Source organism: Parasteatoda tepidariorum, chromosome 11 (assembly GCF_982258835.1).
Source record: "Parasteatoda tepidariorum strain Cologne lab strain chromosome 11, Ptep-v5.0, whole genome shotgun sequence".
In the NCBI taxonomy this organism is placed as follows: Eukaryota; Metazoa; Arthropoda; class Arachnida; order Araneae; family Theridiidae; genus Parasteatoda; species Parasteatoda tepidariorum.
The window spans coordinates 87989506-88061594 of NC_141765.1; the positions used below are offsets into that span (position 1 = coordinate 87989506).

General features: G+C 29.2%; 2 protein-coding genes across 4 annotated transcripts; both read right to left on the reverse strand.

The window, feature by feature from the left end:
* Positions 1–10007: 10007 nt before the first annotated feature.
* Positions 10008–27499, reverse strand: LOC147801872 (uncharacterized). 3 transcript variants are annotated; one of them, XM_087155344.1, is made up of 6 exons: positions 27116–27469; positions 15225–15433; positions 14227–14511; positions 13830–14032; positions 12319–12481; positions 10008–10206 (listed from the first exon to the last, which is right to left on the reverse strand). In XM_087155344.1, the coding sequence occupies exons 1-6, from the start codon at positions 27130–27132 to the stop codon at positions 10067–10069; spliced, it is 1017 nt and encodes a 338-aa protein (XP_087011470.1). In that variant the 5' UTR covers positions 27133–27469; the 3' UTR covers positions 10008–10066. The 3 variants fall into 3 exon arrangements, with proteins under 3 accessions (XP_087011470.1, XP_087011471.1, XP_087011469.1); XM_087155345.1 differs by lacking the exon at positions 27116–27469 and adding an exon at positions 15749–23453; XM_087155343.1 differs by lacking the exons at positions 10008–10206; positions 12319–12481; positions 13830–14032; positions 14227–14511; positions 15225–15433 and adding an exon at positions 15764–25531 and having other exon boundaries at positions 27116–27499.
* Positions 27500–49929: 22430 nt separating this feature from the next.
* LOC147801873 (uncharacterized) lies at positions 49930–50469 on the reverse strand. The gene has a single exon (XM_087154520.1). The coding sequence runs from the start codon at positions 50467–50469 to the stop codon at positions 49930–49932; it is 540 nt and encodes a 179-aa protein (XP_087010646.1).
* Between the last annotated feature and the right edge of the window lie 21620 nt (positions 50470–72089).

Genomic DNA, 72089 nt, shown 5'->3' on the forward strand with positions numbered 1-72089 from the left:
GCTCTCTTCATCTGTGCTTAAGCATACAAAAGGCTATTCATCCATACGAATAAGATCAGAGAACACAAAATAACGACATCGATAAACTGAAAAATATCTAAAATATTCATTAGTTTCACCTGAAAAAAATATTAGATTAAAATCTGAAATGAAATACATAATTAAAAAGTAAACATTGTACAACAGTTTTTAAAGAGTAAAAAGTAGACAGATGACAATCGACCTCGGAAATTTAAAAATGAACATCAATTTTTCTCGATTGAAATTGGTGATTAAGAAATTATTCAACTGAATTTCTTCCACTAAGTTTACCGTTAGCGGTTGACAACACTGCGCGTTAATATCATTAATTTGCAAAATAAAATTCAAATTTGAAGACAAATCGCGATTCGTTCTTTCTAGACGTTAGTTCTATTTTTTTTTTTTTTTTTTTTTTTTTTTTTTTTTTTTTTTTTGAACTCCGAACTCAGAAGGCATTAAAACATTCCATTATCCATATTTACTTAAAATATTACCTTCTGTTTTATGCATGGCACAAAACAGAATAAATGAAGTTAGCTACACATTCAGAAGAGAGGTTTTTCATAGAATAATAATATAGGTAGACTCCTCATCTATGATTGCCAATTGGCAACTAGGAAAACTCTTATGACCAAGGTTTCGGCAGGGCTAGGCATAGCATTTGGTGAACCTAGGCAACCACATGGGATTGCCAAATAAAAATGGCCTAAAATTCATCTTTGATTTCTTTAAAAAGATTTTTACAAATTTTTTTAACCCTCTACACGTGATTTTTCTTTTCTTTCCCTTTAATTTGTACTATATTCTGATAATTTCCTTTTAAAAATTCATAGGTGATTAAGATTTTTTTTAATGTGATAAAATAATATTTTCTTTATTGAGATAAAATTTGAGCTATATTCTTTATTTGAATTCTTTATATATAGTGTGATATAGTCATTATATCATATATTTTGTATACTGTTAATTGTACTCAACGCGACAGTAAAATAAAAAAATCAATATTTTCTTACTAGTTGCAACTTTCTGAATTAAATTACGAGTTAAATCAAAATGAAATTCTATAATATTTCACAAACTAATTTAAGATTGAAGAATGTAACGGGTGTTTCATAATACGTTTATAAAAGAAAATATTAGTGCTTTAAAGTTATTTTTAATGTATTTTTAATAATTACTTCATTGAAATTGAACATAAAATAATTAATATTTTCTTACAAAACGAGGTAAAGAGTTCAAAGTTCAATATAAGCTGGATTTTTAACAATAACGCTATGGAATAAGTTAAAATTTTTTTTACAAAACTAATCTGTAAACTTATAATTTTTGGTTCAATATTTTGCTTTAATTTATATTTAAATTTAAGACATAACCTAAGTTATCCGAATTCATGTTATAATAAATTTAATTTGCGAATGCATGAAAATTAATGTTTGCTTTGTTTGATTTAGTTTAGGGTTTTTCAAATTAAAATCTTAATGATAGGTGACATAGCTTCAAATTGATCAAGCATTCAATAGTCTCGTAGCATCAAATTTTGTTTCTTATTCAATTTTTAAAAACGCAACCATAACAAAAAACAGCGATTTCATAACGAAAATATTTGCTTATTAAATTTAAAATTCGATTGAAAATAATCAGAGTAACATTAAAATTTATGAATTATTTTTTAGAAAATATTACATTTAGCACAAACTCTTTGAAGTTGGATTTTTTCAATTGTTTTAAATTTTTTCAATTACTTCGTAAAATAAAATTTGCAATTAGTTCGTCTGTTTTTTCCACATGTACATTATATTTTGTCCTACGTAAATTAATTTTACTTTTCCTTAATCACAACTACTCGTCATTTTTCTAAAAACAAAATAACTTAACAATTTAAAATAAACGAAACTTACCTGTTAAACTTAACATATTGGGGGGGGGGGGGGGTAACAAGTTTACTTAACTCTCATAACTCAGTTTAGAACTATATAAGTTGACTAGTTTCTCAGAAAGTTCATCTAACTCTTTCATAACTCAATTTAGAACTATAAGTTGATTAATTGTGCAGAAAAAATAGAAAATTTAATGAAATTTTTTAAATATGAGAAACAGCTGGCAATATTCCCCCTTTTTTGTGATTTATTTTTCCATTTTTTTCCTAATTTTTTTAACCTACATAAACTATGTTTAAAAAAAAAATCTTTTTTGAAAAAACCAACTAAAAATCAATAAATCTTACTTGTAACTAATTACTAAAGGAGTCTGTTTTGATTAATTTAATTTGATCAGAGAAAGTTAGTTTTAAGAGGAGGAGTGGGTCTTATGATTCGGGTAGCAGTCTGATCCGATATTATTAGTCTATCGATAATTTTGAACTCCTGATTTGAATGTTAAGCCAACAATCACGTTTTCTAGAAGCTTTCTATTTAGGAAAACAGAGAATATTATAAAACATACTTGAGAAGACTAATATAAATCATTTATATTAGTCTTCTAATTCTTCAAATTATACACTTCTCTGCTTTTTTTACATTGGAACAAAAATCTAAGTAATACAAAAAAATCAAAAAATTTAAAGTTTTTAAAATCAAGGAATGAAAACTTAAGATCAATAAATTATACAGAAGTGCCAACTTTCCAAGATATCACTAATATACAATAAACTATACAATATACAATATAGGCAATAATATACATAATTTTAACATACACAGCAGGTAGCATATATAATATAAATAACCTAAATATATATATATATATATATATATATAACATATAATGTATGCAATAATGTATATAACCGAAAGGAATCAAATCAAATTTTAAATACTTAATTCTATATATATATCTAATAATATACGTCAGTTTCGAATTAAATGAAAAAATACTCAAGTGATACTTTTTTTTTCAAACATAAGCTGCAAACGTTATATAATTTCATAACTCTTGGTAGTCAAGGAAAAAAAAATACTTTTAACAGATTTTAAAAATTCTCAAAAATTAAAATTTTTATTACTCAACCGTACTCCTTATAACGTACCTAAATAATTACGGATAAATCGTAATAGTTGGCACCTCTTTAAATAGAAGAATAAATAGAAAGTTTCAAAATATAAAGCTAGTTCGCTTCATGTAACAAATAATTATTTAACATTCTAAAAACAAAAATGTCGATTTTTTAATTCAAAGGAAATTTTCAGAATGTTTTATTTAAGTCAAATTAAAATGAAAATAAAGTTTGAAAACAATAATTTGTTTGTGTTGAAACTTGTGAATCTTTTCAATCTTTCGTGCATTAATAATTTAGTTGTTACTCGCAAGAACGGAAAATGTTGAAAGTAGTAGCATTGCATTTCTTTAAGCTCTAAAATATGTACCATAAATTGATATCTTAAAAATCTATGCTTAGAACTGAAAAATATCACCATTTTTTTAATTTAAATAATTACCAACAAAAAAGCTATCATTTATATAATTAAACCATTGCCTTGAACAAACTTTGGCTAAATACAAACAACCACTTATTTTTCTCCTTTCGAAATCTTGTGTATGTGTGAGCAATGTGTGGTTAATTATGAAACTTTCTATTTAAAAATAACATTTTAAAACATTTTTAGCAAAATCTTGTCATCAAAAAAAAACAAAAAAAAAACATACTGCATGTAAGCATGCGCAAACATTTATGTATTTGCATTATACAATATTGTAAAAACACGAATTTCAGATTTACAAAAAGTATTCAAGATTTAAGTCACCACAGTTTGGCTTATTCAAATCCAGGAAGGAAAAAGAACTAACATTCAATTGAATCAATTACTAAAATTTTCCTATTGAAATGTCTTAAATTGTTGCATTGCGTTCAATGTAGGAGATAAAATAGATCTGTTTTTCTCTCAATCATTCACAGTAACAATGCAAATACAAAATGTAACAATAAAAATGCAAAAACCTTATAATATAAATATTTAAAAAAATTATAATTGCTTTTTAATTTTTTTAATTCAAAAAATTTGATATCGTGCTAAATGTGGTTAAAACATTAAATAAAATAAAGTAAATTTAATTACAGTATACTCTCGATATCTTGAACTTTTATATCTCGAAAACCTTGCAAAGTCTTAAAAATATCCCCCCCCCCTGGCTGTACGCATTCAAATAATGTTAATTTGAATACCTATGTGGCAGAGTTTCTTCTCAAAACCTTGTTATGTCGAATATTTTTCGTAATAGAAAATTAACTTTTTCAGAAAAATCACAATGTAAGTTTATTGTAAACCAATTTTCCATTTAATGCAAAATTATTTTTGTCTTACTTTTAAAAATAGTAGTTATTCTTATGCTTCATGACTATACCTTTTAGAGTACTATACTTAGAATATATTTTTCTACTTTTTAGAACATATTTAGTTCTGAACTTGTTACGTCTAGAACTCGCTATCTCGAAATTTTTTTTGCGTCCCTTCAATTTTGAGATATTGAGAGTATACTGTGTTTTTCTATTTCAAAGATACATTTTAGATACCGAAATATGAGTATGTTTAAATATGAATTTTGAAAATAACAAATAAGAAATGTCAACTTCTTTAAGACATTTTAGCTTTCTTCTTAAGATGTAAAACTTTAAGATATTTCTTCTTAAGACAATTCAAAGGTGAAAGAGTCATTTTTATAAACGAAAAACTCAGCCATTTAGAATAACAGTGAGTTCACTGCAAACACGCGCATTCTTTTTTTAAATATAACTTATATTTTTTATATTGTAATGTAAAATAACATTTCTTGAACAAATCAATATTTCTAAAATGTATTTCGAAATAATTATCCTAGCAATAGTCAAGCAATTCCAAAACAATTAAGCTAAGTATCAAGTGCGATAATTGAGTATAAATTCAACTATCACACTTGATACTTCAATATGATTTGTGCTTAATATTAGCAAAATGCTTTCTGTACTGATTTTAGCGAAGCCCGTGTATTAAAAAAACAGATGACGAAAATTATTTTTTACCTAGATAGGAAAATGAATATTGTAAATGAGGAGTATTTTAATACAAAGATTATTCAAAATGAATAATCTTTTTTTATTCATGAAAAGAATTTTGTATTTAAAATTTTTAATAAAATGTATTCTATTTATTGTTATATTTTTAAAAAAAAATTTTCCTGCAAAATTACAACAGTACAGAAAAGATTTGTTGAAAACTATTTAATAAACTACTTATATTAGATATAGCATTTTTTAAAGCATAGAACTATATTAAAAGTATGCACTCAAAAATGATAAAGAAGTTTCTGCACTTAAAGAAGCAATTTTTATTGCAACTGTTTCCAACCTGTGTTCCTTACCTTTCTTACATTTTTTTTAAATACGTTGATTATACTGCTTGATGTTTACAGATAATTTTCAAAATAAATATGACTTTCATAGTTTTTTTTAACCACACACGTTTCATGCTCGGTTTTAAATGAAAATACAATTTTTGAGCAAAAACGTTTATTATTATTTAAAATAGATACAACCACTTCTTTAAATTCAGAACAGAAACTTTTCAATTTCGAAAAACAAATGCATCATAATTTAAATTTGGTAAAAATTCAACAATTTGGTTTCAGTCTTGAATCAAAAGACTACGACCATAGAAAGAAATTAATAGTGATGCAATTTTTTGGATGAAATAATTCTAGGTGGGCTAATTTTGCTAAATCAATTACCAAAAAAACCCAAAAAAATAAACACTTAAAGTATTAATAATGAAACTTTATAAAAAATATTTTCTTCTGAATGCATTTGTTTCTCCATACATTAAAAAATATCACGATTCAAAGATTTTAAGAAAAATTGAAAGCTCTAGATCTTCAAGTCTATGAAAGTATTACAAAATTTCTCTCTTTTAAAGCACATGAGCCTTTCTAAGAAGTATCTTAGATAATACTGATCGAATATTTTTTTTTATAAGTAAAACTGGATAATGAAACAATTCTCCTAATTTCGATTATTTTCCAGCTATCTAAAATGATTATTATTTCACACAAAAAAATCAGATGTTTAAATTTTTTGAGCAAGTCGGGTGAACCATTTATTTAACGGATTGATAATTAATTTTTTTGGAGGCTATTTTTAAAATTAAATAAAATCTTAAATACTTAAAAAGGCGCCGAGATCAGAGTTGAAAAATTACCTAAAACCGAAAATACTGTCACTGATAAGGAACCGTCCATCTTCATTTTCGTGGGGAAGAGACGATATAATGTAGAGATATCAGACTTTAGGGAATTTATTTGATAAAGAATTTCAAATTACTTAAAAAGAATAATTTTAGCTAACAAGCGATAACATTTTACTCGATAACATTAACTAACATTAACTCGGTAACTTATTTTTTATAACCGTTGTTGAACAGCCGACCCAATTTTTGGATTTACGACTACTAATGTTCAACTCCGTAGCCTAGTCATCATCAAGCATGACTTGCTCCAAAAATTACATATATAAACGAAGATGGACGTCACTGGGGCACCCGGGTACGTGAGGCCCGTATTTGCTTAACACTACAATTTTAGCTGATGCAATTACAATTGAAGATCAAGAGGAGAGAAAAGTTTGTCCATGATATCTGATTCTGAGAAAAATAAATTTGAAAGCAAGCTAATTTTCAAAGGAAGCATATGATGGAAATCGAAAGAAATAAAAATATACAAGAATATTACAAGCATTGATCAACGTCCACTGAAAATTTCAAATTAAAGTTAACAACTTTTGATATTTCGAAAAATAAATTTTAAATCGGTTTGGACACGAATTGTTTTTTCCTCAGAATCCATTCCCACTAATTATTCCCCTTCCGCATTGGTCTTCCCTATACTTTTCTTAGTTCTTGTCTATATAGGAACCGGCTTTTTTATGCACGGTCCATCTTCACAGCGTAATAACTCCCGTGAAGATTTTCCACGTTTAATTATTTGTCAAAACTTAATAACCCTCAAAATGCTCAAGATGACGAACCAATCGTCATTTTAGCAAAAAAATGCACAGAAAAATTTATTAACAGATTTTTGCAAATTAAAGTTAAAATTTCATAAAATTTAGAAATTAATAAGTTTTTGGAAATAAAATTTTTTAAAAAGGATTTTTTTAAATTTTTTTAATTAAAAACATTTTTTAAACGCATTGTAGGGTTAAGCAAACCCCCTGGGGAAAATGTTGAATTCAGTTAAAGAGACAAAAACAAATTAGCCAAGTCAACCACAACTTTTCGTAAAAAAAAATTAAAAAAAACTGTAGAACACAATTTGTAGTTTTAAGATTTGAATTTTGGCCTTGGGAGTTACGTTTGCATTATGTTTAATTGTCTCACGTATATTTTGAAAAATATTCTTTACAAACAAATGGATCATACATTATACTGTCTCATCGGGATTATACAAAACCGGAAATTTTTTTGTATTGCCTCGTTTTTTTTTTTGTTATTAGGTTCTTTGCTTCTGAGTTCAGTTCAAAATTACGAGAATTTATAGATAATACATTAAAATCTGTATAAATCGCTATGTGATAGTCCATGTCAATTCTGCATGTCGTTAAAAATATAGTGAGCACAATTTGTCGCATGTTGACTTTTTCACAAGCTCACATTGTCAGTTACGCAAAGCTCAAATTTGAACTTTGGCACTATTTTGCGAGAAGCAAGCTATAAACTAGAAAAAATTAAATATACATTGAAATAAGTTAAAAGACAGTTTTCAATCAGGTTTTAACATATGTACAACAAATTTATTTTTTATATCAAATTTTAACAATGATAAATTGATTATGCATTTTCAAAATAATTTCAAAGCACTGCATCGACAACTCAGAAATAATAAACTCTAAAACGGTAAATATAAAATAAGAATAAAAAGTTGGGTGGGTAAATAAAGCGCACGTCGAATCTAGTTATTAGAAATAAGCAAAATCTATGGAGGGAAGGTAAAAAGGCAATTATGGGTTAAAAGTACGAAGGAAAGGAAATGGTTATTTAAAAAAAATTTTAAATTTATAATAAAAATATATTCAATAAAATAATTTGAAAAAGCAAGACAAAAAATAAGCAAGAAAAATAATTCGAGAGATTTAAGGAAAAGTAAAAAGCAAAGGGAGGAAAACATACAAAACATGCAAAAGGAAGTATATATGCAGGAAAATTGTAAAATATATATTTAAAATTTAATCCACCCCTTAAATTTTGATATTTTGCATTAATTTAAAAATAACTCAAGAAGTTAAATTTCGTATTTTCGCAAGTGTTGATTGCGACCTGATTTTCTCACGTATATACCCTGAGTATGGTTGATGCATCGATCACAGCCCCTCATCAATGGAATGCCACAGATCATACATATGAAAGCACTTCTTTATGAAATCACCATTGAGGAAACTGTGGTAGAGTGTTACACCCCATAAATCGCAGGATTCCCTTAATGATGCTCTCATAGGGTAGTGGGTACATATATTTTTTTCCCCGACGACACTTCATTGAATGAGGCAATGATGAATACTCCCATTTCCAAGTTACTCGAAGCATATACGTGGTCACATCAGGCTACAAATACAAAAAATACAAAAGTACAAAAATTAATTTCTTCAAAAATACAAAATTTTTAATTTTTGATTTATTTTTGTTTACTTCCTTTTGCAGATAGTATATAGACATGAATTTTAAAATCAACCCAGCAAAAACAAATCAGCAGGCAAAGCACTGGAAAAGTTCCTGTAGCCAGCAGCTAAATTGCTGGGCAGGTACATGGATGCAGTCACTTCTAACTGTACTAAAGTGAATGGCTGGCCTTCTGTCGACACAGCAGTACAGGCCAGTAGACGGCCAGCTTTATAGTAGCCAGCAACTGTAATAAAGCCATCACAGGCACAGCACTTACCCACCACTTTTTGACGGTAACCAGCATCTATTCAATGCTTAAACTATGGTTGACGGCCAGAAATCTGATTAAACCCAGCAGCATACCAGCATTTTGTAATCTGGACAGAGGTCATTGACCAGTTCATAATTAGATGGCATAGCTGCCAACCCTTCTGCATTTTTACTTATTTTAGCTATTTTTTCCTCTTTTATGCGCAGAAGAGAAGATCTTCTGCATTTTACCCATCCGTCTGATAGCTAGTATTTTCTTTAAGTCAGACGTCGCTGTTCCTCTTGTAACAGCCTTTGGAAGGCCGTAACTACATTTTTAATCAAGAATTAATAAATGAATATTGTACCATCAAGTAGCTGATCAAAAGTTTTTTTAAAAGATATTTCCTTTTTTGTTTTAAAAAAAGATGAGTATTGCTTTTTTATGCTCATATTAAGTGGATTTATAAATAAGTAATTAATTAAAATAATTAACTAAAATCCGCTTCTTTTATAAATTTATTGGTAATTAGTATGCGCTTGCGAATCTTCTGCATTTTTAGGCATTTCTTCTGCATTTTTTTTGTCTATCTTCTGCATTTTTATAACTAGAGGTTGGCAGCTATGGATAAGGGTGGGGGGTGAGAAATTCTTTTTATATTAGATTTTTATCTTGGAACCTTAGTAAAAAAAAATCTGAACTGAATTTAGAGTTAGGAGTACTTGTTTTTACAATATATCTAAGCTCAGTCATTTAATTAAGATAGAAATCGTAAGAAATGCTTAATTGAAGCAGTCTTACCTAATGAACCTTTGTTCAATACTATTACTTTGTTACCTTAGAATTAATATATTCCTCAATAAAAATGTTATCCTAAGATTATTTTAATATACATGAAAAAAGTTTATCAAATGCAAATATAAAATTGATAACCTATAAATAAGCCATAAAGTAACTGACACACAGAACAAATCTAAACTCTGCAAATTGTTCTCAGCGTACATGTGTACAAAACTGAAATTTAATCTATGCAACTATTTGATCTAATTTTACAACATATACAAAATACGATATATTCGGCTGATATGTAAATTTCCATTTGAAAAAAGTAGTCAAAATACTTGTTAAACATAATTTTATTCATCAACACAACTACTATAAAAATAACTACACAAAATTACTGTAACTGATCTACAACATTTTTTCGTTTATTCCTTCCTCCATTTCTATCAGCAGCAGTCCTCAGCCACCTTTTCACAATAAGTTCAACATCAGCTTGTTTTGCAACTTTCGTTGCTGGGTTCTGCCGGACTGCCACTAAAATAAACATTTGATTAATTAATTATGAGCAAAATCATAACCCTATTTTTAACAAAACAATGATAAGAAAAGTTTATGCTGAAAGAAAAAAGAATTACTTGAAAATAATACTCTAAATAAATGAGTTCTTTAATTATGAGATATTTAAATATACTAATAGAAATTTACTAACAAAATTCTTGAAGGGAATTTAAATTTTTAAAAACTAATAGCAGGTAATATGCTTTCATAGTCCTTGAAACAATCATTGTGAATAATCAGGGTGGTCACTCAAATCAGGTTTCAGATTTTTCCAGGTAAAAATCTTAAAATTTTCAGATAAGAATGGTTTTTTCTCATGAAGTGTATGATGGGTACAAGAAAAGTGCCAATATTATGAAATATTTTATTTAAAATGTTATTTTAACATTTTGCCAATGTTTTTTAAACGTTTTAGTACAACATTATTTTTAGAAAATAATATGCTTGTAGAATTTGCTTTTATAGCATATAATTTTTTTTAAATGTCTCACTTAAAGTAGTTTTTTCTCAAAGTGTACTCAATGGCAAATACAGAATGAGCACAAAAACCTTGTTCAAGTATCAAGTAATACATTTTCATTAATCAAAATAAAACCATTCAAGGCAATTTTATATCAATAACTTTTTATATTTACGGTGGCTCCCAAAAGCGTTCATAAACTTATGACTTTTATTGAAATATTTCAAAATGAGTATTAAAAAATATGATGTACAAAATCTATTTTAAGTAAAATTGCATGGAATATTTTAAAAACAAAGTAAAAGTTTATTTTTAAGAAATCAATAATAAAAAAGTAACAAAAATTTTACCTGACACATTCAAATGTTTTTGGATTTTAGAATTAAAATTGTCTAATGCTTTTAATTTTTTTATTAGTTATTTTTCATTTAATTATTTATTCACAATTTCATATGAAACTTATGATAGCAAAATTATATTTTAATAATTACTTGCCAACTCTGTAATATTTTCTTGTCATTTGAAAACGGCTCATAGTCTTAATAAAACAATAAATGTTTAAAGTTGATTATTTCATCATAAGACTTAAATCATTAATGAATATAGCTAAATTAAATGTCTACAAAATAATATAATATAATAATTATTTTATCAATGAAAATTACTAACTTGAGAACAATAAAATTGAATCTCTCTTTAATCTATCTTTTAGGCCAAGTTTTCCTAAGCAATTAAAAATAAAATTGTGTCCTGCTTCTATCAGGTAGCGAGCTGATTTTATTACATTCATGAACTTTGTTTCTTGTATTAGATACTGTTTTATCAATTATTGCAAAGGGGGAAGTTTTTTCCAGGTATTTCATTGTATTTTCATATCTCTATTTGCATCCTTATAAAATGTAATCATTTCATGAATGATGAAATTTTAATTTTTTCTTGAGAGTAAAATAATTCTTATACCTTTTATGTTGCTTATGCTGATTGTTTTAGTAACAGAGAACTATTTTCAACTGATGCGTGAAAAAATGTACAGGAATCAGTTAGTTGTAAAATCTGTATCGTTTTCATAATTACATCATTGTGTAGGAAAAAACAGAATTTATACGCCGAATCCGGTAATATAAGATAATATATGGATATTTGTTTCAATATGTTAACCCCATAACTTCTGCACTCCAGTTAATTACAGCGTGCTTAACAAGATAAACTGTGCCCACTAGATAATTCGAGTGGCCCTGTATCATAAGCTTATTGATATTTATCATTTACACAGGATTGTAAGCTTTAAAATTATTCAAGAATAAAATATAGCCTTTTTCCATGGAACAAAAGTGCAGTATATAAAAATTGTCCACCAAAAGAAAAGTTGAACCGGCAATGGCAACAAATGGAAAAATGGTCCTTAAGTGTATTTTACGTTTAAAAATTTTTTTTTTGGGGGGGCGTTTCTCTTTCTCCCAAAAAACCTGTTCGTTAAGGGGTTAAAGTAAACAATGAAGATAAAAAATTTATATTGACTGAACCTAGAAGTTTTATTTCTGATACACATCTTCAACATATAAGATTGTTACATTAAATAGAAAAGAATGAATAGACTGAATGTACACTTCAAGGAATACATATGTTACCTGATATCATTTGGAGGACCCTTGGAAAAGTCTTCATTCCTAATTTGCCATAGCCACCAATCCAGTTGAAGCCACAGGCAGCCTCATGGGATAGTAGGGCAGCAAGAATCCTCCTTGTCACCTCATTGCAGTCCCTGCCCCCGAAATGTCCCAAATTTTTAACCTAAAAATAACAATGAAACTCAAAACTATGAAATTCAAAAGCACATAAATTACATGAGCACATTATACTGCCTACAAAGTTAAAGAAAGGAAAATAAAATACGGTATACTGTGTATATCTCAAATTGGAAGGAATCCTAAAAAAATCTAGTTTTTGAGACAATAAGTTGAACTAAACCTAAACAAAGGGAAAATATATTGTAAAATATCGCTCTTAAAAGTAGTCATGAAACATAAGAATAACTAGTAATAAATATCCTAGGTCAACAAAGTCAAAACACAATAATTATAATTTTACCTTTTAAAGTAAGACAATAACTACGCATTAAACAGAAAATAATTGATTTACAATAAATTTAGATTGGGACTTGTCTGAAAAAATTCACTTTCCAATTCGAAAAAAATACAGAACATGGTTTTGAATTCCTATGAAGAAATTTTTCAACATAGAAAATTAAATTAACATCAGGTGAATGCCAAGGGGGTAAAATATTTTTTGCATAACAAGGTTTTTGAGACAGTATACTCAAGTGTCTATACAGACATTTTATTAAAGGTCTTGTTTTTGTAAAATTGTGAAACACTACTCGTTAATAGTTAAGTCACATTCTTTCAGCCAGGGTCCTGCTTTAGTGAATTTGTGCAAATAGTGTCCTGTTATTGCAAAAAACCTTTTCAAGAAGTTAAACACATGTAAATCATCTCACATCTAAAAAATGAACTAAATTTTGATGGAAGTTATGTACCTATTTTTTACTACAATGATGCAACAAATTTAAGTTTCACAATTCCTAAAACATATCAAAGATATTACATATAATCCAAGATATTATATACATGATTTTGAATTATTTATAAAAATAAAGGGTTTTTAGTTTAATATGACTAGAATTTCTAACTTCTTTATGCCTTGACAAACAATTCACAAGTTTTTTTATCCACATTATTTCAGCATAAAAGAGAACAACCTGCAACGAATGGCATCTGTCTTTATTTTAATACCTTACAAAGATAATTCACAAAAAGCAAAGACAAATTTAGTTTAATTTATTACTATTGATAATTATATTTAGTTCATATATTTTTGGGCAAACAATAGGATTTAGAAAAGCTTTAAAAAATTATTTGGCACACATGTTTGCAGTACACAAGTTGTTGATACCCCAAGGATCAAACATAACGTTTCAAATAAAACTAGCACTTTATTACTCAGCTTTTAATTAATCCTCATTTATGCAGAAAAAATTTACTCTTATTCAATTTTAAAAATTAGAAGAGCTGAATCACCTGAACTCTAAACAAAGAATATTAATACAAAACACAATTCTTTGAGAAAACAGAAATCTCACCATTTTGGAGAATTTTTCACTAGATTCCAGCTCAACCTCCAGCAATTGCATTTCTCCAGCCTCCATGAGCTGGAAGTCCTCTGACTTCTCAGTGTCGGGACGTTGGACATGCAGAGTTTGGGAGACACAGTTGACATCTTGGCGCAACAGAGCTATCTCCTCTAAAACCTTACGCATGTCCGAGGCCATTGAGCTATAAAAACCTGATAAAATAAAATTTTAAATAAAAATTCTACTGAACATTATCAGCTACTCATTTACCTGCTTTAGAGTTTTCAGATTATACAAAGACTTGAAAGTATAAATGATTTAGGACATTTATTTGTAAACAATAAATCATTAAACCGAAATATTATTTTTCGGTGGATGGTGTTCTATAAAAAAAAAACTAAAATACCTTCATTTTTGGCACAACTTGTGCACTGAGCACTTGTTGCTAGCAAACCAGCCCTCGCCTCTTTCATTGTGAGAGGACTTTCAATAGCACTCTCAGCAAATAAAGATTGCGTAGCCAGCCTGACGTTAGCTCTCTTAGGAGCTGGTGGAGTAGAGGAGAGGATGTATGAGACTTGAGGACTGGAGGTAGGTATGATTGCATGACGCGGCTCCTCTTCCGAAAACATTTCAACATCGCTTCTTACTAGATATTCTTTCAGTACGGCATCAGCAGCCTTATAGGTTTCTAAAAAATTATGATTTTTCTTTTAAACTTTCATAGCATTGATAAAATGTATAAGTTTGCTATTGAATTAGAATAAATTCCCAATAAAAATCAGTCAAATTTTAATATAATTAATTTAAAAATGAAAAGCATTTATTATTAATTTTCATACTCTTACAATTTATTGAAAATGTACTGCTTCAAATACCAAAACTTATATTCATATCAGACTTTCTAAAATGAAATGAATTTAAAGCGGAAATTTGAAAAAGATTTTTCTCAGTTATAAATATCGAACACAGATTTGTCTAAAAAAAGAAAAAAAAATTGTGTTAATTAATATTACTCGTGAACAATTTTAAAACACCATACAATAAAAATGAAATACAATATTTTAAGGACACTAAGTATCTTACTATGGCACAAAGACAAAAGCTGTTTGAAAGTATTTAAACAGCCTTCTCTTACGGTTTAATTTCTTAATAATAAATAGGTATGTAAAGTTGTTCGATACAAAAATATTTGTTAATCTGAGGTCAAAGTGTCTGCCAAAATATTACGATATGATTTTTACAAAAGAAAAGAAAAACATGAAGAAAAAAATTTTTTTTGATTCAAAACAATCTTTCTATTATGTACATTTTATAAAAGGATATGAAATCCCAAAACTTGATTAACACTTTTGAATGGAAAAAACAAAAAATCAAGACAGAGTGGAATAAAGATATGCTTACTTGAATAATGGATTACTTTTGCCGGCCATAGATCCCACCCATCTGAGGGAGAAACTTTTTGGAGCACATTTCTTTTTAAATTTTGCGGCGGAAACCAGCAGAGGTATCCGCCATCGGTCTCATCGTCTTCGATTAGCCATTCAAAAGGCACGACTGCCACTTTTCCATTTTCTTGAACGAAATCTACTACACAGTATTCTAAGCTTGATCTAAGAGAAAAGATTAAATGAGTTAAAAAATTAACAGTTACTAATGTTCTACAAATCAAAAATTTTACAGAAGTTTAACTTTCATCCATTATTAATAGAAGTCAACGAAAAGGACCGGGTATTGAAATATAATACTAAGAATTCTAGCATTTAAAATACAAGCAAGCATTTAAAATACAAATTTCTCGGACATTATAAATGACGTTACCTAAGAGTACATATTCAATTTAGTCAATCATTACAACTATTTAATTACTTGTTTGCATTCTCACAAGGAAAAATAATTTTCAATGAACCACTTCTGTTGGAATTTACCTTGGGTCTGCACACATTTAATTGGTTGAATGAGCATGGGATATGCCACTGTAAAGTAAACAGTTTTTAGTTCATAAAAAAACATTAACTTAGTCGTTTGAATTCTCATAGAGGAAAAATAATTTCGGATGAAACACTCCTGTTGGAATATACTTAGGGAATTCACACATTTGGTTCAATTGAAGCAGCATTGGATATGATGATGTAGAGAGTTTTTAGTTCATAGTAAGCATTACTTAGTCGTTTGAATTCTCAGAGGGGAAAAACAATTTCGGATGAAACACTCCTGCTGAATTGGAGACAGTTTTAAGTTTATAAGAAATATTAACCTAATCGCTCGAATTCTCGGAGGGGAAAAACAATTTCAGATGAAACACTCCTGTTGGAATATACTTTGGGAATTCACACGTTTGGTTCAGTTGAAGCAGCATTGGATATGATGATGTAAAGAGTTTTTAGTTCATAGTAAGCATTAACTTAGTCGTTTGAATTCTCAGAGGGGAAAAACAATTTCGGATGAAACACTCCTGCTGAATTGGAGACAGTTTTAAGTTTATAAGAAATATTAACCTAATCGCTCGAATTCTCGGAGGGGAAAAACAATTTCAGATGAAACACTTCTGTTGGAATATACTTAGGGAATTCACACATTTGGTTCAATTGAAGCAGCATTGGATATGATGATGTAGAGAGTTTTTAGTTCATAGTAAGCATTAACTTAGTCGTTTGAATTCTCAGAGGGGAAAAACAATTTCGGATGAAACACTCCTGCTGAATTGGAGACAGTTTTAAGTTTATAAGAAATATTAACCTAATCGCTCGAATTCTCGGAGGGGAAAAACAATTTCAGATGAAACACTTCTGTTGGAATATACTTAGGGAATTCACACATTTGGTTCAATTGAAGCAGCATTGGATATGATGATGTAGAGAGTTTTTAGTTCATAGTAAGCATTAACTTAGTCGTTTGAATTCTCAGAGGGGAAAAACAATTTCGGATGAAACACTCCTGCTGAATTGGAGACAGTTTTAAGTTTATAAGAAATATTAACCTAATCGCTCGAATTCTCGGAGGGGAAAAACAATTTCAGATGAAACACTTCTGTTGGAATATACTTAGGGAATTCACACATTTGGTTCAATTGAAGCAGCATTGGATATGATGATGTAGAGAGTTTTTAGTTCATAGTAAGCATTAACTTAGTCGTTTGAATTCTCAGAGGGGAAAAACAATTTCGGATGAAACACTCCTGCTGAATTGGAGACAGTTTTAAGTTTATAAGAAATATTAACCTAATCGCTCGAATTCTCGGAGGGGAAAAACAATTTCAGATGAAACACTTCTGTTGGAATATACTTAGGGAATTCACACATTTGGTTCAATTGAAGCAGCATTGGATATGATGATGTAGAGAGTTTTTAGTTCATAGTAAGCATTAACTTAGTCGTTTGAATTCTCAGAGGGGAAAAACAATTTCGGATGAAACACTCCTGCTGAATTGGAGACAGTTTTAAGTTTATAAGAAATATTAACCTAATCGCTCGAATTCTCGGAGGGGAAAAACAATTTCAGATGAAACACTTCTGTTGGAATATACTTAGGGAATTCACACATTTGGTTCAATTGAAGCAGCATTGGATATGATGATGTAGAGAGTTTTTAGTTCATAGTAAGCATTAACTTAGTCGTTTGAATTCTCAGAGGGGAAAAACAATTTCGGATGAAACACTCCTGCTGAATTGGAGACAGTTTTAAGTTTATAAGAAATATTAACCTAATCGCTCGAATTCTCGGAGGGGAAAAACAATTTCAGATGAAACACTTCTGTTGGAATATACTTAGGGAATTCACACATTTGGTTCAATTGAAGCAGCATTGGATATGATGATGTAGAGAGTTTTTAGTTCATAGTAAGCATTAACTTAGTCGTTTGAATTCTCAGAGGGGAAAAACAATTTCGGATGAAACACTCCTGCTGAATTGGAGACAGTTTTAAGTTTATAAGAAATATTAACCTAATCGCTCGAATTCTCAGAGGGGAAAAACAATTTCGGATGAAACACTCCTGCTGAATTGGAGACAGTTTTAAGTTTATAAGAAATATTAACCTAATCGCTCGAATTCTCGGAGGGGAAAAACAATTTCAGATGAAACACTTCTGTTGGAATATACTTAGGGAATTCACACATTTGGTTCAATTGAAGCAGCATTGGATATGATGATGTAGAGAGTTTTTAGTTCATAGTAAGCATTAACTTAGTCGTTTGAATTCTCAGAGGGGAAAAACAATTTCGGATGAAACACTCCTGCTGAATTGGAGACAGTTTTAAGTTTATAAGAAATATTAACCTAATCGCTCGAATTCTCGGAGGGGAAAAACAATTTCAGATGAAACACTTCTGTTGGAATATACTTAGGGAATTCACACATTTGGTTCAATTGAAGCAGCATTGGATATGATGATGTAGAGAGTTTTTAGTTCATAGTAAGCATTAACTTAGTCGTTTGAATTCTCAGAGGGGAAAAACAATTTCGGATGAAACACTCCTGCTGAATTGGAGACAGTTTTAAGTTTATAAGAAATATTAACCTAATCGCTCGAATTCTCGGAGGGGAAAAACAATTTCAGATGAAACACTTCTGTTGGAATATACTTAGGGAATTCACACATTTGGTTCAATTGAAGCAGCATTGGATATGATGATGTAGAGAGTTTTTAGTTCATAGTAAGCATTAACTTAGTCGTTTGAATTCTCAGAGGGGAAAAACAATTTCGGATGAAACACTCCTGCTGAATTGGAGACAGTTTTAAGTTTATAAGAAATATTAACCTAATCGCTCGAATTCTCGGAGGGGAAAAACAATTTCAGATGAAACACTTCTGTTGGAATATACTTAGGGAATTCACACATTTGGTTCAATTGAAGCAGCATTGGATATGATGATGTAGAGAGTTTTTAGTTCATAGTAAGCATTAACTTAGTCGTTTGAAATCTCAGAGGGGAAAAACAATTTCGGATGAAACACTCCTGCTGAATTGGAGACAGTTTTAAGTTTATAAGAAATATTAACCTAATCGCTCGAATTCTCGGAGGGGAAAAACAATTTCAGATGAAACACTTCTGTTGGAATATACTTAGGGAATTCACACATTTGGTTCAATTGAAGCAGCATTGGATATGATGATGTAGAGAGTTTTTAGTTCATAGTAAGCATTAACTTAGTCGTTTGAATTCTCAGAGGGGAAAAACAATTTCGGATGAAACACTCCTGCTGGAATATACTTAGGGAAATCACACACTTGGTTCAATTGAAGCAGCATTGGATATGATGATGTAGAGTAAAGAGTTTTTAGTTCATAATAAGCATTAACTTAGTTCGTTTGAATTCTCAGAGGGGAAAAACAATTTCGGATGAAACACTCCTGTTGGAATATACTTTGGGAATTCACACATTTGGTTCAATTGAAGCAGCATTGGATATGATGATGTAAAGAGTTTTTAGTTCATAGTAAGCATTAACTTAGTCGTTTGAATTCTCAGAGGGGAAAAATAATTTCGGATGAAACACTCCTGTTGGAATATACTTAGGGAATTCACACACTTGGTTCAATTGAAGCAGCATTGGATATGATGATGTAGAGTAAAGAGTTTTTAGTTCATAGCAAGCATTAACTTAGTTCGTTTGAATTCTCAGAGGGGAAAAACAATTTCGGATGAAACACTCCTGTTGGAATATACTTTGGGAATTCACACATTTGGTTCAATTGAAGCAGCATTGGATATGATGATGTAAAGAGTTTTTAGTTCATAGTAAGCATTAACTTAGTCGTTTGAATTCTCAGAGGGGAAAAATAATTTTGGATGAAACACTTCTGCTGAATTGGAAACAGTTTTCAGTTTATAATAAATATTAACCTAATTGTTTGAATTCTCGGAGAGTACTGATTTATACTCGGGACTCGGAGGGTACTCGGAACTGATTTATCAGAGATAATCATCTTGTTACTATAAAGACTAAGATAAATAATAAGTAGCATAACTGAAGAAGGAATAGGATTGCAAAGAAGTAGACTGGAGTAGCAAGTTATAACAAAAGTTGGTGTGGCGATTTGTTTGGACAATGTAGACATGAGATGGAATATACACGGTAATGGATTACTGGTACTATGTTCATATATGGAGAAGAGGTACACACACATAACTATAATATTTGATCGGCATGGCATTGCAATAGATATGAGAAGTTATTTGACGATTATGTTCAGTTAGTGCTCAAGGCATAAGATTTCTTCACTTGCCCCTGTATATAGCACTGCATCCGAAGTAATCATTTTGTTACTGCAAAGACTGAGATAAATAAGTAGCATAACTGAAGAAGGAATAGGATTGCAAAGAAGTAGACTGGAGTAGCAAGTTATAACAAAAGTTGGTGTGGCGATTTGTTTGGACAATGTCGACATGAGATGGAATATACACGGTAATGGATTACTGGTACTATGTTCATATATGGAGAAGAGGTAGACACACATAACTATAATATTTGATCGGCATGGCATTGCAATAGATATGAGAAGTTATTTGACGATTATGTTCAGTTAGTGCTCAAGGCATAAGATTTCTTCACTTGCCCCTGTATATAGCACTGCATCCGAAGTAATCATTTTGTTACTGCAAAGACTGAGATAAATAAGTAGCATAACTGAAGAAGGAATAGGATTGCAAAGAAGTAGACTGGAGTAGCAAGTTATAACAAAAGTTGGTGTGGCGATTTGTTTGGACAATGTCGACATGAGATGGAATATACACGGTAATGGATTACTGGTACTATGTTCATATATGGAGAAGAGGTACACACACATAACTATAATATTTGATCGGCATGGCATTGCAATAGATATGAGAAGTTATTTGACGATTATGTTCAGTTAGTGCTCAAGGCATAAGATTTCTTCACTTGCCCCTGTATATAGCACTGCATCCGAAGTAATCATTTTGTTACTGCAAAGACTGAGATAAATAAGTAGCATAACTGAAGAAGGAATAGGATTGCAAAGAAGTAGACTGGAGTAGCAAGTTATAACAAAAGTTGGTGTGGCGATTTGTTTGGACAATGTCGACATGAGATGGAATATACACGGTAATGGATTACTGGTACTATGTTCATATATGGAGAAGAGGTACACACACATAACTATAATATTTGATCGGCATGGCATTGCAATAGATATGAGAAGTTATTTGACGATTATGTTCAGTTAGTGCTCAAGGCATAAGATTTCTTCACTTGCCCCTGTATATAGCACTGCATCCGAAGTAATCATTTTGTTACTGCAAAGACTGAGATAAATAAGTAGCATAACTGAAGAAGGAATAGGATTGCAAAGAAGTAGACTGGAGTAGCAAGTTATAACAAAAGTTGGTGTGGCGATTTGTTTGGACAATGTCGACATGAGATGGAATATACACGGTAATGGATTACTGGTACTATGTTCATATATGGAGAAGAGGTAGACACACATAACTATAATATTTGATCGGCATGGCATTGCAATAGATATGAGAAGTTATTTGACGATTATGTTCAGTTAGTGCTCAAGGCATAAGATTTCTTCACTTGCCCCTGTATATAGCACTGCATCCGAAGTAATCATTTTGTTACTGCAAAGACTGAGATAAATAAGTAGCATAACTGAAGAAGGAATAGGATTGCAAAGAAGTAGACTGGAGTAGCAAGTTATAACAAAAGTTGGTGTGGCGATTTGTTTGGACAATGTCGACATGAGATGGAATATACACGGTAATGGATTACTGGTACTATGTTCATATATGGAGAAGAGGTACACACACATAACTATAATATTTGATCGGCATGGCATTGCAATAGATATGAGAAGTTATTTGACGATTATGTTCAGTTAGTGCTCAAGGCATAAGATTTCTTCACTTGCCCCTGTATATAGCACTGCATCCGAAGTAATCATTTTGTTACTGCAAAGACTGAGATAAATAAGTAGCATAACTGAAGAAGGAATAGGATTGCAAAGAAGTAGACTGGAGTAGCAAGTTATAACAAAAGTTGGTGTGGCGATTTGTTTGGACAATGTCGACATGAGATGGAATATACACGGTAATGGATTACTGGTACTATGTTCATATATGGAGAAGAGGTACACACACATAACTATAATATTTGATCGGCATGGCATTGCAATAGATATGAGAAGTTATTTGACGATTATGTTCAGTTAGTGCTCAAGGCATAAGATTTCTTCACTTGCCCCTGTATATAGCACTGCATCCGAAGTAATCATTTTGTTACTGCAAAGACTGAGATAAATAAGTAGCATAACTGAAGAAGGAATAGGATTGCAAAGAAGTAGACTGGAGTAGCAAGTTATAACAAAAGTTGGTGTGGCGATTTGTTTGGACAATGTCGACATGAGATGGAATATACACGGTAATGGATTACTGGTACTATGTTCATATATGGAGAAGAGGTACACACACATAACTATAATATTTGATCGGCATGGCATTGCAATAGATATGAGAAGTTATTTGACGATTATGTTCAGTTAGTGCTCAAGGCATAAGATTTCTTCACTTGCCCCTGTATATAGCACTGCATCCGAAGTAATCATTTTGTTACTGCAAAGACTGAGATAAATAAGTAGCATAACTGAAGAAGGAATAGGATTGCAAAGAAGTAGACTGGAGTAGCAAGTTATAACAAAAGTTGGTGTGGCGATTTGTTTGGACAATGTCGACATGAGATGGAATATACACGGTAATGGATTACTGGTACTATGTTCATATATGGAGAAGAGGTAGACACACATAACTATAATATTTGATCGGCATGGCATTGCAATAGATATGAGAAGTTATTTGACGATTATGTTCAGTTAGTGCTCAAGGCATAAGATTTCTTCACTTGCCCCTGTATATAGCACTGCATCCGAAGTAATCATTTTGTTACTGCAAAGACTGAGATAAATAAGTAGCATAACTGAAGAAGGAATAGGATTGCAAAGAAGTAGACTGGAGTAGCAAGTTATAACAAAAGTTGGTGTGGCGATTTGTTTGGACAATGTCGACATGAGATGGAATATACACGGTAATGGATTACTGGTACTATGTTCATATATGGAGAAGAGGTACACACACATAACTATAATATTTGATCGGCATGGCATTGCAATAGATATGAGAAGTTATTTGACGATTATGTTCAGTTAGTGCTCAAGGCATAAGATTTCTTCACTTGCCCCTGTATATAGCACTGCATCCGAAGTAATCATTTTGTTACTGCAAAGACTGAGATAAATAAGTAGCATAACTGAAGAAGGAATAGGATTGCAAAGAAGTAGACTGGAGTAGCAAGTTATAACAAAAGTTGGTGTGGCGATTTGTTTGGACAATGTCGACATGAGATGGTAATGGATATGGTGGAGATGGTAATGGATTTGTAGTGCTATATTGATGCACGGAGAAGAGGTACACACACATAACTATCGTGATATTTGATCAACAAATGGATATGGTGGAGATGGTAATGGATATGGTGGAGATGGTAATGGATTTGTAGTGCTATGTTGATGCACGGAGAAGAGGTACACACACATAACTATCGTGATATTTGATCAACAAATGGATATGGTGGAGATGGTAATGGATATGGTGGAGATGGTAATGGATTTGTAGTGCTATGTTGATGCATGGAGAAGAGGTACACAGACATAACTATCATGATATTTAATCAACATGGCCTTGCATTTGATATTAGAAGAATGAAATGATTCAAAACTTTCAGAAAGTTCATCAACTCTAAAGATATCAAAAACTTCCATGTTTATAGGCCCTGAATAAAAACTCGAAAAACTCTTCAGATTAAACCTCTTCCCAATTAAATGATATCCATTTTCATTCTGAACAAAATTAAAAATTTTTAAAATTATGTTTCCTTCAAGGAGAACAACACAGTCCCTGGGTTTTGTCGTCAACTTATATTCCTCACAAGCAAGGCCATGTAAGTTCAGCCCTTGAACTCCAGCAGTTGGCAAATCTTTGTCATTGTTTCCCTTTAAAGAATTAAAACCCTTGCTTTTCCCAACATTTTCTGGCTCAAAGAAACATAGATTTTTTTCGGCCAACCTCTTCACAACCTGTTGTAATGGTGAATTCGGTTTCATCAGGATAGTCTTCAGGCTACCCAAGAAGTTTTCAAATGGGAATGCACTAAAAGAAGGCAAGGGACCCAATCGCTCTGCATCTGCTGGTAAATGCAACAAAGAATGCGTGTTATAAATTAAAAATTCTTTGCCATATAACTTCTTGCTATCTCGAACGAAGTCTGACAAACACTTTTTAGCAACATCGATCAGGTGCATGTACTTGGCAACACTCATTATACTGATGGCGATGAAAAGAAGCATAAAATGAGAATAATATTCTATTGGAAGAATATCCTTCAGCAAAACTGGGCCAAGATAAAGAAGAAATTGCCTCAGCTCAGTAGCTTTCCAATAGTCTAGCTCATTTAAGGATCTTGGCTCACGAGCGAAATCAGAAGGCCACAAAGACTTGGAAGATGTTATCATATCATCGAGTCTGATCCTGTCCCTTGCCCGAAGTTTTCCAAGATGTGATGATCCCTTTCCTTTCCAAGAGTATAACAGTTTTCTCATCATCCCGAGATAAACTAAATGCATAGGATCATGTGGAAAAGAAGATACCATGCCAATCTTTAAATCATTTAAAGGACTGACTAGATGATCGAGATGATGTCCACCGTGAATCATTTGTTCAAAAGAATAGTCAGTGCGCAGATCTGCCTTCATTTCTAAAAAAACTGTACGATTATTGACTCGCTCACCATGCTGAACGCAACGATCACACCCATTATACCCATTAAAATTCTTAACACATTTAATGAAGCAGCGTGCGGGCGTATCGCAAATGAAACTTCTCACCTTAACAGACAATTTCTGATTTTCTGGACTTATGACTATACCATTGACAAGAACATCTTTTAATTCCTGAACAACAGGTTGTAAAAATTCCTCAACAGGTGGCTTCGTCAATCCACAAAAAAGAGAGACTAGGAAAGGATTAGCAGGCATGGGTGAAGCATATAATCTACACAAAATGGGCCAAAACTGTTTTCTGGAGCTTCGAAATAAAGGAAGACCATCAATGTTAAAATCCAATAGCAGAGAGTCCTTCACAATATGGTGCTGCTTCATAGTCTTTTCAATGCCATTTTTCAGTCCAAAGTGAAAAAATTCGCCAGATCCCATTTGTTGGACATCAACACGGCGGGGGGTTTTCAGCAAAGTTGCTGCCGTACTTGGTAATTCAGGATGCCACTTTTTCAACCCCTTTAACAATGAAGTTAGATGTTTCATGGCTACTCCATTAGTCCCAAAATACCAATTTCGCAAAAAGGATCCAATTTCTTCTACCTCTTCATCACTTGATGCAGAAGAAAGGGGAAGGTTGAATCCTTCATTGAAATCATAATCTTCAAAAAAAACATTTTTTTGCTCTTCCTGACCATGCAGTGCTATAGAGGGCATTTGATTTGGATCAGAATCATCATCATCTGAACTCACAGTACTCAAATGAGGATTGAGTTCGACGGACATAAATTTCGAGGTCGATGGCAACAAACTTTGACACATTTTGTTCAAAGCTGCCTCTTTTTTACGTTCGTCTAAAACTTTAGAAAGCCTTCTCCTCTTTTGTTGCTTCTGAGGACAAGTCTTTCTACCAAGAACACTAAACAAAGAGGGGTACTATTATTAATCGAAGTTTATTAATTTATTTTTAAATCATTAAAAACACCATTTAGCTTTATTATGCATTTATTTGAAATAAAGTAAAGCACACAATCATATAGAATTCGAAAACTGAAATATATACGCGTTTATCACGAGATACTTTGGAAAATTTTCATATCATGACCTGCAGCAGAATAATGAGGAACCTGCATGTGTTGGATAATTGCAGAATGTTCATTATTTTAAATAGTCTATATCTTAAAACTCTCAACAAACTTAACAATGTATTTGTCCATCTTACATTCAGGCACAAAAAATTTAAACGTTTTACATGAAGAAACCTTACCTACGGTGAACACGTGGTTGCAGAAAAATGTGTTCTGAAAGGGGTGTTCTGGTTCTGAACAATACTGGTAAATAGGGAAGCTAGATAACAAGGACCGATATTGAAAATAATGAAAGATCAAGGAAGAAAAACGAAGCAGATTTCATTCGAAATGGGAGAAAACGAAATTTTTTCCAAAATTCGCGAGATACACGCATTTTGAAATTCATTAATAGGGTGCACGAACTTCTCGCATTAATAATTTTTTAATGCGAGGAGAAAGAAAAGAAAAAATATGAAAGAAATGAAATTAATGAAATGAATTTAATTAATAAAATGAATTTAATGAAAGAAAAAAATATGCAAGATTCTCGCGCTGTAGTGAAAACAATGATTCATATATCGTAATAATGACATCAGGATTTTTAAAACTATGGCAAATCCATAGTGCGAACCATTGAAAAACTACATTGAGATTAGGTGCACCAAAAACTTAAATGCATAAATTTAAAGCTTCCGAATTTTTTTTTTATTTTTCAAAAACAATTTGCAAGTATTTTTTTCATCGGGATTGATGGCATTGCACCAAATTTGTCTTGGTGGTTGTACTATACTGTGAAATTTAACAAGTTTGCATTTCATTTGGAGCCTCGATGTTTGTAGTTGGCATAACAGATCACAATACAGATATATCTTCATAGCGCTAACATCTGAGAGAGAATTCAATCCATACATTGATATTATGATCATTACATTTTATACGAATAATTAAGATCATTAAATATGCAATACATTTGTAAACAAAAGCAGAGAATATCAGTGTTTTATGAATTCCAACTAAATATTAAAGTATTCAGTTAAAATGTACGAATTAATCATTAATGGACAAAACTTAATTTTATTCTAAATTAAATGAAAGGTACATTCCCACGAAAAAGGAAAATAACATTTTAATGTAAGAAATATTTTAAAGACTTTTGCAATTTAACAAAATAGGATTGCAATTGCATTCCTTTATGGCACCTTTGAATTCTGAGTTTAAGCAATTTACTTTCGATCGCAAAACATCGGGAAAAATTTATTTAAAATAAGTGTTTAAACTAAACAATTATTATTAATTAACATATATTTAACAATATTCGAAAGCTATTTCTGAAGAAGGAGCAATAATATTTTCAGTATGGAATGACTTCTTTTATGACAAAATATATTGATCTTAAAAACAAACAATAAAAATAAATGAAAAAACATATTTACCCATTAGAGTTCTCCATCTTTTGAAGATAAAACTCGAAATCAAAATCTCAGAGAATCTAAATACGTTTCTATCTAATCTAAATCTAAATACGTTTGCCGCTAAGAAGATTCAAACTATTATATGTATCGATGCCGATCTATTGGAGTTGAGTTCCAAACAGACGTCTTCCTTCTTTCTGCCCGTCACGGGGCCAGCAGGTACTAGTGTAAGCTGGGTAATCGCAGTAGCCGATCTATAGGGCCAATGCTTAATGAATGTTTGAAAACTTTCTGCACTGCGTTCCATGAAGGGCCTACGTATACCCAGTATACAGTAATAATCACTATCACTTTCCCAACGGTGCCGTCAGTTTTTTCGCGAACGGCCAGCACTTATGTTTTTGCTGGGAATTGCTAAGAAAACAAAACAAAAAGGGAAATTTACATTGTATTTAAAGTCTAAATATTATTGTTGTGAGTTCATTGAGAAGACCGAGTCACTCCATGACGTCATTCATGGTCGGAAAAATGAAATTTTTCAGGGGCATATTCTTAATTCGTGTTAGAAACCCCTTTTTTTTCTAGGCATTCGAAACAAGCACTGATTCTAAATCGAACATTCTTATTATGATTCCTCCTCACATCATCGTACACCAACACCCTCTCAACGGTTTCTGTTAATCACCATTTCTGCATCTCAGACTTTTTTTTTTTTTTGAATTTTTAACTATTATGGACCCATTGTTTTTATGTTCGCCATTTTCTTCATTGCGATTTTTAAGCTTTTTACTCAAAAACTAATAAGAAAAGACAGGAAATAGACTTGCAAAAATGGATTGTAGGCATTTATTGGATGCAAGATCAGGGATGCAACACAAATTTTCAAAATATTTTTTAGCTCTCGGGTCCAGGCCATAGCATTAAGAAAGCATTAAATTCAACATATTTCAGTACAAGACATTCAACATATTTCCTTTATGTATATAGAGCACACTAAGTGAGTGCAGTCAGGTTCAAATAATTCATAGTCAGAGACTGCTTATCCTTATATATAATAGAAAAATGGAATGAATAATGATTTAATTTTATCATTGATTATGAATATTAAAGGGGAAAATAAAAATGTAACAGGTATTTTCTGTTGAGTTTTCATAATCTACTTCAAATTTATTCAATTTCCCTAGATTTTCCCACTTTTCCAGTTCTATTTTACTTGAGTCCTAAAAAACAATTTGGAGTGAAAAGGTTAAGCTCACCTAAAAGAGGTTAAACTCATCATCCAGCTCTCTTACTATATCTAAAGTTAAACTCATCATCCAGTTCCCTTGCTATATCTAAAAGTTAAACCCATCATCCAGCTCCCTTGCTATATATAAAGGTTAAACCCATCATCCAGCTCCCTTGCTATATATAAAGGTTAAACGCATCATCCAGCTCCCTCGCTATACATAAAGGTTAAACGCATCATCCAGCTCCCTTGCTATATCTAAAGGTTAAACCCATCATCCAGCTCCCTTGCTATATATAAAAGGCTAAATGCAGCATCCAGCTCCCTTGCTATAATTTATTTTCAATCTATAAATCTCATTACATCTTAAAACATCATTAAAAAAACATTTTTAAACTTTTACCATAAGAAATTATCATAAATTTAAACAATGATCCAATATATCTCGAATATAAAATCTGGAATGATTTAATATCGATGTAAAATTCTCTCTCTCAAGTAACGTAAGCAACCTTCATACTCGCCATGCTAATGCGATTTTTTGTATGTCTTGTAAGAAAAGGCAAACATTCAATGCTATAATCGTGGTAAAAATGCCTTGCTAAAGAACAATGTTTGTAGAAAAAAAATCGATGCTGATTTCCATAATTTACGGGTTGGAACTGAAAAAAAAATGAAAATGGTATTTACGATATTTAGATTAACACACTCAACAATAAGAGCGAAGTTGGAGATTATAAACGGATGTAAGCCATGAACGGTAGAGGGATTTACCAAACAATTGATAAGCAAAAGAAATATATTTTCATAACAGCCTTTCAATGATACTAAACTGCTGCAATAAGAATTACAGTACAAACTTTTAAATGCTTAAAATAGTTGAAATATTATAAGTGAATTACTTATACTATTGTGATTGATGAATGTTCGTAAATTATTTGAGCTTTCTTTTTATTTGCTCAATTTAATGGACGTCTTCAGTTAACATTAATAAGTGGGAAATAAACTAGAAATTTTTTTAAAAAAAAATCTGTGTTAGAGCTGATAAAAATTTTTTTTGAATTATTTGACAATTTTCTGGATGCAATTTAAAAATGTCTAAAATTTTCCAAAAATTTCAAAGTCTGAAAGCATTTAAAATTCAAAGAAAACTATTAGTTTTTTTTGTATTTATTGAACTATTTCTTTAATGGAATAAATAAAAAGTTGAACAGTTTATTTTTGACCTTTCCAAAAATAAAAATAAAAATTATGAACTAACAAAACTGTTACATTTAAAGTTAATTGACATTCATTATGTGAGAAATTCGCGTGTTCAACCATATTACACAAAAAAAAAGACAAATTTATCGAAATATCAAAAAATTTTAAAATTTTAAATTTTTTTGTTAATTTCCTTTATTTTTAAAATTTTTTGATAAATAAAAAGAATAACACGACCGTTTGAAAGTAAATTTTATTTAGTTTATAAATCTGCACAGTTTCAAATTTTGTATGGATTCGAAATTTTGAAAAAACGAAGGGAGTAATCCTCTCTTCGCTTACTGTACTTAATCATTTTTCCTTTCCCAAAATTTTCCTTCTTTTCTTTCTTTCCAACTTATAAAACTAAAATTTCCCGAAATACAAAATAATCTGAAATCTTTTTTCCTTAGTTTTACTTTATCATGCAACAAACAATTGATTATTGCTCCTCTGTCAAATCAGCTATATATTTTTCATTGAAAAAAAGTTTAAGGCCGTTTTCAAAAAATGGCATAGTTAAAAATAAATAGCTTCGGTCTAACCGATATTTACGTTAAGCTCAATGAAAGGAACTTAGTATTAAAACATAAATATATATGTAAAGAAAAATTTTGAGCTTGACAGTTTTGTGTAAACGTTTTATCTTCAAATATTTTTTTTCTATTTCTCCCAAAAAGTTGCAAAAAAAAAAAAAGAAAAAAGAAAAAAAAAAAACTCCTGCAGTGCCCGTGATTATGCTGAAGGGTTTTTGCTACTGTCTATTCAAGGAAATTGCTTTTGAAACATTTTTACTTTCGCTCATTGCTGATTTTGTAACCTTTTTCTTACGGCTCGTACAATAAGTGGACCAACATGTTTTATCATGCTAAGCGCCGTAAGCAAAAGGTTAACAATATATTTGCAGACTCATTTTAAGTTGAAATAGAAGGTTTCTAAAAACTTCAGTTTGGCTTATTTCGAAACTTAAAGCCTGGTTTTATCAACAATGTAATCATGAACTGTGGATAGGATTTAAAACGTATCTTAGGTGGTTGTTACATGTTGGTAATTTTATCCAAGCTAGATCATTTGCAGAACAATTAATAATTGCTTCATTTCAAACTAAGGTATGCCAGGAAATGAAGCAACTGAAGTACTACAAACAAAATTATATTTTTCTGGAGTTATGCGAAGGGATTCTCTTCTGCCAGTTATTTGTTCTTAAGTTTCTCGTGGGCCAGTGTGCAGAAGTCACGAAAAGCTTCGCGATTATTTTAGTTTAATTACCGGTACAAAAATCTTTCCATTCAACTGACAGCGGTAACTGATTTTGCCAACAAAACAGCAAATAGTTTTTAGTAATGTTAAAGGATTTCAAAATCCTAATATTTATCAATCAATAACTGTAGAAGATTGCAGAAGAGCTGCTTATAACATTTATTTAGTTTTATTTTCAAAACCAATAATGTTTTTTCAGAACTATTTTTGACTTTTCATACGTTGAACTATTTTTAAAAAAATTAGAAGACTTAATGTTAACGGTAATAAAATGTCATTAAAAGTTAAGGAGCCAAATAAAACTCCAATTTGTATATATGAAATATTTAATTCTCTACAGTAAAACGCATTTAAAGGAAAGGCAAGATACACAGGTACAGCTGCGAGTGAACAAACATTAGATACATTATTCCATTTATGTATCAATTAATAACCTACTAATAAAAAAATTAGTATCGTTAACTTAGAGAAATTACAAATTTTAACTGCATTATTTTCCTACTAATCATGGGAATTATTTATTAAATTATTAGGATGGGCCTCTTTGATAAATGATTGAAAAGATGATGAACTCGTAAATATTGATCAATTTGTAAATATTGATCTAGAAATGAAGTTGACATTTTAAACGCTATTTCAAATATCCTAGTTATTTCATCTAATGTAATTTGAAAAGACGTGTTTACGTGTATACGGGATTTAGATTTTTTGTATCTTTTTAAAATTATATTTGTTCAATAAGATTTTAAAGTAGAGATGAAAATCAAAATATATTCACGTTTATAGTATGAATCATACTTGAGTACAGTAAAATTTTATTTTGAGTAATTCGTTGTCATTTGATTTTTTTAAATATTCTTTAGGGCCACTTTCATAAGAAACAGTAGCAATTTGATAAATATAAAAATCTATTATTGTCAATTTCAAAACACCTGTAAATCACAAAATATCTAATTTAGAAAAAATATATGAGCAACCATTTGGATTTTAAAATGATGTTTGCTTCTATTTCATGAATAAGCTTAGAATAAAAATTAAAGTAACGTCCCTCTTTTGGAGAAAATAATCAAGCAATTTTAAAAATTACAGTTATTTTTATTTTTAAAGTATCGAAACGGTCAGCAAAATCTGCTATTTTGCTATCGTTGTTTTATTCAGTTGTCGATTTTATGTAACAAGGTACGTAGCCAGATTTTTGAACAAAAAATAAGTACCTTTTAAGCACTCAAAAATATATTAATCACTTCTTTAAAAAAATCATAATTAGGATTTGTGCAGAAACAAAATTGTTTTCCATCTTTTAAAGTTCTTAATTTATAAAAAAAAATCAATAAAATTCAAAAGAAAATTTAAAAACTTTACTTAATCATTATAAAGTAACTTCTTTCTGATTAATATTGCAGAGAAAAGTGTGAAAATCATGCATTTTTTGAAATTTCAGACGACAATCGTCACGGTAAAGAAAAAATCTCTTTTTAACATGCAGAAAATTAAGCACTTTTTACAAACCTCGAATTAAAAAAAAGCACTTTTAAGGGCTTTTAAAAATCGCAAATCAAAAATAAGCACTTTTTAAAAACGCTACGCAGCCTGTGTAATATGACAATCTTCCTAAAAACGGATTGGTTGAAGAAAAAAAAATTAGAATGAAAAAATAACATTGAAAATTTGAATGAAAAAATTAATTTTCTTAAGAAAAGGTAGCCTTTTAAAAACAATTATAAGTTTGCTTTGTACAAGGTTTGAGTGTAACCAATCCAAAAAAAAATTTTTAATAATCAAAAAATTCGAAATTAGTTTTAAAAACTAATCTTAAAAAATATATGAATCTAAATATAAACTTTTTTTACTAATTAAATGAACTAGTATAAAACGTGTCAGACGATATTTTTTTTTTTAAATAAAATCTTTTGGTGAAAAAGGATTTTACGGAGAAAAGTACCGGAATCGTGAGTGTCGGTACTTTTTATCGGATTTTGGACCAGATTCTTTTGATTTTCAGATTTGGTATTGCAAAATTGTTCGAGATTGTTTCAATCAAGACATAAAAGCAGTCTTAAATTTTTGGTTTCTGTGATATGGCGTTTGAAAGGTTTTCCTTTTGAATGAGCGACTTTGCACTCTTTCTCACTGTTCACTCCTAAGGATTTAAGGCAGGCAGGAATTAAGTTTCACACACCCCTAAAAAGTGATTAAATAATAAAGGACAGGACGATAGTCATTTAAAATACAAAATAATACAACTTTTATCGGATTATTCTGAATTTTTTTTAAATTACTACCATTACTAACTCAACTCTGTATCAAAAATTTTACAAAATTCTTCATTTGTTTTATTTTTTTTTTAAAAATAAATAAAAAAAATTTTGCTTTAATCGAAGTTTTTCGAATGACAATTATTTTTTAAAGACAAAATTTTGAGAACTTCCATAGATTAATTCCGAAAATATATCTTTACTTTACGTGTATTTCCCTTTTAATAACAATAAATAAATTTTTAATGTTCAGGTGGTTTAAAAAAAAGGTTCATAACTGCTTAAAGAAATACTAGAAAATAAGTTGGAATGATGTCTTTCGAATGATGTCTCTGATCTAAGCTCTATTCAAGCTCTTTTAATTACGTTATAACAGTGACCAATAAAGGTAGGTATGAAATAAAAAAAATACTAATTTAAAAATAGTAATGAATGCTGGACCGAGATTTTATTTAAAATAATTAATTAGCTAATTAGAAATAAATAATTTATTCAAAATTATATTTTTCATGCGAAAGGAGCATGTGAATTACAAATAATTTCGCCCCTCTTATTTTTCCATCAAACTTATTTTATATCACCGTATGATTTCATTGCATTGAACACGCAGCGATGTTTAGGCTTGGCGCAGGGAAAGTGCCTGCAGCAATTGTACTATCAAACACTACTTTCAACAAAAAAATAGTGATAAACATTTAATTAATTATTATTAGGGGAAATAAAATAAATACTAATGTGAAATAAGAACTGAAAAGAACGGCTAAAAAATGATACTACTTAGTATCGTTAATCGTAATAGTATCGTTAATTACTTGGAAACTTCTACAAGTTCAAAAGTAGTTTACACAACCATTACTAGTTGAGTACTTATAATAGCGTTCTTAAACAATGAAGTGCTAAGCTCTCATTAGTTGATACATCTTGTAGGGAGAGTAGAAATGGACAATGCCTACTTTCATCTATCATAAGCTTCCTTAAGATTGGATCAAATTAGCATGCCTCATATACTAGTGAATTGATGTTAAACAATCGTAGGGGTAGATACGCCACAATACTCCTCCCACCAAAATTTTATCAGGGATAGAATTCGATGTACGAATACCAGTATTTGCGAAAGACAGGGAGAGCTGTGTTAAGTTTACCGTATTTTGAGAGCATGTGAAAGTTGTATTAAGTTCACCGTTTTGAGCGTTTGTCGTGAGAGCTGTATTAAGTTCACGGTTCTCATCAAGAAATAACTGTAACAAAGTGGAGTTGCATATAAACTTTTAAATCATTTACATGTAGTGGTGTGGAAAGAAATCAAAAATACATTAAAACATGGTTACCACTAGAATAAATTTTTTACAAAAAGCGTAGAAAGTTGCCAGTCCTGCATTAGTTAATATTTACGACTTATTAATTAATATGGTTATTATAGTAAAATAAATAAGAGATAAAGTGGTAAATGCGGATAAAACTTCGAAAATAAATTTCAATTTTCAAACACTATTTCAGTAAATCTTAAATGCCCTAAGCCTCAAACAAATCATCGAACTTGCGACTTTGAAAAACCAGTTGGAGAAGTGAATTACACATCATTCGATCCCGCCAACAGCAAAAAGAATACTTACACCCTCGAAATGAATTTAAAAAATTTATTAAATTTGAGAATTAATATACTTTGTAACACAAATCTTTCGTATTTTTATAAAATTTTGAATAAAGAAAAAAAAATCGAAAATTATATCTTTTCTAGTGTGTTATTTACTTCAATTTTATTAAAATCTAATGGTGAAAAACGTATTGACAATTTCTTGGATTCTGTATTTTTAGCACTATAAGAAAGCCCTCAAACTTTACGCAATTTTGTATATTGTCAAAATATTTGAGAATTTTTTATGCATATCCCGAAGACAGTTTAACTTAGTTTAATAGTTACAAATTCAGAAAAAGAACATATTGGCGATTTCATGGATTTCACATTTTTATTTATTACTCCAAAACAGTGAAATACGTTTACTAGACATGGCTTTTCACAGGTTTTTGATACTGTACACTAACACTATTTAAGCATGTACCAATGAATAACGAGCCATTTTTGAAATTATAGTTTAATTTTTTAATTTTCAGATTCAAGCTAAAAAAAAGGAATTATAGAGGGAAGAAAAAAGTTTTGAAAGACCATACGTGTGGCTTGTTTAAGCGAAATTCATAAAATTTAAGTAAAATACAGCAAAAAGACTTTATTATAACATTTTTATATACATGATTTCTCATTTTATGTTGCGCAAAAATAGCAGATCACATGTAATATTCGTAAATTTTACAAATTTGCTTTATTAAGTGTATAAAAATTATCTGAAATAAAGTAAAACCCATGTAAATAAGAGATAAATCTCCATGGAGTATTTTTGTGCTTAGATTTGATCCATTTTGAGAAATCTGTGTTGTTATAATCAATTTGATAACACATTCACCACAGTGAATGCTTTATAACTTGTCGATTATATAACTTCTTTTATGTATTTAAGACAGCTACATAAAAAAAGAACTTCACTAGTGAAATTTCATGCATCTAATTTTATATTTAATACTCAGTGAAATGAGTCATAAACACAGTAAACCTAAAAAATGCTCAGGATATTAATTTCGTTCTTGCAATATGTATTAATAGATTTGCTAACAACTTAAAAATACGATAAAATTGATAGTTCTAAAACTCATAACAAGCTTAAATTGAATGATTACCATTTACATATTAACTATTGGTCATAAACAAACCAAAGCGTGGGGAAAAAAATTTTTAAATCTGATACTTGTAAAGTATTTGTACTCCGATTACAATATGGCTAATGACTGACTTGTAAGACTAAATGTAAGAAGGAATTAAAAGTTTCTTATTACAATTTAAATGTTTTTAAATGCAACTAATTTTCAATGCGTTTATGCAAAAAAAGTACTGATTTGAATATCAAGATAATCGCTATCAATTTAAGAATAAAAGCTTTTTTTCGTGATATATTAGTTTCTTTTTGAAATTGTGTTTTAGCCGACCAACGACTTCAAATTCTGCAATTTGCAGTAGTTTTAAGAAAAATTACTGTTCATTACTGTAGTTTACATACTGATCAAATACTAAACCATAGGAACAACTGGGTGTGCACCCAGTTTTTCAGCAAAAAATAAGCACCTCCTTTTAAGTACTTTTTAAGCACTCAAAAAATACTTTAAATCACTATCCAAAAAAAAACATAATTAGGATCTGTGCAGTAATAAAAGTAATTTTTCTATCGTTTAAAGTTCTTAATTTATAAACATAATTAAAAAAATTCAAGAACATTTTCAAAAACTTGATATAATCATGATAAAATAACTAGTTTCTGATAAATATTGCAGAGAAAATTTCGAAATAAATATTTAAGATGGATAATAAATATTTAAGTCAAAAATACAATTATTCGCGGGATTATTTTATCTTTAAGCAATCATTAATGTCAGTGTTTTTCACAGACAGTCAATTGCTGTTATAATAATTGGTTAAATATTTAAAAGCTGATATTTTGCACATTAGCATAAAAAATTCAGGTTACTTTTTTGGGGGAGGGGGGAGCTTGGCTGGTGCTAGCTAATAGCTAAAAATTACATTGGAAACGATTAGGCAATTTTGAATTAGTTAGCAATTAGGTTACAGTTTCCATAATTTATAAAATATTGAATCAAAGAGGGGAAGCACATTTAGACAAGGAAAATTTTACCTGGAATACTAGTTCTCGTTAGGAAAAGTGACTCATCAATTTAAAAAGCTACAAAATTAAAAATATTTTTTTGAAAAGTATAAGTCAACCCATTAATTTTTAATTTTTGAAATAACCATTGCTAACAATAGCTGAAATAAAATGCTTTTTATATTTGATTCGTAACACATTGTGCCTAACCTTCCCACAAAACGTATACCTTCTATGCATAGATTGTACTATGATACGAATACTTTATTCTTATTATTTTATGTAAGAACATTTAATTGATCAAGTACATTTTAGAAATCAATAAAAAAATAGATAAATTTGAAAAAAAGCAGTTTTAAAGTTTTGAGTAAAAGCAAAAGAGCATAAAATTATCTTTCATTGAAGTAACTCTTATTAACAAGTTTTAAAAAAGTACTTGTTTTGAAAAATAACAAAGTTTTTTAAAAAAGAATTGAAAAAAATCTAACTATTAATAATTATAGCAGTCAAATTAAACATTTACCAACAATCATTTAGTAATTAAATTTCAAAATTTAAGAGTAAAAATTATAAATATTTCATTATATCACTAGTTTTGTTTTTTAAAAAAATATTTTGTTTCAGAAAACTCACGAATAATTCAAGAGCTTTAAAAATTTTAAAACGATCTAACGAGATTTTGAAAATTTCATATCTGAAGTGTTTTTTTTTTCAAGCATAGCGAGCATTTCTTTCTATTTTTTTCATTTATATCAAATACATAAGTTATAAAAAGGTGTGCAACAAAAAAGGGAAGCAAACATTTATAAATAAAGCTAAAATAAAAAGCTTAGTTTTAGCATCTAAGCGTTTCGCTCATTTTTTGATCATTTACCGTAGACACATCTATAACTGAAAAAAATTGAAAGCACATTTAAAGAACTATTAATACTTGATTAATCTATACCTCTTTTAATGCTTCCTGTTCATCACAAGTTGAAATTAAAAACCTTTACACTTGAAAACTAATAATGAACTTTAGTATGCTTGAAATACTGTGATCTAAATTATATGCTTTTTTTTAAATTGATAATTTGGTAGTGATTAAAAATGTTCCACCATTCTCAATCTGTAAATAGAAACTAAATGCAAATCCTGGTTCTATAGAAGGTTTTGATTAGATTCCTTATCCTGATCCATACGGATTAAAGGGCAGTTATCAAATTCCCTCTTGAGTATATGGATCATTATTTTAAAGGTTGGTGATTCTCACTCAAATAGCGATAGGTTTCTTGAAAAGAATCTTCATCGAAAGCACGCGTAAAAAATAATTAGAAAAAATAAGAATTTAGAATTAGAAAAAGTCAGTTATTTGACTCGTAAATGCCTTCATAGCCTTAATAGAAACCAAAATTAAAAGAAAGTGGTCGTCTGAATGTGGTAGAATTACTAAAAGTGTTAAACCTCAATTAAAAAAGAAAATTTTTTTACGATACATAATAACTTGCAATAAATATTAAATTACTCAAGGTAGCTATAACGAATTTTTTTTGAACCTAATAAAAATGTTCTATAACAATTAATTGCACCTAAGTTGCAAAAATAATTTTCTTTTAATCAAGGAGGCTGATAAGCACGAAGAAAAAACATTTTCTGCCTATCTCTCGTATGGATTACGTCGCAGAAAAGTAGAAGAAATTTCTTACAAAGACAGAAAAAAAAATTAAAATAGAAAACTCAACATTAGAAACGTTTATAAAAGTAGAATTTTTTAATATGATTAGAGGTCGCGATAAGCACAATACCAAAAATTAGCTAAATTTAAAAATAAAAAAAATTCTATTTTTACTTATGGCTAAACATAAGAGCAATTAATATGTTCTTTAATCAACTCGTTTCCATTTGTAACTGTTGAGTCCAGTTATATATGTATTAGGTTCTATGACAGAAAAATAAGTTTAATTAAGATGTTTCTATAAACAAATTTCAGATTTCTGTCAAGTACAAAAACACTTCCCGCAAACTGATTTTCAGAAGAAAAAAGAAAATCGGGACATTTTTAGTAAATTAGTGTTTTAGGTGAAAAGCTACAATGGAAATAATACAATATATTTAATTAATTGAACTGTAAAATGTAATTAAATATTCATTTACTCTTAGAATACCTGGCATACATGTAAGAGGATATCGTGATAAAGCTTGCCATTCATTTAGTATAATCATTTAAGCATGAGTTTGAATATCGTCACAAAAAAAAACAGATTAGGTTTCAGTTAAACAAAAGTTTCAAAATTATTTTTAAAAAATTAGCAATTTGGAATTATATTCCAAAGATACAAGTTAAAAAAGTCAGCGGAAAAATCTTATTAATTTCCTGTGAATAGAACGGAGTTTTCATTTCAAAACAAAAGATTTTGCTCCGCTCTGCTTTTCGAAATACTCTGATTTCATAATTTCTGGCCTCCAGTAATTGGAACGATAAGTGAAACGATCGGTTTTGCTGCGCCCTGTTTTAAAAAGAATTTTATTGATTTCATAGCAAATATTTAAAACAACAGGTTCAACTTTTGAAAAACATCCTCTTAATATCATCTTATACTGCTGATAGTTCAATATTAATTTGATTATCTCTATAGAAACACTTCACAAATCGCCATTTGGTTCAATAATTTTGAGAATTTTAATCGATTCGAATTTATTAGTTTAAAGAAGTTAAAAAATTGAAAATAAATTGTTTGATACGAAGTACCTAAATTAGTTCATTTAAAATTTAATTCATAAAAGTATAATCTTGTACTTAAGGTTTTCATCATTTCCGAACTTAAAACAGTATATCTCACTCATTTTACAAAGAAGTATTGGGGGAAAAAAAGTATGAAACACTGATGCAAAGATTTTTTTAACGCATAATATTTAATTTTTTCAGTTCAAAGAGTTCAAAGCAATTAATATGTTTCAAAATTAGCCTATAAGTGGGCAAAAAAATTTTACAAAATTTTTTGACAGTAAAAATATAAAACTAGATAAAATATTATGGACACAGTTTGCTTTTATTTATTTTTGTAATTTTTTGTATTTATTTTTTTATTTATTTTTTTATATTTTCTTTTTTTAATATTTTCTTTTTTTAATATTTTCTTTTTTTTATATATTTTCTTTTTTTTATATATTTTCTTTTTTTTATATATTTTCTTTTTTTATATATTTTCTTTTTTTTAATATTTCTTCTGTTTTTTTTTTCTTTTTTATAATTTTCTTTTTTTTAATATATATATATTTTTCTTTTTTTGTTTTATTGTTTTTTTTTTCTTTTTATTTTTTTTTCTTCATTTTTTTAAGCAAACTGTGCGGTTGTTTACATTATACTTTAGTACAGTAAATTACAATATGATAAACATTATACAAATTAGAAATGAATTTGCAAACTTTTCATGGAGGTTGAATACATCGGTTAAAATACATTAACCAGTATTTAATACTATAAACGAACTTTTCATGTCATTGTTTAACAAATCCTCAAAAGAATGGGCATATTTTAATTTTAAAAAATTTTTAAGCATAAAAAGAAAACTCCTTTTTAGTTGGAAACAAAAAAAAATTTAAATTATGATTTGAAAACAGTTGTCTTTCCCTAATAGTAAATTAAACCTTTCCAAACTAATGAAAAATCAATTAAATCAGTTATAAACTTTCTTTTAATAAGAAATTGCACATTTCAAAACATAAAAAATATATTGGAATAAATAACTGCGAATTAAGAATTTATTAATGATGCAAAATTCCAGAAAGAAAATCCTCTCAATTCGTCAATATTTTTTTTATAAATACACATTTAAAGTAATGAAAAATTCATAATTTGGAATTTAAGAAAATTTCACGTCATTTTGTATGAAATTTCAGTAATTAAAAACACTGAATCTTATTATATGTTTATGGTATGATATTTTCAAGTAATTTGCTATAAAAATATACAAAATGCATAAGATAATACATTCTGTTTGTCCATGTATCTGGAATAAGAAACTTTCTTGGTCCAAGTATCTTTTTTATATATTTTTTTTTGTTAGGGGGGGTCTTCATTACTTTGATATTAAATAGTAAGTAAAGTTATTTATTTAAATTTCACAACATGACAGGCAAGGTAAAAATTTAAGTAAGAATAAATATATTTTGAAAAAATTCATTTGACACTAACTTTTTAACAAAAATAATTTTGTTTTTAATTTCCAGAAACTAAGCAAAACAAAATAAATACCAAAATTAAACTATGTCAAAAAATGTTTATCTAAATAATTAACAGTGAACAGTAAGAGCTCCTAACGACATACCTCCATAAAAATAGCAAGATATTGATTATATTTAAATAGCAAACACTTCATGAAAATGGGGGGAAATGTAATTTAAACATAAAAGAACATAACTGGACCTATACATTGATATTTGTTTGTAAAGATTATCAAAAATATTATTTTTTCAGTCACCCCCTTTTTATTTAGTTTGTTGCCTCTGTTTATAGGCATAAATGTTATTGAAATCAACACTTTTTGAAAAAATAGTTCTACACTGTTATTTCGCAAGTTTGTGTGAGAGTCGGGTCAAAGCTATTTTTATCAAGCATTAGAGCAAACCAGAAAACGCATGATTGTTGTTTCACCAAAATGTCTATCCTGCAGAGCAAATGTCAGTACCACCACTTGATTGAGCTCAAATGATAGTGATTGTTGCAAACTCGTGCAAATAAGTCGATAACAGAATTTCTGTGCAGGAGTAGTACAAAGATCACTGGGAGATTTTTAACACTATGTCACACTGGGAGATGTCGCACTACTTAGATCATGGCTCAAAAAGTCATTGTGGGAATCCTTTTGAAGCGAGACAATATCTGAATGATTGGACTCAGTCAAAGTTCTAATAATTGTTTGAAAAATAAAAATGTAATCTTCTGTTTCCTAAACGTTGTCAGGGACACTCGTTTTCATCACAGATGTAAGGGTAAAAGAATTTCACAAAATAGGAATGATTTTTAGCAAAAAAGAAAACTTCTTCATAGGAACTTTACATAATAGTCTATACAGTTATTAGCAATATAACTGTAAAACTTGGCAGGATTTTACAATTCGCGAAGATCAAATATTCAATCAAGGAACAGGCACGCTATTTTCACAGTTCCATTTTTTATTGCATATTTCACAAGATGTATCTGTTTCAGTCTTTATTATTGATCAAAGAAAGAGTGAATTTTTAGTGTCAGAATTTCTTATTCCTGTTCCTTTAGATCACATTTTTTAAGAAGTAACTCAACTTTGTTCTCACTTCCCAACTGAACAGGCACGCTATTTTCACAGTTCCATTTTTTATTGCATATTTCACAAGATGTATCTGTTTCAGTCTTTATTATTGATCAAAGAAAGAGTGAATTTTTAGTGTCAGAATTTCTTATTCCTGTTCCTTTAGATCACATTTTTTAAGAAGTAACTCAACTTTGTTCTCACTTCCCAACTGAACAGGCACGCTATTTTCACAGTTCCATTTTTTATTGCATATTTCACAAGATGTATCTGTTTCAGTCTTTATTATTGATCAAAGAAAGAGCGAATTCTTGGTGTCAGAATTTCTTATTCCTGTTCCTTTAGATCACATTTTTTAAGAAGTAACTCAACTTTGTTCTCACTTCCCAACTGTTTGAAGTCACAGTATTCATAAAATTTATTACCCATCGGCAAAATGGGTCTTGTTTTGAATTTTATGGCACATTATTTGGACGTCATCACACTTTTTAACTGTGATCAAGAGTAATAGTAAAGTGCGCACGTGTCATCATTGAATGCGTTACTATGGCGACCGCTGCTGTTAGATAATTTTTTTAGAATTCTTTTTTTCGTTTTATTTTCACCGGCAGTCATTTTTAATGTACTTACGTCATAATAATTTAAAGTATTTTTATATTCTTTTTATTATTAACTTATAATTACTGGCTTGACGGTGATTTCAATATAAATATGAAAGCTGAGGAAGGAAAAGTATTTTGCGACGTCTTGAAACGCGCGCATAGGCAGGATTTGAAAACCAATCCGACGACAAACATCAATTGAGACAGTTTTTGCAACCCATGATTTGAAATGTTGTGGCGTTTCTCGAAGTCAAACCAGAAAAAAAGAGCATTTGACAAATGGGTAACCAGTGATCGTAATAAAGGGAACAAAATTTTTTTTATTGCTTTTTCGCGCTGGCCCATAGCATCGCCATTTCTTATATATTTTCGATTATCACTCTCTGCCGGATTATTTATATTTCTCACGTCATATGGATAGTAGATATATATCTTCTTCACCAAAATTGATTTTGTTTTAATATCCATAACTTCATGACCCGACTCAACTGCCAATAGTTTTAAAACATATTTGCAAGGGGGTGAACATAAAGTTCAAAAATTTTTTTTTCTTAGAAGTTTAAGGAAGAAAAATATTTCCTTTTTTATAATAACAATAAGTAAGACTAATTTTAATTATAATAACTATAATACAATAATAACTTTTTATGCATTATTTTCGTTTCAAAAAATATATTCATACATAAACAGTTACAAAAAAATTGGTTTTTAAAATAATATTTCGGGGAAAACATTTTTAGTGATCAGAAAATAACCAATATAACAAACTTAATTTTTTTTATATTTGAAACATAAGGACTTGCTTTTAAATATGACATTGAACAGAAACATGTTTTGGAATCAAAAATCTAAAAATATGGTGTTTTAAAGTTCGAGTTTAAAAAAAGTCATGGTAAAATTCTTAACATGCTTTGAAAAAAAAATTTTTTTTTTTAAAAATTGAAAAAAAAAATCAAACTATATATTAACATTGATTACTAAATTTAACTTAAATATTTACCTGCAATCATTTACTAATGAAATTTTAAAAATAGCAGCAAATAAGACGAATATAACAGTACATGACTAGTTTTCAAATAGAAAATCAGACAAATAAAGTGTTTGAAAAAAATCCGTGACTGAAAAGCTTTAGAAATTATAATAAAACGCATTAACGGATTTGTGCAAGTTGCACATTTGTCATATTTTTTTAAGCATTGTGAGAATTTTTTTTTTGTATTCAATTCATTCTTTATCATTAAAATCATAAAAAGGTATGCATCAAAAGTGGAAATTACACGTTAATAAATTAAACTAAAGCAAAAATATGAGTTTTAGTTTATGAATTTTCACTCATTTTTGTGCATTTACCAACAGACACACACATAAAACTGAAACATTTTAGAAAAACGATTGAAGTTTGATTCATATAATATATTTCAAAACTTATATTTCTTACTCATCACAAATTGAAATTATCAACAACTTCATAAATTTAATTTTTAATAACTGAAATCTCACTTAAATATGCTTGAAATTCGATCAAAAATTACACTCTTTTTAATTGATAAAATTGGTAGCGATGAAAAAAAATACTGCAAAATATCATAATCCGTTAAAATAATTTTAATGCAAATCCTGGTTCCATAGTAGTATTTTGATTAGATTCCTTATTTTGATTAGATTCATTATTATTATTCCTTATCCACGGAATCCAGGGTGAGTATAAAATTTCCCCAAACGATATATGGATCATTATTTTACTGGTTCGTGACTCTCGCGTTAACACCGAAAAGTTTCTTTAAACCGTTACCATCGAAGGCTTTTGAGGAAACAATTATTAACCTGGTGGAACAATTATAACTAATTATTTAACCTCATACATGGCCTCGTCTCTTTTGCTGAGTTAAAAATTAAATTAAAATATACGTCTGAATGTTGGGATCAACGTGCCTATTTGCTTTATACAGAAAGTAAGACATCAGCTAAGATAAAAAATTATTTGAATAAATATTAATAGCGACGGTATGCAAATAACTGGTATAGAATATGCTAAGATTTATACATTTTTTAAACCCGTCGTTGAACAGCCAAACCAATTTTTGGGTTGGCTGTTCAGCCATCGCTGGGATTCGAAACCGGCGGTTCAACTCAATGGACGGCGAACGCTCTATCCCCTGAGCCATCGTGGCGCAAAATTTATCGCATTTTACAGTGGTCGGTGCAAGCCGGATGCGGATTCGTATCAACCAGCCATGCTATCGCTGGGATACGAACCCGGTTCACCTCATTGGAAGGCGAACGCTCTATCCCCTTGGCCATCACGGCTCAAGATTTATATTTATCGCCATTCACTGAACGTTCGGATTGTAGATTTTTCTTTTAATCACAGTTGCGGCTGAAATACAAAAAGCGACAAAACATTTTCTGCCATAGACATGAATAAAATTGCTTTGCATAGGTGAAAAATTTATTTCTCTGCGAAGACAGAAATTTTAAATATTAGTTAGATGACATTGTGGTGCGGCTTTTAATAAAGCATTAAGTTGTAGATGGGACTTTTAATTTGATTAAAGCACACTACAAATACAATAAAAAAAATCTAAAAACGATTTAAAACTTTAGAGACTGTACGCAAATAGTCTTGAACAAAAAAAAAACAACTATTGTTTCATTCAATCTTAGTTTTGTCTTCGTTCTTAACAGCTTGTTAATTTTTACATTCTAATTTCGCAGGCGGAAAAATAAAAAATATAATTCACATGATGCTTTTCAGGAAATTATAAAAATTTTGCACTCATTAAAATCGAAACAAAAGTGTAAAAATCTTTAGTAAATGGTTGCCTTAATTGAAATAATTCAATGTGGTTTAATTTAACTGGGAATAATAATTATTTCTTTACTCTGAAAACATCTGGTACTAGTGTAAGATTATCTCATGATAAAGGTTGGCATTCAATGACATTCAATTGGCTTGAGTATCGCCCCCCTCCCCCCCCCCAAAAAAAAAACTGCTCTGGTTAACCATATTGAAATTTAATTGAAATTCAGTTCAACAAACTGAAGCTTAGTAAATATTTTATAAGAATTTACACTTGAATGGATTTGAGAATTCCAGTTAATAATATCAGCACATAAAAGTTTTTGATTGGCTTCCAGTAATTGGAACGATAAGTAAAGGTATTGTGCTTCGCCCTGTTTTTAAAGGAATTTTATATTTCATAGTAAATATTTAAAAAAAAATAACAGGTTCAACTTTGTAAAAACGTCCTTTCAATATCATTTTATGATACTGCCGATTATAGTAAAATTTTGAGTCGATGATCTTAATAGAAACATTTCACGAAACATACATTTGATTCAATGTTTTTGATGATTATTAATTGACTCGAATCTATTAGTTTAAAGATATTCAAAAATTGAAAAAGAAATTTTGTTTGATTCGAATCACTTAAATTCGTTCTTGCAGACTCCACTCTTCCTTTAAAATATAATTCGTAAAAATATAACTCTTACTGAGGGTTTTCAACATTTCCGAAATTAAAACATTTTACCCAATTCATGAAACACTGATGCAAAGATTTTTTTTTTAATTAAACAAAATGATTTAGTTAAAAAAGTCTTAGAAAAGTTAATATATTTAACAAATAGCTAATAATTAAATGAAATAATCAAAGCCATAAAAAAAAGAAAACACTGTTAAACTCTTGAAGTAATGTGTGAAATTACTGTAAATATACAAAAATTCTTATTGTTTATAGATAAATAAAATGAGGAAAACAATTTTTCAATAAATAGAAAATTAAATACAAAAATGCATGCTTAATTTTAAATTTTTAGTTGAATAGTACAAAAATGTATGGCATACAAATTGAAAAATTAATACAAAAGTATTATACAAAGTACTATTATCACAGTTTGCTTTATTTTTTTTTCTTTTTTTTCATATTTTTCTGAATTTTTTTTTTTTTTTTTTTTTTTTTTTTTTTTTTTTTTTTTTAACATTATTTTTTTTTTTTTTCATATTTTTTTTCCTTATATTTTCTTTCGTTTATATATTTTTTTTAATATTTTTTTTCTTTTACATTTTTTTTTCTTTTATATTTTTTTCTTTTATATTTTTTTCTTTTATATTTTTTTCTTTTTAAAGCAAACTATTAAGTTGTTTACATAATACATAGCTACAATAGATTACAATCTAGAGAAAATTCAAACCAAAAAGGATTTGCAAGTTTTTCATGGAGGTAAAAATTAGTTAAACATATTTTATCTATAGATAATACTGAATTTAATTTGTAATAATTGGGTAATACATCTTTTTTATTAAATTTGAGTGCATTTCAACTAAAATGCTTTTTTAAACTTAGAAAGAAACATTCTTAATAATAGCAAGCAAAAATAAACCCATTTAATAAATAATGTAATGAAACTACCAAAAATAATTTGAAAGCGATTGCTTGCTCTAATAATAAAGTTTTCCAAATTAAAAGAAAACCATTCAGCTCGTTTTCTTTATTACACATTTAAAGAATTTTTTTTTAAAAATGTAAATTTATGTGTAATAATAATATAATAGTAATATAAAATAATAATATAAATGTAAATATTTATTTGAAATAACCAAAAGAATGTTTAAGATAGGGTATGATGTAAATATTGGAAAAAGATGTGTGAAATATGAAACATTTGCTTATGACAAAATTATATGAAAGATAATATGAATTAACTACAAATAAGTGTTTTATATAAGTTAAAAAAATTATCAAAATACGAAAGAAAACCCATTCAGTCCGAAATAATTTAAAAGAAAAAAAAATTCACATTTAAGGAAATAAAAAAAAAATGTAAAATTTGGAATAAGCTTTATACCCCATCTTTTTTTTTTCTTACGATGGGAAATGGATTTTCTTGATAGCAGGAATTAACTATTTTTGAATTAATTAAGCATGAAAACTTTTAAAACATTAAAGAAAATCCATTCTGTCCGAAAATAATTTTTAAAAAAAATCACATTTAAAGAAATAATAAAAATAAAAAATAATTTTGAATGAAAATTTTTATGCCCCATCTTTTCTTTTTTTTTTTTTTTTTTTTTTTGGATAGGGTGGAATGGATTTTCTTTTATTTAAAGTAATTAATGCTATCATTTATTTAATTAAATATTATGATATAACTGACAGAACATTAAAAAAAAGGTAAAAATAGCACTAAACGTTTAAAATATTTATCAATATAATTCAATTTAAAAAATAAAACTACTTGCAACCAAAAGAATAATGTTAATTTTCCAGTAGCTAAGTAAACTATATTATACATCAAAATTAGAATACTACAGATGAAGTATGCATGTAAATTAACAATGAACAATAAAACACTCTTAGAACAAGCCTCCATAAGAAAACTGCAATATTCACAACGTATTCATTACAATCACATAGTAAACACTTCAAGAAAAATAAGCAGAAAATTACAAGCTTTTAAAACATGGGAAGTAATAAACTAAAACATATTTCTTCATATAGTTACTAATTTTTTTAAGCCCCCCCCCATTTTATAACATTGTTTCTGTTATTCGATGTTCTACACTGTTTTTTGGCGTAAATAAAGAAGAAAAATTGAAGTTCTATGTGAGTCGGGTCAAAGCTGCTTTTATGAGTCAATCAAGCAAGTTTTCTCAAGTGCGTCGCATATTTTGTGCACAGTATTGCAGAATGCTGCAATGTTGTGCTAAATTGTTTAATTACGGATCAAAATGGCACCTTGCGAACTACATGAACAACCACTAGATCTTCATGTCAAATAAATAGTTTACTTTATTTAAATTCCTTCGACAACATTTACCTGAAGTATCAGTTTCAAACTATATTATTAAACACAGGAAGAAGGAATTCTTAGAATTGAATTTTCGTTTCAAGATGTTTTTGATCTTCAAGATGCATGGATCATAAACTAACTAACTCCCTGGCATTACAGTCCATGTTGGACCGTGGCCTCACTAACAATTTTCCTCCACAGTCGCCTGTCTCTAGCTCTTTGTTTCCAGTTTCGAACTTTTAGAGTCTTGAGGTATTTTTCCACCTCGTCAAACCATCTCTTGACCGGCCTTCCTCTTTTTCTTTGGCCCTGGCACTGACCCTTGAATATCTTCTTAGTGCCTCTGTTTTCCTCCATTCTCTCAAGGTGTCCTAGCCCTTGAATTCTCTTTGCTTTTACATAATTTATTATATCTTTTTCTTTAAATAGTCTTGCAATTTCAAAATTGTATCGCCTTCTCCCCAGATCACTATCTTTGACAGGTCCAAAAATAGTTCTAAGAATTTTTCTTTCCCAGGTAATCAGCATTTCTTCTTGTTTCTGGGTGGAGCGTCTCTGATCCATAGATAACGGTTGGTCTGATTATAGTTTTATAAACCTGAAGCTGTGTTTTCCTCTTTATTACTTTTGATGTTAGCAATCTCTTAAGTGCAAAATAACTGCGATTTCAGCAGTTAGTCTTTGCTTAATCTCTGGCATAATATCATCTTTTTCAGTGACAACTGAACCCAAGTACTTAAATTCCCCAACTCTTTCAAATTTTGTCATTTCATTGATTTGTAGTTCCGTGTCCATATCCGTTCCCTTACAATCCATTATCATGTATTTGGTTTTATCACTATTTATTTCTAAACCAAAAAGACTAGCTTCTTTAGTTAAGTCTTTAAAAAGGTCAACAAGTGCATTTTTACTTTTTGCAATCAATATTACATCATCGGCGAAATCAAAGACTTGTTTCGTTCTATTAAAAATAGTACCTCTATTGGATACCGTGTTACGCATCACTTTTTCAAGGCATACATTAAACAACAAGCTTGACAGAATGTCACCTTGTCTCAATCCAGTCACAATATCAAACTCCCTGGACATTTTATTTTGTACCTTTACTTTCTCTTTATTAGATGAAGTTGTCATTCTAATCAACACGATTGATTTATGAGGGATGTTAAACTCGTGTTAGCTCTGTAGCGTCAATTCTCTATTTATTGAATCATATGCTTGCTTGAATTCAACATAGAGCTGATAGACATTAACATTCATGTCCTTGAATTTTTCCAAGATATTTGTATGCTGAATATCTGGTATATCAGTATGCTGAATATCTGGTCTATGGTTGATCTATTCAGCCTAAAGCAACATTGGTAGTCTCCAATTTCTCTCTCTATCAATGGCATAAGTCTTGTAGCTATGACATTCGTTAATGCTTAGTAAGTCAGGTTGAGCAGGGAAATTACTCTATAGTTATTGCAGTCCAGTAGGTTTCAATTTTTCAAAATTGGGCATATCACTGCGCTGTTCCATTCGTTTGGCATCTGTTCATTCTCCCAAACTTCATTTACAAGGTCATACACCATTTTGAATAACTTCTCACTGCCGTACTTTATTAGTTCTGGAGAAATTAAATCCTCTCCAGGTGCTTCTCCGTTACGTAACTTTTTAATTGCTTCTCTAACTTCCTCCATCTCTAAAGGTTCACAATCATTCTCTGATATAACTAATTCACCTTCTGTTTGTCCAATTACTTCATTTCTGTTTAAAAGGTTTTCGAAACGTTCTGCCCACGTTTCCAAAATGTTGTCTTCTTCTCCAACCAAGATTCCATTTTTTCCATGACAAAGTGTGGTTCGTGGTTGGTACCCTCTTCTTATAGAAGTTAATTTTGCATACATTCCACGGATGTCCCCCAACGCAGATAGGTCCTCCGCTTCCTGCATCTTTTCTTTTTCCAGTGTTCTTTTCTTGGTACGAATAACTCTCTTAGCTAGTTTTCTCTTTTCCTTGTACACTTTTGCATGGATCATAGAGGAACGATATAATAGTCCGATCACTAACCGTTACGAGATCTTCATGTCTAGCTCACTTCATTTCGAATCCTTCACTCATCTCATATGAAGTATCTGTTTCAGTCTTAATTATTCAACAAAGGAAAAATAAATTATTGGTATATGATCTTGTTTCCCATTAGTCACCCTTTCACACCAAGTTGCCTCAGTATTAATTATTTTTCAGACGAAGAATCAATTCTTGACGCTTAGTAAATCTTCGTAAGAGTGTTCGGCCACTATCATTAGAGCCTTGAAATTTGATCTTGTCAGATCATTTTTTGCATTTTATGAGCTAAAAGGCATAAATTTGATCTGGTTGTTGACAAATGTTCCCTTACGTTTCCATGAACTGATCTTTCAAGCCGATCAGTTCAACTTCTTAGAAATCAGATTTTAGATAATTTGTATCAGGTTTCGTCGCAACCTTTACAATTTTGTCGATATCACTAGCTAAGAATCACAAGCCCAGATTTTCATGAAACTCCTAGGTATTGAGATGATTTTTCTGAAGTGTTCAAAGCCTTATTTAGGGAATTTGAGTAAACTGCGTTTTATGTAAGCATAATCATTCTCTCACTTAACTATTCAGGCTATTAGTTAACAATTTATACGGCATAATAAGTGTAAGTTGGCAAATAATGACAATCCATATAACACGCTTATAATTTTTAAATACTTCTGATTTTCAAATTAAAAATCTGCAGCTTATATTTAAAATTGTAAATGTTATTTTAGAAGCTTTCAAATCTTTCCGCTAAAAATTGCTTAACTAAGTTGCTTACTAGGTGTTTATTTTGACGAAAGTTTGGATTTCCTGTTATGTCTTATTTTTACGCTTCTTCTGTACTCAGAGATTCAGTATTTCCAGTTGATTCTACTTATGTTTGAACTCACTGTTCAAGAAGCTACTCAATTTCGAGCTCACGCCATTCAGCGAGTTTACGAACTGAGTTCACACTATTCTTGGAATTCCAAAATTTCAATTTAAACCAAGAGTTTAATTTTGGTCTATTCGTCGTCATAATCACATAGTAGTTTATAGCACTTTAAAAAAGGGTAAAAGTAGCTTATGACAGCTTATTGACCCAACTCAGTAACTTTATATTTTTAGCCAGTTTGGGAGGGGGGAATTGTGAAATTCAGGCAAAAGTTTCATTTTTCTAAAAATGGTCCAATATCTTTCTTCCGTAGTATCTTTTTTATTAAAAAAAATATTAAATATGACAACTTTTACGTAAAATACACAAAATACAATCATAATATACTTGCAATAATAGCTATTTAGATAATGCTTTTATATAAATCGTTGCATCAGTTTTTAAACAATAATGAGTTATAATACAAAATTTTAGGTATAGATTTTGACATATATTTCAGTAAAGCTGACATGTTTTGTCAGCATTGTTAGCAGTGCTACTATGACCAACAGTATCAGTATTATGAAAGGACGTTATGACATTATTGAAACCCAATTTAACCTTAACAAATAATTAGAAAATATTTATTTTTTGATATGTAAAAAGAATTACTCGGGGCGAGCATTTATAAAAAGAAATGGAATTAAAATAAATTAAAAAATGATTCTTAAAAAAGTTTGCTTTTTAATGTAAAAAGCAGGTTTACAAAACTTTCAAAGTTTTGAAAAAATGATTAAATTTTGATAAAATTTTTCTATACTTCGATCGATACACTCGTTCAAAAACGAGAAGCCAACAAAAAATTATGAACATCCAAAATTTACCCACTACAAATTGATGCTTCGTTTTCTTTAAAAATTATGTTAAGATAGTATTTTTCCTTAAAAAAGGGGGCGATGATTGAGCACAAAATGAATATCATTAGATATGCCCAGTCCTTATCATGAGTAATCGGAAATTTTGTTTAACTCATGAAAGATAACTGATAAAAGTTAACTCTAATATATATTCATTATAGTTCTCGTCATCATAGTAATCCGGGAACATTTTGCGGTAGGAAAGTTTTTTTTTTTTTTTTTTTTTTTTTTTTTTTTTTTTAGCGATCGTTTAAATATTGAGGCAACCATTTGCTACTATGAGTATTGTGATAAAAAAAAGGCGTAATATGTTTTAGAGGTATATTATACTTTTTGGACTACGAAACAAGACTCAAATTTACAAAAGATTCGCTATTTTATGTTGCTTATTACTGTTCTGTAACTGTTCTTATAATTAATATGCTAAGTTTAAAACACATATCGAATAAAAGAAAACTCTTACTACTCATGTATAATCTTATAATAGAATGTTTCCCGTCAAAGACTTTAATCGTAGAGGGTTGTTTATGCAACTGAGAACAGAACAGCATAAGTCGTTTTTAAACAGCCTGCTGCTGGCAATTAGAATCTCTCCTTGTGGCAGAAAATGCTTTCGCTTTTTGTTAAACATTTACATAGTAAAAAGTCAGAATAACTTTTTACTACGGCGCTTATTCGTGTTTTCTTTCTGAAAAGGTTCTTAGAATTTTCAATTTTTAGTTCGACACTCGACATTTAGCATGCATACGTAACATGATCATATTCAAAGATATTTAATGACATATGAAACATGACCAATATTAATTGCTCATAAGGAACTATTAATTAATTGCTCATAATTTCAAAAAAAAAACCTAATTTATCAAATATTGTGCTAATTTTTCGTTAAGACAATTTTAATTTATTCAAAATTTGAAATTAATCATTCCTTCCCACAAGCATTAATATTAATAAAAATGCAATTACTTTAATTTTTCAGTTAGTTTTAAAAAATACTTGAAACAGCTAAATTCTGAACTTCACGCAATATAAGGAATCTAATCTAATATTTGAGAACAGAATACATTGAAACGTAATAAAGAGTTTTTTAAAAATCTAATTTCAAACTTTACATTACAAAATTCATGTCCTGAAAAATCAGTTTTTGATGCCTAGTTATTAAATAAATTTTGAATTCAATTAATAAAGCCTTAAAGTTCATTTTCCAAAATATTCAATCGATATTATGATGTCTGTTATATACGCCAAAACATCAAAAAAAAATTTAAAAACTAAAAACTTAATTTTTTAAATAAATGTTAAATCCCTTATATCAAACATTAAAGTTTAAAACCACTACAATTCCTTGTAGTGGTTCAACACTATACTTCTTTGGTAAATTAAACACTCTTTCAAATAAATAAAATATCTAAAATGCGATTATTTGATTTTTCCCAAAAATCATAAATACTAAGATGAATTTCAAGCATTTATAAAACAACTAAGGGCTAAGACGTTAATTTGTGTATGATGCACACGGGTGGCTATGAAACTTTATGCTTAAATTTTATGCTTCAAATTAAGAAATGTCGTTTTGTCATCAACAATTTTAGATACAAATTTAATTTGCTTCTTCAGTGCATTTATAACTATATATAACATCAACAAATAAGATTGCAGAGAGCGTGGAATCGCTATTTCTTCTCTGGTAGTTCATAGTTTTAGAATTTTTTTCGTTTTCTTTTTTCGCGAGATTTAGATGATTTACGTTTTTTTTTAAATTGTAAGTTTCTTATGAAATGATTTAATGAAAAATCTAATAAATAGAAGGGTTAACGTGATTTCTTATTTTCGTCTCGAGATGTAGCTTTGAAATCACATTTCCGAAAGAAAGAAAAATTCTCGGTTTCTTCAAGTTTTGGAACAACTAGTCATGCACTGATTTAATAAAATTTATAATTTTATAAAATTGTTTAAAAAATACTAAATAATTCTTTTCAATTCAAAAAGTGTCGTTAAAGAAAAAGTGAAAGTAACATTAAAACTTTTTTTTCTAAAATGCCTCAAAAATTGACTTTTTTCCAAATCAGTTAATATTTTTTTTTTTAAAAACTGCCCTTAGATCATTTTTAAAAATTCTTTATTTTTAAAAAAATATTCATATTTATTTGTTTAAAAAACCTTTGCACGAGTGTTGATTGACACTTTTTTAAACTTTTTTCATGTATTTTAATTAACAATAGCTAAGATTTAAGTTTTAAATAATTAGAACAATTTCTGAGTGAGAACACATATTTATAACGATTTTCGAAACGATTCTCATAACGATAAAATTAATATTCTAAAATTTTTATATAAATAGTATCATAAACAAATCTTTTACTAAGAATATATACATTTCCGGCATTTCGCAAACGAAATATCGAGTTTAACAATGAAATGACATAACATTTTTGAATTTAAAGTGCAGTATCGTAAATAATGAAACTACCTGAGGTTACTTAACGAATGTAAATTAATGCGCCAATAATTTAACCGAACTATTTTTGAAACAAATCAACACCTTTAAAGAAATTTCTTAACATTTCAAAATAAAAATAAAAATTTCACCACTTTATCAACAGTCACTATTGAACTAGGAGGATATAACGCGGATACAGTTGAAGCTCAATATATACCCTTCAAAAATTAAGTATTTTCAAATTATTTTTATCTAAAAAAAATTCTTCGGGGTGAAGCATTCATAAAAAGCAACGGAATCAAAATAAATTTTAAAAAAAACGAGTCATAAAAAAAGTTATGCTTTTTTAATGTAAAAAAGAAGTTTAAAAACTTTGTTGATGTCAAAAGATATTTAAAAGTTTTGTAAAATAATGAAATTTCGTTAAAATTTTTCAAACCTCAACGAAACAAGCACTCACATACGGGAAGCCAACGAAACATTATGATCGAATATCCAAAACTTACCAACTACTCAATTACAAAGTGACATTTCCTTTTCACGTCTTAACATATTTAAAAACTTGTTAAGACATAATGAGATTGAAATTTTAAAAAGAAACGGAACCGTTTAAAACCAATCTATTCTTTAAAAAAATATTTATTTGAAATAAAAAAATAATTCAGAAGAAAAATACATAATTGTTAAGATATCGTTAGGTGATGCATAAAAATATTCAAACTCATGCATAAAATGAAAATGGTTAGATATGACAGACATTAAAGATTTTGCACCAATATATTTATTTAATTAGAGTTCGGCATCTTATTAATCATAGAACATTCAGTGGTAGGAAAGGTTCGTTAGCGATCGTTTTAATATTAAGGCAACTATTTAGCATTATTGGTATGGTGCGCATTGAAAAAGAGCAAATATTTTAGATGCTCCATCTTTAAAAAGATTAATTTGAATTAAAAGATTTTTTACATGCACAACGAAAACGTTAATTTGCAAAATATTTTTCTTTATTTTAAATTGCTTATGACGTGTTCTCATAACTACTACTAATATGATTTTTAAGTTTAAAACACACTACTCAAATATCATTATAAAATAGAAAATGTTATCTGACAAAAGGCTGATCATACAAGATTTTATATACAACAAAGAACAGATTAGCTACGATTGATTTCCAACAGCCTGTTGCTGTGAATTCGAAGCTAAAGAAATCTCCATGTGGCAGAAAATGTTTTTACTTCGTTTGTTAAACCTCGTACAATAAATCAAAAATTATTTTACGAGACATTTTTATTATGGAGTATTTTAAACAGCATTTCTAAGTTTCTGCAAATAAATGGTATATTTATATTGTGCGTAATTACTGTTTTCCATGTCAAATAAAAATGAAATTAAATATTATTGATGCCCTTGACGTAGGAAAATTTTTTTCTCTTAGTTTCAAATATATAATGTTTGCAATTGACAATTGCACAGACGGATATAGTTGAAATTATATAATATAATTTATTGTTATTATTTATTTTTATTATTTATCATTATTTTTTTTTATTATTATTAATTATTGTTATTGTTAATTATTTTTTTAAAAGCCGAATTTCTCAATTAAAGTCTTCCGGAAATGACATTTTAAATTTCATTGTTCTAAAATTATTTAAAAACGTTTTTAAAAACTCTTTCATTGTTCAGTAAGCTTTATAAATTATTTGAAACATCTCAATTCCCTATTTCCCGAGATAAGGAATCAAATCTAATATTTGAAAAAAATACACTGCGCAAAAAAAATTATTCAACATGATTTATTTAATTAATTTCTTTTTTATGTAACGAAATTCATGCCTAGCAAAAACCTTAGTGTGTGATGAACAGGAATAGCTATCTAAATTGTAAAATTTTATGCATAAATTAAGTAATGTAATTTTGATCAATAACTGCACACCTAAGATACTAACTTAAATTGTTTCTTAAAACAGTACATTTTTAATAATTGTTAGCTCCATCAAATGAGGTTGCACAGAATATCCTATTTCTTGCTCTTTTAAAACAAAAAAAGAAAAAAATCAAATTCCTTTGGAAGCTTAAATTTGTCGAATTTATCCCAGTTTTTCTCGAAATTTATTAAAGTCAATTACGTTTCAATTTCTTCGTGAAATGTTTTAATTTAAAAAAGAAAAGAAAAAAAAATATTGAAACTAAAGATTTGTTTTCAATCTTCACCGCAATTTTTTAGAATAATCTCCCAATTTGTTTTCCAAATCCCATTTACACAAAATATAGTTTAAAATTGCTCATAACTCGATGTTCCTCAATATAACGTAGTCATAATTAAGTCTAAACGGGTAAACCATCTGCAATTGGCTGAGACCATTGAGAGAAAAAATTACATCGTAAACACAATATTAAGTAATTGGAATCTTAATGTTATTAGTTATGCATTTTTCTCTTGCTTTGAAAACCAATCATAACTAATAAAAGTATTTATTATACGCTGAATTAATGTTAAATAATTATACAGTGTGTCTTTAGATTATAACTATACGTCGAAAGTTGTATTGAATTGTTTATGCTAGTATATGCTAACTATACAGTTAAATGTTGATAAAAAAATTTCTAGATAAAAAAAGTACTATTAGAATAATTTTGAGAAGTGGGCCAAATACAAAGCTATTCAGTGCTGTAAGATCACGGCTTTCATCTTCACAGTAATGAACTCTAGAATCACTTTAATAATCAAATAAACTAACTTAGTTAATTTTATTTAATAAGTTTCTTTTCGGATAAAAAAAATCTAGTTATTTTAGATTGCAAACGTGCTTCCACTCCTTATAACATATAATACACACCTCAAAAATTTTCTTTTAAATTTGAATAACAATTAAAAAACTGCAATTGCGAAAGTATTCAAGCATGCATAAATATATATATATATATATATATATATATATATATTAAAGTTCTAAGATTCGAATCACAAAATTAATAATTATACTTTTACATCTTAAGTTTTTAAACTGTGAACAAAACTCTTCATTTGATCAGTAACTTATCCTTAATAGCAAAAATCAAGTAAATATTTTTAATACTCCAAAAAGAAACCAATACGACAAAAAAAATGAGCATAAGAATTGAAATGGTCTCTAGACATTTTTTTTCGAAAAAAAGAAAGACTTTTAAAATTAAATTTCTACCCTGATTAGCTGAAATTTTTCTGAGTAAAGAAATTGTTTAAAAGAAACACATTTTTCCTCCCCGTTTTTGAGAAAAGTTTCATATGTTGATAAAAAAATTAGTTTTTATCATGCATTAGAGGAATACCGATGCACGTCTAACAACTATTAAAACCCATTAACGCCTTAATTTTTTTACATGCCGTAACGCAAAAAATATTTTTAAAAAAATTTTTTTTTTCACTAAATGAATATTTTCTCCTGTTACCTACCACTTGATTTTTGAAAAGAATAAAAAACGTTTGCTTTACACTAGAACAGCCGGATTTTGGACTTTCCTAAAACCGCCATTAGGAGTCAACTTGACCCTCATAAGAAATTGATGTTTTTTCAAAGTAAATGATTTTTTTTATAAGATAAATATTGTTAAAAATACAATATATAAGAGTTTTTAGAGATTAAAAAGTTAATTTAATCTCTAAAAACTCTTACATATTGTTGACCCAATGTCAATGCTACAATATAATGTAATTTTATATTACAGATAATTATATTACAGAATTTTTTGCAAAAGCGCAAGTAATACAAAAAAAAATCAAACTTAGTACTAATGCTTACTTGAAGAAACTGTGTAGATTTGATAAACGTTTGATATAGTAAAATTTTTATGAAAAGTGTTTACCTTTCTAGTGTTATAACTATATTAATTATATAGTGTTATAGCTCTTTCTAGTGTTATAACTATATTAAATTATCACATGAAACTAGTGCAGTTTTACCGAAAATTGCTTTAATTTCAATCAATGCAAAGTATACACATTGTAATGATTTATGTTTTAAATATCTTAAATGGAATCATAAGGTAAAATGCAATCTAGAACTATTTCTACGAAAGTTAAAAACATTAGTGTTTTCAAAACACTGCGTTTGCCAAACTAAAAACGCTCAGGATGATAAAACTACGACCTTCATTCAATGTAATTTAACAATAAGCTTTTTCCGAAGCTATTGCTGCATTTTATTGGAGGACTTTTCATTATAGTAAAGGATATACCAATATAATTTGTCAATAAGTTATAGAAAAACCTTTAAATCGATTAATTTTTAACAATATAACGAATTTAAAATAACTGAATTCATTTAATTTCGTTTAACCAAAAAAAATTATAATTTTCCACGATTCTCTTTACCTTTCGAACCTTTTCCTCTTATGAACCTTTAAGTTTTGAAATCACAGTAAATAAAAAAAATTTCATCGTGAATTTTTTTTTAAATAATTTTTTTAAAGTGCTTCAATTTCCTCTTTTGCTGAATGATTGATTATGAATTAAGTGAATTAACGGAAATATAAATGTAATATCAATATAATATAAATATAATATTAATGAAATAAATCAAGGTTGATATTGATCTTTTTTAAACAGGCCCTCAAGTTCAAATGAAACCAAAGACTGGTGTATTTTTAATTAGAACACTTATAACACGACGAGGTAAGATATTTAGATAAAACAATTGACTATTTTTATACTTAAGGCCTTTGTCACATTTGCAATCCTCCTTATTCGTAATTTCTTTTGATTAATTGACAGTCATGAATAATAATTCTTGTAGAAACTATCTTGTATAAACTTGTATAAACCATAACGAAAAAAATAAATAAAAGATTCCTTATTTTTTAGAAAACATGAAAGTTATTTACCTCTATTTTCAATAAAAAAAATCTACATAATTAACAGAAGCGACGAACTGGACTTTCATTACAGTATAGTTATCAAGTATCATAGGGCAAAAAGATGGTTTAATAGTTTTCCCTTCCACGAGTCCTGAACTGTGTTAAAGATTTCAAAAGAAATGGTGTTAACACGTGAATAAGTTGAATGAGTAGTCTTATTGCTCGAAATCTGGAAGCAGTTACTGAGTTAATCATAAACTTTATTAAGTAGTCAATGCAACAAAATCAAACGGTTTTAAAAATTAAGTCTTGAACAAAAATAAAAGGAAAAGTTACTGTTGTCCTCAGTCCATAGCTTATTAAATTGTATAACATTTTGCAACAGAAAATAACGAATTTGATTTCAGCCATTTATGAAGTTCTGATAGAATTTTTATAATGAAATATTTCTTAAGGTCTAATGATTGTGTATCGAAATGAATGAATAATAAAAGAATCAGAGCATTTTTGAAAATAAAACGATTCACTTAAGCTTATAAGATTCGTGTATTAAGTATACGCATGTTGTCATACTTGTCGGAATTAATTTTTCATTGAAAGAATTTAATATGCGGGATAATAAAGGGAAAAAAATTCCCTAAGAAGAGAGAAAAACGTGCTCACTCTTAAACAGAATTAGTAATTAATATTTTAACTTTTCGATATCTCCAAAGCCTAAAACGTAAAGGGACGTTTGTTCAATATTAAAGGATCAATATGATTCTTTGTTGTGATTGTTGAAAACAGAAAAAAATGACTGGCATAAGAAAATAGGGGTGGTAAGAGAAGGCTACCGTTTTTTACACCGAAAGTTATTATTAGCAAGGCTTTCATCATGGTCAGGGTACGTAGCCAAACTTTTCAACAAAAAATAAACACCCTTTAAGTATTTTTAAGCAATCTAAAAATATTTTTAAACACTTTTCTTAAAACAATCATAATTAGGATATGCACAGCAATAAAAAAAAGTTTCTTTCTATTGTTTAAAGTTCATTTATAAAATAAAATCAACCAAATGTAAAAATATTTTCAATGACTTAAAATAATTGTGATAAAAAAATTAGTTTCTGATAAATATTGAAAAGAAAATAGTGAAAGTCATGGTATTTTGGTAACTTAAAATAATAATTTGAAGGAAAAAAAACACTTTCTACAATCCCCTAATTGAAAATGTATCTTTAAGGGTTTTTGAAAAAACGTAAACCAAAAATAAACACCTTTAAGCACTTTTTAAAAACTATACGCACCTTGATAGCTCTTAGGGAAGCTATTTTAGAATTTGTAGATAAATTTAAATCTTTAAAAAATATTCTATGTTCTTGCTTACAGCTAAATAAAAAATTTAGAAAGAGAAATATTTTATTAAGAAATGTTTTGTACGTCCAGTTAAACGCTTTCCAAAATTCAAGCAATTAAAAATTCCACGATTTTTAGAATTCCAATAGTAGTTTGCAGTTTAAAATTAATAGCGTCATTTTCTAAAAATAATGCGCTGCAAAAATAATTAGGAATTAAATCCCATATTAAAAAATATATTTTGTGTTAAAAACCAATTTAACATTTCGAATAAAAAAAAAGACTAAAATTAAAACATATACAAATGGTTGCTCATGATTTCAGCTCTTATTTGATTTTCTCATAGAATATATTATAGAAACAGAAATGATTTCCAAGCATAAATGTGCTTCATAAATATATTATATGGAGAATTTTATAATAAATAGAACTTTAATTATTACAAGTTTATCATAATTCATCATTGAATTTCCGTCTTATAGAAAGCAAAAAAAAATGGTTATTAGTACATCATGATATTTTAATTCTAAGAAAAAGTGTCAAACTAAAAATTAGTAACTTCTGTTTAAAGAAAAGGTTCAAAACAATGAAAAACATTATCGTTTTTAACTAGGAACTTTTTTTTTACTATTAGAGATCATTATTGATTATTATTTCTTACACCCTAAATTTGATTACTCTTTGGAACTCTTCTTCAAAGTGAGGAAAATTTCATTTCCTTTTATTTTAATTTTGTTTTATTTGAAACTTGCTTTAGTTTTATTTTATTTTAATTTCATTTATATTTAATGCATAATGGAAAAAAGATTTTAGTAATATTTTTCCAGAAAACGTACCAGGCCCGTATCCCTCAGGGATCGGGGATGAAATAAAATGTTTTTAGTTGATAACTTTCTGACAAAATTTATTCGCTACAATAACTTTTAAACTGACACGCAATATACTTAAAATGGAATAGAATTCATCAGTAGGGTAGCTAATAATTGTCAAATGAACAACATAAGTTTAGTTGCATGTAAACCTGCATAACTGATATTAATGCAAGTTATCTAGCTTGGATAATAGAAGTATTCTAGCGCTGAATCGACAGTTTAGTTAACCGGGGAATAAACTTTTGTTTAACTCATTATAATTATATAAAAAATTCAAAAATCATTACACCTCAAGTAATTTGCAGCAGTAGTTCGTGTATAATGAAATATTTCGGCATACCAAATCATAACAGGTCATAAACAGGTTAAACAGAAGTTTAAAAATTTTTTTTTTTTTTGATCGAGAGTTTTTTTTTCTGAAATCTAACCATTCTAAAACACTCTTAATAAACTGTATGTGTGCAGCTTTGTAAATAAATTTCAGTTTTCTAGTATTTTGGAAGGAAAAAAAAGGAAGAAATTTATGTTTTAAAAAAATCATTCGAATGTTCTATTAATCATAAGCAATTATACGTGTCTTAAACATATAAAGAGGTTAGAGCTAGGTTTTACTTTGATAACAGATACTACTACGAATTTCTTTATCTGTTTTGTAAATAACGATACTAAAAAAAAATCTAAAATATTTTTTAAGTGTTATAAAATTTTCCAGCGAAATATTTCAATTTCAATATTAAACATCTAACATGTGAGTTAAGTATGTAGCATTTAAAAAATACCAAAAGATAAATTATATGGGAGTTAAAACACTATCTCTTTTGAAGCTAAAATTAACAAATAATAGAATCAATCTGTATCACATTTAGTGTACAAATTTATTTATTTTGCTTTACGGACAAAAATATATCAAACCACGGGCTCTGCAGATAAATATTTTTCATGCTGCTGCTTATCATGAAGTTGTAGTAAAATGTTACTTAGTATCAATTTTAATGCAGACCTTTGAAGCAAAAGAGCCAAAAGCTATAACACAGCGATAAACTCGTAATGGCATTACGTACCCAAGAGCGTTACAACCAAAATCAAATAGCGTTACAACCAAAATTTTATTGAACTAGCAAGGGAGCTTTCAATCTTATTCATAGGGGAAAATGTAAGGAATTTGTAAATGAAAAATAACACACACCTCTTCATGGGAAATGACTCAACATTTTCATTTTAAACAACCAAAGTTACAACCAAAATTTTATTGAACTAGCAAGGGAGCTTTCAATCTTATTCGTAGGGAAAAATGTTCCCAAAGGGAAAAATGTAAGGAATTTGTAAATGAAAAATAACACGCACCTCTTCTTGGGAAATGTCTCAACTCTCATTTTTATTTTAAACAAACATCCATTTTAGAGCAATTTACTCATTAAGAAAAACTTTTGGTTAAACCTTTTCACACCAAATGGGTATCACCAAAACTATAACAACTGCATAAAACATCTATTGTTAATTCTTGATTTAAAATTGAAACATTTAATCCGACCTCTGAGATATCTTCTTTAATATTCTAATCTAAATTTGACTCAAAAGTTTAATTTTTTAGAGCTTTAACAGAGGTGCCAACTTTCCGAACTAGCTTTAGAACACAAAAATATATAAAGTTGCTGTAAAACAGAATCAAATTAGTTTTTTATGCTATTTTAAAGTGTAAATACAACTCAAGTTTTATATACGCATGTATTACTTATAAAATCATGCATGCGTTTACTATTAAACAAAATAGTAACAAATTTTTAAGAGACTAAATAAAAAAATACATCATACTGCATTCCTACTATTTTATACTTCATTATTCAGCATGCGTAGCCAGATTCTTCCACAAAAACTAACCACTTTTTAAGCACTCAAACTATATTTTTAATCACTTTTCAAAACAAAATTCACAATCAGGATGCGTGCAGTAATAAAAATTATTTCTTCCTATTGTTCTTTATTTATATACATAAGTTTTTCATTTATAAGTTTATTTATCTATATAAGTTCTTCATTTATATATATAAAATCAACAAAATGCAAAAATATTTTCAAAGACTTCACGTAATCGTAGTAAAATAACTAGTTTCTGATAAATATTGCAGATGAAAATTGTGAAAATCATGCCATTTTTGTAATTTATGATGACGATCTGCACAGTAAAGAAAAACTCTTATTTTAAAATAATGAAAATTAAACACTTACAAACCTCCAATTAAAAAAGCACCTTTAAGGGCTTTCAAAAACCGTAAATCAAACAGAAGCACTTTTAAGCATTTTTTTAAAAACGCAACTCACCCTATTATTAGACGATCAATTTAAAATTATCAATTGTAATCAATTTTCAAGCTTTTGGTTAAACGAGAACTAGCCTTTATTGCATTTTTACCATTTTGCATTTGACGGGCTAAACATTTTTTTCTCATTGCATTTCAGATTTGAGTTAAAGATTTCATGCTTTTTTTTTAAAAACAAATAAGGTACAAATAAGAGATTTATTTCCTTTTTTTTTCTAAATTTCTTGCTTTTACCAGAATGCTTTCCTTTATTTAGTTCTCTCAGAATTGCTTGAGGAGTAAAAAATAATTATATTATTTGCAAACAATAAAATTTCATAGCTAAAGGTAGTTAAGGGTTAAGTAAATTTATAATAAAAGGAAATTCTCCAAATCCGAAATTTAAATTACAATAAAAACGTAATAATAACGAACAAATCGTAATTGTTGGCACCTCTGTTTTAATAACTTTAGACTCACGATGCAAAACTACAGAGACTACTAATTACTTTTTCCCTCCATTTCCACCCAAGTCAAAATTCTTGATGATTCAACATCATTCGATGGTCACCATCCAATATTTTCCATCATGCGCTCATGGTTCTTGATATGCCAGCAAACATCCATCATACCATGATAAAAATCCTACTCTTATACTATGATGGTTAACCATCAAGAGAAGTTTGATTCCCATGGACCAATAGGGTCCGTGATGGATCCAACTATACATTTCCATTACAATTTAATGAGAACTTTTGTTGGTTCTCAGAAATGCACCATCAAAACATTTCATTTTTATTTTCCATTCGCCCATCACGAATCATTCCAAATTCCTACATTAGAATTCTGGTTGTTCATGATCGTTCTAACATTTGATTTCTAGGAAATCATGAAGGAAATTTTCTGATGGTTTAACATGAACAAACTATTAAAACAAGTAGCTAATCATATGTAGGACCGTTATAAATCAGTCCGAATTTCCACACTGGGGTGATGGTTACTTAAGTTAGATACTATCAAAAATATAATGGTTCATGATGGAATTATTGATGATAACCTTATGCTGTTCCATCAATGGAAAACCATACCATCAAAAATTTTAACTTTGGCACTGACATCAGAACAGAGCTTGTTTCGACAAAACTAGAAAAAAATAAAGCATCGCAGTCCCAGTGGCACCACAATCTCATCATGTGCGCAACTTTTGCACCACAAAAAGATTTTGACTGTTTAATGGTAAAAGTGGGCTTAACCTTTGAACAAATTTCTAACCTCAATACCTTCATTTGATCATTTAAAACTTAAAGGAAAATACGATTTTGAGATGTGGTAGAATCGTTCCACGAGTTGAGTGATGCCATTGTAGGAGCTTATTGTGAAATTTTGACAACAGTCTCGGAAAAAATTTTGCACGGGATTACCATTTGTAATCAAGTGAATCAAGATTTTCAGTAAAATAGTTATATAAATCAGGATATATGCGAACATTATAGAAGTTTTCTTTTTCTTTCAGAGCTTAACCCTTAACGGTTTAGAAGTGCATAAAATTTAATTCCCACTATCCACCAAGAATATTTATAATTATTAATTATGAAATTAATTATAGTTATATAATTAATAACAATTAAATTAGTTATGGCTACAATAAATGTGATAAAATGATCTTATCCATCATGTATGAGGACTCATGTATGTGGTTACTCGTTAAGGGTTAAAGAATTACTCTCTCTCTCTTCGTGTTTGTTTCACAGTAAGCTCCACAGGGTTTATAACACGTGATTCGTAACCCCTTTCTTCTTAGCTCTTCTTCCCTCCCTTACCCGTTTTAGCATCATAAACTACAAAACATATCCCCGATATTTTTTGACTAGTTTAATATTTTTATAACCCTACATAGAAGTACGTAGACATTTAAAACTCCTTTTAACATTATTAAATGTTCAGTTAAAGATCAAGGCAATGGAAATTACAAGATAAATGTTAAACTTAAAATATAAGAATCAATTGCGAATGTTTAAGCACCAATGCGGCATGTCTTTATTTAATTTCAATTTATTCATTCGAATATTTCACTATTAGAAAACCATCTCTCAAAATGCAATAAAAAATTTTGTTTTTATGATTGAGTATAATTGTATACATAAAGCGATGCGTAATGAATTAGATTCATCATACTCCAGGCACGATAAAAAAAAAGTATTAATTTCCAAATATTTTTTACGTTAAATGTCGTGAAATTGGCTAGAAAGTTACTAAATCTGAGCTGAAAACTTAGATTTATTTAAAAATTAGTCGAAAATTCCATAACATTAAGACACTTAGAAGAATTGCCAAAAAGTATTTAAATTGAAAATTATAGGAAATACAAAGGAGATGGAACTTATAATTATCGATGTACTTGATAAGTATATGTTAAACACAAGTTCTTATTTAAGAACGCAGCTTATCATTGATAAAGTTTTAAAGAAAGATTGTTAAAAATAATTTTTACAAAACTTAATTCCTTAAAATTTCAAAAGGCCATTCGTTCATCTAAGACTAGTTTTCAGCCCTGTGGCAGAATTCTTTCGGGCTTTCTGCAACTAACTTCCTAACCACTAATATTTTGCTTTAAGATACTTTTAATTGTAACAATTACTAATTTAAAGTAACAGAGACTGTGTTTACAGAAGAAAGTATAGAATAAAAATGTATAAAAATTTTTAATTTTGAAAGTAGTATTTTTTTTTAATTTTTATATTATAAGCGATGTTTTCGCATTTTGTAGGGGGAAAAATGCATTAATTATTTACTCTTCGAATTTTGCAAATCACACAAATTGAAATTCGTAAATAAATTAAACGATAATAAATTAAAATTCGTATATAAATTAAAAATGGTAAAATGTGTGCAGTAAATAAAGATCGACGACGAAATCACGTGATTCGGACTCATTATAAAAGAGATACTCAAATAAGTGTATGTAAGACATAGTGTTCTTTAAAGAAAAAATGAAAGAAAGAACTTTATTTCTAGAGCGAAATATCTTTTAAACTTTTGCGAATTCTAAATTTTTTAATTTTATATTATTAGTTTGAAATTTGAGCTGTAATTTGTCATTACCGATTTCTTTTAAAATCTCAAATGACAAATAGAAAAATCACGATTATTTCTTTCCTCACTGATGCGCTTTGAAAAAAAATTCTGCACGAAAAAAAACATTTTTTGCAAAACTATGCAGAAAAGAAAACCAAAATTGTTTCAATTCCCGAATGAAAAAACTTTCTGCAAAATCTCGAACGTTCTGCGACAATGTCTCCGCAATTCTGCCACAGGGGTTTTTCGATAGAAAATTCGGTGCTTAGAGTTTACTTAATATTTTTTTTTCTAATTTCAATGTATTAATAATAATGAAGCACCACTGAAAATAATAATTTTAAGTTATTTTCCTGCCACAATGAGTTAGTTGCTGATACGGAACATAATTTTAAACCACTTTTATCTGAATGCAACCGTTTCATTCATGCTTACAATGATTTTTTTCATAAGACGTTAAATGTCTCCGTCACATACTTACTTTGAAAAAAACATGTAAATTTCAAACCAGTAAGGAATAGGATTTTCTACATAGTTATCAAGTTTTGGAAATCAAGTTCTAATCTCAGACGAAACATTCAGTAAAATAATTTCATTTTTGGTGCAATATGCATCGCTTTATTTCAACACTGAATTTAGTTTTAAGCAAAGCTTAAGGGGTTACAAACCTTTTTTCCTTCTAACACCCTGAAAAATCCCATTTCCCCTTAAATGATGAGATGGAGTTACTCGATCGAAATAATTACAATCGACAACAAAAAATATTTAGACATTAAGTATGATGTAAATTTCCCTAAGCGAATTTTAAATTAAAATTGCATTTACGATCACATGTCTGGAGTAAATAAAACACAAGAATATATAAGATGAAAAGATCGTGAGAGATAATAGGGAAAAAATTGAAAATGCATAATCGATTAGAGAGTCATTTAACCTTCAATTTTAAAAAAAACCAACTGTCTTTTTATTAAAAATGTAAAACGTCTTTACTACACTGTCTACTTATTACTTTAAAAACTGTCACACTATTACAGTTTCACTACCTCTCATTCAATACATGCCTTATTTTTCTTTCTAAGAAATTCACGCATACATTATTCAAAGAATGTAATATTTTATTCAAAAAAGAAGCTATTGCATAATACAATTATGCTCAATGTCAACCAGTTGTATGGTGGTCACGGAGCTGACTTGACCTCGAGACAGGAAGTCCCGGGTTCGAATCCCGGTTCTTCTCTTCTCTGCATTATCTGTCCATCCTACTGTGAGAGCAATGTTAGCCCACACAATATGGTATCCTTACGAGAGTGGCCCACAACAATGCCCTTCTGATACCGACGAAAGTCAATATTCGGGTGGGTATTAGAAAACAAATACGTTCAATGGAATTTTCTCTCGAATCTTCTTTTCCACAAAGTAGACACTTTTGTCATTAATCACTATCTCTTCCATTAGTTTTTTCCAAAATGCAGTATTATTCCAATTGCATTGAATCGACAACCACACAGTTCCAGCTTAAAATTTAATAACTCTCATGTAAATATCCAAACTTTTCTTAAGTCGTCCAACATAGCAGAAGTCTGAATTTAGGAATGGGCCAAGCCTTACTTCGAGGCACTCGATAGTGTTCTTTTTATTGAGTTCATTAATTCATGATTTTTTTTCACACTTCTGACTTTCTTCACCCATTTGCTATCATTGTATTTGTAGTACAGTTCGTTCACCAGGAGTTAGCACTTGGCTCCGCCTTCATCACGTGGTATTCGTCGATATTATTTCGCTATTTTTGGGAAAAGGATGTGAACAATCCTGAACAAGGTTGCTATTTGGAGATCGACTGAGAAAAATATTCATTTCTCTATCTTCATGTGCATTTTTTTAACATTAAATATTTCCTAAATTTGATATATCTCTCTTTCGAGTGGATAGCTTGTACTTTGCGATATTCTTCTGGGAAACCAGCAGTTTTTAAATTTAAAATATATTTAATTAGCTGGAGTAACGGAAAATATAATAGCAGATGATAAAGCTAAGTAAGTGACTGGAAAAGATTTAACTGTTTGCGTTTGGCACGCATTACAGGTTGGGTCATTTTCAAGAGCGGAGATGTGCTTCCTCTTACTCCCGCTCTGAAATGAACTCTGCGTCCGAGGAGGTGGATGGAGCAAAGCGCCAACTCTTGGTAAATGAATTATAGGTAGTCTTTCAGTTTCCGTAGATTGAACCTCGGACCAATAGTGATATAAAATTTAGTGTTCAGTATCTCATTTATTTCGCGAAAGTCAGGAAAAAAAAGTCTCTCTCATTATAATAGTACCCTTTCAAAGCTTGATAGTAAGTCGTATAAAAGCCCATGAAATGGGCTGATCTATAGAACGACGAGGTATTATCTTTCAGACCCAGATATTATTAAGTTTCTCAATTCGTCGATGTAGCTTCTATCAAAAGATCACGGGTGCAATCCTTGTGTTCGACATTTCAGTTAAGACTTCCTTTCATTTGTCTGCTATAGAAGTGATTATCCTTGTTGACGTATAGTTCTGTGAGATAGTGGCGAAGTTCGATTATAGATATCGATAAGTTACAGTTTCCTTTCGCTTCCATAAATTCAGCATGAATTTGAAAGGATGCTTTGAACTTATTTCATTTGGATATCACTTTTATAAACTTTTTTCCAGATTTAAGTTTGTAAATGTTCAGACAAACTCTCTTGATAGTTCTGTGAAAATTATATCGGAAAATTTCTTTCAGTAAGCGATAATTCTCAAGCTTTTATCATAGAAAGTTTTGCTAATTAAGAGCTTGGAATAATATTTCTTTTATTTGAAATCGAAACAGAGTCTACCTCTTAGAAATTCTCCAACTCAGTCTTCATAATTGTTTTCAATAACTCTTTGTGCAGCGCTAGTGTGACGTAAATAAAGTTTCCTTAATAATCAGTTCTGCTCGAAACCTAAATAACAAAGTTTGTCTAAAATAAGAACTCCCCTAGCCATTCGTCTGGGCCAATGGAGGTGATTATGGTAACGAGCTATAACTATTTTAAGTAGGGGTGGGGGTTTACTGTTCAGGAAAGGTTCGGATCGGTGAGAGAATCTTTTTCTTCTGTCTATTGTGTTATCCCTAGAGTGAAGAGAAGCTACCCTCCCTGAGATGCGCTATTCTTGTTTCCATAGCAACAGACAGCCTCAGACTTTGTGGAGGGGCGGAGGTGTTCTTACCGCAGACAAACTATACGAACTTTCGCCAAACATCACGCCGAACAACATGCTACAACACTCCTGTATATGATATAGCTATCAAATAAACATACTTCTCCACAATTTTCAATTTGAGGAAACGTTCAAAAATGACTTGCCTCTTTTCACGACCAATGTTCAATGCGCGAGATGAAAAAAGATATCATTAGGAATAATTTTTGCTCTATTGATTGAATTTTCAAGAACTAATTTCCAACCATAATCGCTTAAAGGGGTGATTTTAAATTAGGGCTAGCAAATAAATTACAAAATCGGACACAAAAACATAGCTCCTCTGAAAAAATACTTTTTTCTCGATCGATTTAGATTTCTGACTCTCAAAATATGGGGGGGTACCCATATTTGGGGGTTTATCTGGCAAATATCATCCAGATAGTCGTCAGGAAAGCGGTTTCAACTTCAGGTCCTTTAATTTACTCTCTTAAAGTGCATTTAGCCATATTTAAGAAAGTTCTTAAGCAAATCTAAGAAATTTTGAGCCCAATTATAAAATACGTTTATCCATACTGTATATTCTACGTTATAATTTTTATTTCCTGCTTACATTGTTAGAATGAATTTTAAGTAATATTTTTTGTTGATTCGGATTTTGTATAAAACAATGTTTCCATTAACTAAGTAAATTTAAAAAAATTTTGCGATGAAATAAATGGTTTTATTTTGGTCGTTGACAATTTGCTGTTAATCAGCTTCGCCAAGCTTCTAGTACAGTTAGAAATGAAAGAGTGAATAGTATTGTTTTCATTTTGCTAAATTTCTTAATGTTGAAAATATTATGTATTATATTTATAACTTTGAAGAGTCATTATTAATTTCTTTATCCTTAACACAGTGGCATGGTTCCCTGCAGAACACCGAAATCAAGCATCACTGGCTGCAGTCAGTAAGCTAATGGGTGACAACTAGGATCAGCCTGTGTAGGGACCGAGGGTGTGTAGTATCGGTCCTCGTTAAACTGTTCTACCATAAATTGTTAAACTTAGAGCGGCTACAAAAGCAGGGGAGCCATCCCCTCCGAGAGGATCAAAATTGCTATGGTATGTCTTCGGATCATCCTCAGGGATGTTTTCTAGACCTTCTCCAATAGCCCATTGTGTAGCTCCGGTGCGACATAAATAAAGTAACCACCTACCTTAACTCAGTCGATCAATGGGCTCATTGCGACGGATTAGATCGGTTATGCCAAATAATCAGCAATAGCACTTACCAATAAATTTGGCTTACTTTTATTTTAATCACGTTCCTAATTAAACTAATACTTGTCAGGGGTCTGATTAGAAGAAATTTGGGTCCGTTAAAGGACCCTTCACAAAATATCTTTTCATGAAAACGGAACCTTCACAAAATAAATTATCTTTTAATCGGACCCTTCACAAATTTGTTTATCTTCATTATTGTTTTGTTAATCGAATAAACCCTTCCCAGGAAGGGGGGGGAGAAAGACAGATGTAAACGAACTAAATTTTGTCTTCGGTAGACGCTTCTTCATTTATTCGTCCGAAATGAATATTCTGCGTTCAGCAGTATAGGCTAAATACCAAATATTTATATGTTGCATTGCTAATTTAGTAGCTGCAATTGCTGTTTATTTTTTAAAATTTAATTTTTTTTAATTATAATATTACAGTTTTGAGCATAATCTTGTATGTCTTTACAATTTAAAAACCCCTTGAAAAAGTTTTTTTGTAATAACGGACCCTATTTGCA

Bases quoted from the DNA above. Each gene is read 5' to 3' on its own strand.
- LOC147801873 (XM_087154520.1), bottom strand. From the start codon at position 50,469: ATGATCCATGCAAAAGTGTACAAGGAAAAGAGAAAACTAGCTAAGAGA.